General features: G+C 50.6%; 2 protein-coding genes across 5 annotated transcripts; one reads left to right on the top strand and one right to left on the bottom strand.

The window, feature by feature from the left end:
- Positions 1 to 454: 454 nt before the first annotated feature.
- U2AF1 (U2 small nuclear RNA auxiliary factor 1) lies at positions 455 to 13,548 on the bottom strand. 4 transcript variants are annotated; one of them, XM_075542251.1, is made up of 8 exons: positions 13,392 to 13,548; positions 9,480 to 9,567; positions 6,668 to 6,734; positions 2,437 to 2,486; positions 2,191 to 2,289; positions 1,737 to 1,870; positions 1,559 to 1,651; positions 455 to 739 (listed from the first exon to the last, which is right to left on the bottom strand). In XM_075542251.1, exons 1-8 carry the CDS (start codon positions 13,433 to 13,435, stop codon positions 592 to 594), a joined length of 723 nt encoding a protein of 240 aa, XP_075398366.1. In that variant the 5' UTR covers positions 13,436 to 13,548; the 3' UTR covers positions 455 to 591. The 4 variants fall into 4 exon arrangements, with proteins under 4 accessions (XP_075398366.1, XP_075398365.1, XP_075398368.1 ...); XM_075542250.1 differs by lacking the exon at positions 6,668 to 6,734 and adding an exon at positions 5,784 to 5,850; XM_075542252.1 differs by lacking the exons at positions 455 to 739; positions 6,668 to 6,734 and adding exons at positions 767 to 1,427; positions 5,784 to 5,850.
- A 26,382-nt stretch (positions 13,549 to 39,930) lies between these two features.
- On the top strand, positions 39,931 to 41,775 carry CRYAA (crystallin alpha A). The gene is made up of 3 exons (XM_075543348.1): positions 39,931 to 40,119; positions 41,268 to 41,390; positions 41,566 to 41,775. The coding sequence occupies exons 1-3, from the start codon at positions 39,931 to 39,933 to the stop codon at positions 41,773 to 41,775; spliced, it is 522 nt and encodes a 173-aa protein (XP_075399463.1).
- Positions 41,776 to 70,804: the final 29,029 nt, after the last annotated feature.

The raw sequence follows: 70,804 nt of genomic DNA, 5'->3' as shown, positions 1-70,804 counted from the left end.
CTTTACCAAGCATGATGTCCCCCCCCAAGAATTAGTCTGTCCTGTTAACATGTTCAAAGCACGCGAGATGAAGTCCCACCATGTTCACTTATAGGGAAGGGTTCTGTCCATAAAATGCATTCATCAACTTTATCACTAAGGACAACAGTAAAGCTTTTTCAGGAAATAAGGGATATGTGGAGAGGGGCTGGCATCCCCAACCCCTGTACTGTTAAAGGGTCAATTGTCCATTTCCCAGATTCACCAAGCCTCCTGAATGGTGACGGTCAAGCTGCTCACTTGAGCCCATCCAGAGGTTAATGAGTGAGTTCCATCCAGGTATTCTATGCTAGTCTATGGAATTGCACTAGAGGAAACCTTCTACAAAGTTGGGACTAAGACAATCAACTTTTTAAATGAGATTATAAATTGCCCTCCGAGTGTTTTATACTTTTCACAAGAAGTCACATCGAGATACTGTATCACTACAAATTTTATTCAGAAACCCATCTTTGTGTTTTTTTTGTTGTTTTTTAAAAAAAATTCCCATTATGAACTGGTTTTGGTCAATCAACTACAACACTTCCTAGCATACGGTAAAAACGGCATGGCTCAGAATCGTCCGGATCTTTCCCGATCTCTCGATCGCCGTCTATCCCGCTCCCTCCCTCCTCCGCCACCACCTCCACCTCCACCGCCACCACGGCCACGGTCTCTGGATCTCGACCGACGCTCCCGGGACCTGGACCGAGATCGATGCCTGCGGACAGAGAGAGACCTGTGGTTTGCACTGGAAGCCAGATGTTAAACACAAAAGCAATCACTGCCCACCACCTGAAAACATGTCATGCCATGTCATGTCAAATTAATGGGGGCGGGCGGGGGCTGCCAATTAAACTAGACGATGCACTGTAAGATGTGTCTCTGTAGCAGAGGACAAAGGGACACCGTAAACTGAACAGGTGTGTTGCACTGTCTGTTCCAGCATCAACGCAATAGATGTATGATGTCAGAGTCACAGGAACACTGAACTTGACACACAGGCCTTAGCCCTTCCCGTGTTGTGTCGACTTCCTAACCTTGAATTCCCCTCAGGACCACAGTGCACTCCTAGGAAGGGATTTAAAACACTCGCCTACACCTTGGCCCATCTCTGCATTCCAGGGCCCCACAGACTGCCTGGAGACACACCCCACCCCTCCATCCCCAACAAAATAGTTACCAAATATCAAACAAAACCCTCAAATGGAAACCTTTTATATTAAAATGACCCCTGACTAACTGGGAGAACAAACACCCCAGACCCCAATACATGAGAACTGTCTCCGTGGTCTCCTCACCCAGTGCCACGGATCCCTTCCCCACTGAACTGTTGTTCTGCTTGGTCCCCCGGTCGGTGTTCTACTTGAGGAGGAGGACGACGGACATCTCTGGATATGTTGAATGCTCTTCAGAAAACGTATGTCAAACAGTAGGTTTCACGCTCAAACCAGTCTTTAGAGCAATACCTAGTCTAAGCTCCACACGCAGCCACTTTCCAAACAAGTGAACTTCATACTGTGTGTGCCCAGATACTCACTTCTTGCGGCGGCGCCCATACAACTCCCGCCGAAGTTCTCTAGAAATGGGCTTCAAGTGCATGAAGTTGCAGAAGCCGCCTCGTGTGCACTCCCTGGGGATGGACAAAAAGCAGGTGGTGAGCACACGGCGAACAGGACACTTCACCGGGAGAGTACAGCTTCCAAGCCCCGACTCACCCCATTTCATACTGGCGACAGCAGGCTTCTCTAAAGTCAGTCACAGGAGAGAGCTCGGCGTGAATCGGCTGCCCGTTAAACCAGCGGTTATTTAAGTCAATCACAGCCTTCTCTGCATCTTCTTCACGGCGAAACTAGAGACAGCACAAACACACATGCCACCCACATTTACATTACAGGACTAACCCAAACACACGCCATGTTACATGGGTAAACAGGTGGCAGGGAAGCTGCTGCTTCACAATCGCATTACTCCATCTCCAACAGATAAAGATCGTGCCAAGTATGACTGTATAGGGAAAGTGAGTCAGAAAGAGAAAAGAGACACTCCTAAGAGTTGTACAAGCCCTGGCCACCACAGTAACGCTCTGGGACACGCTCCCAGAACCAGTGCGGGGCCGTCAGTCACAACTCAGAAGTGCCACCCAGCAGACAGGGCGTCAGTGCTCCTTACCTTGACGTATACATTTCCAACTAGATGGTCTCCGAGATTATCACAGACGTTCATCTCCTCCACCTCACCGTACTTCTCCTCCATCTCTGTGAAAACCTCCTGCGGGGGAGGAACAGTGGCTTAAGGCTTATTAGTCATTAAAGACAAACACGGAACCGAATTGGGTGGGTGGGTGGGGGATATATTTCATTCTTCCCAAACACAGAAGAGAACTAGGTCTATAGTTTCAAATAATCAACAACTTACCTCAAAAAATTCATCATAGTGTTCCTGCATCTCCACATCGCTCACGGCACCTGCAAACGACAGAAACCTTGCTGGTTAGAGCAGGGGGGCAGGAGGAGCGGGAGCTCGTGTGCTACAATTCAAACGGCTACAGCCACACACATCAGAGTAGCTCAAGAGGAAACACAGCACAGGTGCACTCTACCGGAGCACTGAGGACACTGCGTACACACCTAATCAGTAAGTAATATGGAAGAGGGTGACGAGCTTTTAAAATGCCCCGCATCAACAATCTCAGTCCTGGCTATTTAAATAAGCAAATCACAGCAAGTTTTAATCCGCATCAAAGGGCCACATTTTCCAAAAAATTGAGCAAAAGCGCTGACTTTCAAATTGAGAAAAATTGCAAGGAAAACAGCCTTTCTTTTAAAGATGCAGGTCAGAGGCCAAGTGACCACTGATTTGTTCCCGCCTTTATCAGACGGAGTGCAGGCTCAAACAGGCTTTCTCCTAACTAGCTCCTTTCTCCGATGAGCAGCAGCAGAATGCTGTCCACTGCTTCCTGATGCGATTAAAACCCACGCAACCAGACTCAGGAGGACTAAGTACCTGGTACACCATGACAGTACTTTGGATGCCTCTGAGTAAGACAGTAACAATGTTTTGTTGGAGAACTTTTTTATTTTATAGGCCATGATTATTTTCATCAAGTGTCCTCTTCTTCGTAGACCCATACAGAACCAAGACTTGGGGGTGGAATTTGGAAATTCACATCTCTCCCCATTTATCATTCTACCAATTTTACTATCTGACTTCTATTGGGTTTCTTAATGCAAACCACAGGCCTCAGAGTGTGGCCTGTCAGTCCAAGTAAATGGGCTGGGACCCTGCAAAAGACCAGACTGGCTGCCATGCTGGGACCAAGGGCCTGGGTCGTCCGGTAGGCCCACGTGCAAAGCACAGAACCCCTGCACTTCTGTCCTCAGTGAGACTGTGCGGCTTTAAAGTAACTTCCCATCTCTTGAAAAAACAAACCCCCCCCAAAACTTTAAACTCCTTTAAAAGCTGACTACATGCACTAAACAATTACTTTTCCTGCTTAACAGTCAATGGGCACACACTATGCCCAAATTTGAAAGCTATCAATAACCTATTTTTTCCTTCAATATTCTGTTTTCAAATTTTGGAATCAATCAAAACAATTTGAAAGGCAGACACATATGTTAACTAATCAAGTCAAACATTGTAATTTAAATAACTGAGAGGTACCAAATTTACTAAAGAGGAACATCAATATTTAATTGGGATTCATATTTAGATTCAACTCAAGTATATACAGCTTACTTCTTTACACATAAAGAGACAGTAATTTTAGGTCATGGAACCTAGCAGGCTGAAACTTTATCCCAAAGGCTGGTGGTGCTAAATACTGTGGGTTCATCAGTGTAAGCTAATCTTCCTAGAGTATCTGATTTTCATTTACTTTGTTTAAGCTGGACCCCAGAACTTGAATATTTAGTAGTGAATTTTCACTTTTTAGCACAGGCAAAGTAAGAGTACTGCAAATCACAAATAAAGGCAAAGAGAAAACTAACACAAGCACACTATTGTTGATAATACACTTACGGTAAATCCCTAAGTAAAACTATTAAGGGCAAAATTATTTACTACCACTCAATTGTCTACTTTTCAGTTATTTTTTTTTGCCTCAGGGCAAGGTTATTACAGATGCAAACATTTATCTCCAATTAGTGATTTCACTTCTTTAAAAACAGAAGAAAAAAAATCAGGTATTTTAAACCAAGCTGTTACCAAGCAAATCCTGCTGCCATCAACTCTGGGAAAAGAAAGGACTTCTCTACTATCAGGCCAGAAACCCTCGTGGTGCGAGGTTTAGCTAGTGCTTAGCGGCTAGCCGCAAGGTTGGTGGTTCGAACTCCCCTCACATCTTCTTTGGAATGGGAGAAAACCTGAAAGTTTGCCTTGCCCCAGGAAAGATTACAGCCTAGAAAACCAGTTGGGGCAGTTCTGCTCTCTCACACAGTACACTGAGGATCAACATTGACCTGACAGCTCGAACTCACTCTCAGGGTCAGTATTAATGGTGAAAATTCCCTGTTCTCAGCAGGAAAAGTGAGAGAAAAACCCTGCCCCACATGGAACTGTACATGCACCCAGTGTAGGGGCCAGTTGCAGTGGCCAAGGGGACGATCTCACCCCACAGGGGTCACCACACCAGAAACTGAGAGGATCAATTTGGGTACCTTCTAACAGCAACTTCTCTTAATTTCGACTGCTTTTAAACCCAATGGGTAAAATGAGAGACACAGTAACCTTTTGGTTGGGACCCATCGTTTTAAGATCCAACCTGTTCATGTCAATGGATCCACAGATGACTCAATCCCATTGAGCATACAGGGAACAGCTATAAAAATTAAACCGTAAAAAAAAAAAAAAGAGAACCTGATACAAAGGGCTTAAGTGAAGAGCAAATGCTTTGAGAATGATTGGGGCAGGGAATGTGCGGATGTGCTTTATACAAGTGATGTATGTATATGTATGGATTGTGATAAGAGTTGTATGAGCCCCTAATAAAATGTTAAAAAAAATTAAACCGTAGTTTTCTGAGCTCCCCCTGCCCCTGCTAGCAATCCACCCCATTCTCTTAAAACTACCACGCAAGTTAATATCCACACCTAAAATTACTCGATCCCGACACAGGAAGAAATTGGTAAACCCAGTTTAAGATCTATTTCCCCAAGTATACGGTATTTTTCCAAATGCAGTAAACCAAATCCTAAAGTTGTAGTACTAGTTTTGAAAACAACACACAAACTAGTACAATGGTGCTTTGTCAGGGTATAGGGCCAATGCTGTGAAAAATTCATGGGAAAGGGAGGGACTCTCTTTCAGAAATGCTCATAAAGCAAGACTCACAACATGACTTCCAAAGCAGTATCTGAGAAGGGAGAAAAAAAACTGCTAAATCTGAAAAGGTGTTTCAAAAACAACAGATTTCTCCAAGTAAGCGACAATGAGTAACTTTCAGATACTGTTCTGAAGAGGGAATGATACCCAGTATGCACTTCCTCTACAGGGATGGTCAAAATAAAGGCACTGTAGTGCCAGGCTCTAGCTCTGCACAAGGGGCCCCTTTCCCAGTCAGTTTTCCTTTGGAAAGGAAGTGGGCAGAAGTTCAAACGCCAGAGGCTTTCACAGGGGGTGCAAGGGGAGAAAAAAAGGACAAAAAATTCTTGCCACTTTAACAAAACGTGGTCCTTCACACTACAACGCAGACCAGATTGAGTTGACACTGAGCTCTGACACGCAAGCCCAGGGAACCAGGGAAGGAACTTGGATGAACTTACAGCGCAAACCGTCAGCAGACTGGGAAGAGTTTTGAGGGTTACGGTAAATGTTCAAGAGGGCAATGGTCTGAAATACAAAACGCAACAACTTTATATTATGGAAAATTAAATGTAAACACTTCACCGGTTTCCTCTGGCGACAATTTCCGTGGAGGCTCAATGCTGAAAAAAGAGCAAGTTATTTTCTTTGGAAGCAGAGGTGTTTTCTCTTCGTTGTTGGCGACTTGAAGCACCCTAACACTGCACTGTAACAGAGATCTCATGATATGCAAACACTGTATTTTGGTTTCACATCCAGCAGTCCATCTCACCACACAAATCCAAGGATTTGCTGACCACTATGGTGCAACTCTCACATGGGACCGAGGATTTCTGGTGAGCAGAAGGCCCAAGAGGACTGCTTGTGTTGAAGTGAGCAAACATTAAGCAAAATACAGTAATTACATATCATGACATCTCTACTTCCTAGAGAAAAATGATAATGGTGAAAGAAATGGCAGACTTATCGGGCAACTTACCTTTTTGATTCCTAAATAGTCCTAAGATTAAAAAAATTGTACAGAAAGAACTTAATAAGTGCCGGGGATTCAGTCACTGCAATGACTGGCTAAGGATGTGAAAGAGCATCGCCTGGGCGGGCCACCTCCCGGTCTTACAAAGGCCAATCAGAGGAAGAGGCCCGGCCAGTGAACCTGCCCAGAGCAGCCTGTGAATGCGGCCAAGTACCAAGTTCTTGCTGTGAGCACCCAGGAGCTCCACCACCGTGTCCTGTTTGCAATAGCTCTATGTCAGCAGCTCAGAAGCCGACATGGTTTGTCTCAATTAAGAGTGGGCTTTTTAACAGCATTCTCTTAAAAAAAAACTCCTCCAACTGTGGGACTTACAGTGTGAGCCGTCAGCCGTCTGTGCACTGTTTTGGGGATTACGATAGATGTTTTGAATCAAGATGGTCTGCGGGGAAAAAAAAATAAAAAGGGGAATTCTACTGGCTGCTGTGCATATATTAGACAATTGCAAAGAGACAACTTGTTTGCAAATGGCTAAACGTCTGTGTTGTTTTTTTTCCCGCAAGTCAGCCATGTGTCTTTTGAAGAGTTCACCAAAACCATCATATTATGAAAACAGAGCATGAGCAGTGGCTTAGGTCAAGTCAGCCAGCAACCAAGAAGTTAGAATTGTTATTTTAAATAGTCCCACATGGTTAATAGTAAAAGTGCTTTAACACAAGATAAATAATAGAACACTAACATTTTCTTATACTTCAAACCAAGACACTAATAGCTAAAAATCCACATTATAATCATAATCTCCACACAAAAGGGCCTCTTTTTAAACCAAATGCAGTCTGGGATGCAGTCACGGTCTGTGGTCTCTTACAAAATAGCACACCGAGCAGGTCTCTGAACCGCCGACTGGATACCTGAGTGTCTTATTTACACTTTCTTGGTGGGAATCTCTGTTTACATAATACAATAGCTTAAGATATTTGCTCTTTTCCGATCCTTCTTTTAAGAAAAAAAAAATCCTTTTAGCCCTTGTGCTTTAAACTGGATCAGGCAGACTTGAAACCTTATATTGTACCGTTCTTCTTAAAATCAAGTTGTCTGAAAAAACAAACCATGGTTAAGTTAGTAAGCTAATATATTACACAAATCTTAATGTCCAAATCATTGTATGATGCTTAAAAAGAAACCCCCAGGGAATTATGCTAGATGTTTACAAACGACACGAGTAGATATTTATAAACTACTGCATGATTTAGAAAAAGAAATGTTTGTTCCCCCACATTTGAGGACAACCCTTTTCCTAAGTGGTTCATTTTACAAGCCAGTCAGTTCAAGTCCTGGCGGCCCTGTGGAAAGCTCCCCAGGAAAAGGTCAGCTGACGGGAAACTTCCCTGGGAGGCTGGGGGTAAGCAGCACACTTTGACCCACAAAGAACTGATCTCACCCTTAACTTGGGGCCTAGCACCCACCAGGCCCACCACTCCCCCGAGTCTCAAGTACTGCACACCTTATTCACTCAGGCAATGTTTAACTCGAGTCACCTGAGGGTGACATGCGAATGAAAAGCTCCAAGAGCCAGATTATTTATTCAAAGGTAGAATGAATATATTTAGGTCTAATTCAAATAACTAGGCAGTGGCATTCAATGATAGGAACTTCTCGTAAAATTACAATTACCTAAAACCAAGCAAACCTCATGAGCACATCAAAGTAAGAAGCTGAGGTTGATTCATATATGCTCAATGAATGACCCCTCACTGTGACTAGAGCACGTCACTTAATTGCATGTTTACAGAAACGCAGTGCTCATGGCTACCTTAAAGAAAATGTTTACAACACGGGTCAGCTTCTCTTGCCAACATGCAGAGTGGAAACAGGTGAGGCGCTTGATTATGCCCTAATACGTGGGCATGGCTGTAGTTGGGGCAACTGGTTTTATAAATCAAGTACTACTTGATACTTTTACAAGTGCCATCAGCAGAAAATTTAAATGAAAGCAAGCGCTCTAATATTCTGAAACACATACACAGATACAGTAAGAGCTATTGACAAAAATCTTGCTATAAGAACTATTTATCACGAATAAGGGATCACCGCCCTATCCTGTCTGAAAGAACAACATGGTCTTGGGAGGTTTGCCATGGACCTTACTAATGTCCTTCCTTCCAGCTCACTTCTACTCGCCAGCGGGTCTTTCTAAATACTGACAAGAAAACAGAAATATCTATTCTGGTAGAAGGATAAAATAGGGAAGCTGAAAGAAGTGTGCCAGAGGTAGAATTTCGTAGCTTTCATGGGCTTCAGATAGCAGACACCTGTTTAGAGGTGGTGCAGACCTTAGGGTGGGCTAGAAGGTGCTTAACTGCCCTCACTTTGGGTACTTAAGTACAGCTTTCCAAAATCCTAATGTTCTATGAACCTTCGGAACCTCCTGCTATTAGAGGCACTTTCTGTTTAATACATGATCACAAGGCAACGGAAATTTCTGCCTTTGCTTTGAACAATCAAAAGTAAAACCATTCAAACTTACAAAGTTTGACTGAGCTCACAGCAGGTAACAGTCATCTTTCAGTGATCTGAAGAGATCTGTTATGAGTTTTGAGTAATGATCATCATTAAAGGTGAGCTTCATTTTTAAGGTCTTTGTGGCAGGGAATGTAACTTGATGGTTTCCTCAGCTGGGGATGGGGGGGTCTAATTAAGAGAGGAACACATCACATCCAGGATGCTAACAAGACCCAAGGACACAGTGGTACCCTGCTGAGAGCAAATAGTCCGCTGGCAACCACTAGCTCCTGGGAAAGAGCCCGAGGAAACCCAGACTGGCAGAGCCCTCCTCTAGAGCCCAGCTACTAAGAAGGGGCAAAGGGAAAAGCCAAAGCAGCCAAAATGTGTCAATGCAGTTAAAACGGTGCCAGCTAAAGCAGAACTTCTTTTGACAGCTTCTGTCCCAATTGTGAAGGGAAGGATGCCCTTACACCCTCCAGAGGGAGCTTTGGGTGGGGGTGAAGGGGCACTCATGTGCTCCACTTGGAACAAAAGGAACCACTCCCTGATGCCCTCAATGGAAACCAACAACAACCAGGGACACTTTGCTGAATATATGGAAATCACTAACTACCTCAGAAAAGGGCACACAGTTCTGATACTTGACATAAAAACAGAAAGAAAAGAGGAAAAACAAACAAACCTGGCTAAAGGTTGGTTTATTGTGCAATCGAGAGCATCTGTCTCCATGACGACATGCTCCAATTTTGAAATAAAATGAACAGTTGACTCTGTAAGGGAAAATAAGAGTGGATTATTTTGCTGAGTAAATACAAATGCAGATGGAAATGCCAACATAATATATACTACTTTAACCTGACAAAAACATAAGCACACAATTTAATGTCAATTTCCCCTTCAATAAAAAAGCACTCTTCCAATAACTCATAACCTTCCTCATTGAAACCTCCCCACTTAAACTTTTTCGCTCTGTTCTATTTCCCTTAAATGGAATATAAAGTTAGTCTAAAATGAAATTTAACCCAAGATGTAGTGCTCTCTTGGAGGATGCCAGCACATGGAGTGAGGTGCCAAGAGCCTGACCGTACCCTCAGCGCCTGGGTGTGCGTGGGTCCAGCCCCCAGCGCTGGGGCGCTGACACCACCTGCGGAGGAGAGAACTGCCCAGGCAGCACCGGTTCCAAGAGTGAGGAATAATGGACGTGTGCTTCACACACAGTCCCCATTAAACACCGGCAGCTAAAGACAACATAACACTTGTGTCAGATCAGTACGAAATCTGAAATAACGAACTCTCCTGATACCCGAGGAACTTCACTGCCCGGGATAAGCCCAAACCCATAGCCAGCAGGCGATTCTGCACTGCCGCCCAGGGCTGCTGGGCTCTTCATGCAAGGAAACAGCTGGTCAGCTGCTTTCACCTGAAGAGCAGCTGGTGGGCGCAAGCTGCCTACCTTCTGATTATCAGCAGAGCACCTGCACCACCAGCGCTCCTTCAGAACAGCTTCTTCCCCTATTAAGTTTCCCTGACCGGTCAACTACCCATCAAGCGACCAACACCAGCTGAGTTAGCAGATCTGGTGCACAGGAAACCTTTTAAGAGGTGCCCTATTCAAAATGAAACACGGGAACTGGGAAGGCTACCCTGCAGTTTCAGTCCTGAAGATAATGCCATAATTAGGTAATCCCGAGTTTAAGTTAAAACAAAGTCATGCCACTGAAATGATTCCAATTCAGTGACTAGAGCAGTTCTCAACCTGTGGGTCACGATCCTTTCACAAGGGGCACCTGTGAACTTTATGGGAACAGACTTTTTCCCAGGAGCATCTATCTGGTTGGTTTGAACCACTGACCTAGAGATTAACTCAGTGCCACCAAAACCAAAAAACCCATTCCACTGCCTTCAAGTTGATGCCAACGCATAGCGACCCTAAAGGGCAGGGTAGAAACCTTGTGGGCTTCCAAGACTGTAACTGTTTACAGGTACAGGCAGATGAGAGGCTGGTGTTTCTGAACTGCTTACCTGAGTAAGCAGTCCAACACCATCAGGGCAACTCCTCTTAACTGCCAGAGTATGGCGATTCTACATAGCAACCTTGTCGGACAGTGCGGAACTGCCCTCGTTACTTTCTGAGTCCCTTCACAAGAGCAGAGAAGCCTCAATCGTCCTTCCTTGCAGCGTGTGGCTGGTCTTGCCGTTAGCACGACATGGAACTGTTAGGCCACCAGTGCTGCTTTATTATTCGGTAGTCACAAAGATGAGAAAACCCCAATTTATCAGGAAATAAAACGATTACTACACTTATTTGTAAATGTATCTTACAGGTCTGACGTTAGGTCACCTAACTGGATTAGCAGCAATATTGTACCTTTCAGGAGCCACTTCCTCATTTTGGTAGAGACCTACATTTTACTTGCACCTTAAATAGAAAAAATTGAACAGGCACTTTATTTTCCTTTTTAGTAGTTTATTCTGTTTCGTGGCAGCTAAAACTCCAGTGTCTCCTTGAAATGAGAAGGAGAATCAACTTTTCTGAATATTTCGTTTTGTGTCTAATCTGAACATTAAAATGCTATATTTTTGGTTGTAATTTATTATGATAAAATATCCTGGGGAGCACTAGAACTGATTGTGATTACACAACTCATTTTAAAGGCAATTTAACCATGGGGAGAAGATGAGGTTCTAAAATGGATTGTGGTAATGATTGTACAAATCTTCTTGATATGACTCAACGATTGAACTGAGTTGTATGATATGTGGATTAGGTGCCAATAAAAATGTAAAATATAATAGAAGACCAGCATTTGCCTGAATTAAAAACATGGCCTTTATAATATGGGGAATGTGATTACCCATAGCAGGGCTCCTTAAACATTTGCCACCACAACAATGGCCATTTTGCAACACGGGCAGATTTGCTACCTCTGCGCAACGCAGACTCATTCCAAGCTCAAATCTGAATTTCTGGACCTGCGGGTTCAGAACCTTTTACTGTTGCCACATTTTCCAGACCCTCACATTCAGTTACACAGTTTATTAAGTCTTGAATAAAAACTTATTGGGACAAACTCATAAAAACACAAAAGAAGCCACTTGCAGGGCTCTGAAAAAAGTAAGAAACAAAGCACAAATATAAACTAAAGGATGAAATCAGGATGCCCCACCCTGATGGAGAACCTCTTGTTCCAGCAAAACTGGCCTCTCAAACACGTGGGCAAGTTGGAAGGAAAACTCCCAAGCTACCTCCTGTGGCTTCAAAGGCTTATTTTCAGGATATTTCCTTGAACCCCTCCATGAGTTCCCTAAGGCGACAACCATATCTCACCCCTCTTTGAGTGCTCTGAAGTTGCCTGTAGAGGACACGCAAGTGTTTCAGGAGTGTCGACTTTGGCTAGGCGTTGCTAGAAACTGTATAAGCCCTTCCCAACACCACAGAGGTGATCCTATCATGTGTAAAAATCGACATTTCCCAAGACAGACCATCTGGAAACAGAAATAATTTAAGCAATATATATTTTTAAGAGCATTGTCAATGATTAAGTGTATGTACCTAAGGCTTCTAGAACTCTGAAGTATCCCAAGACTTAACTAAGCAAGATTGCTTAGTTTAGGCTTTAAAAGTAAAAAAAAAATTAAATTACCTGCCGATATTCCCTTTAGTCTAAATTTCATCCAGAGTGGAAATTCTTAAGTGCCAACGTGGCAATCAAAAATTAAACAAACGAGAGATGAGATGTTACTTTTAGCCACCATAAGTGATTAAAAGATGCGTGCACACACCTCCCCCCCCCAACCCACCTTCTTACTTATATTGGAACTGTACCTTCAAGTGTTTTAAAAGCATTGTCCTTCTAGGTTAGATGGCTAACCAGAGATACTTCCAATGACTCAAAAAGAAAAATAAAGCCAAATATTCACCAGAGGCTCGATCATCGCCTTAAAAGGACACGAGTTGGATAAAACCCCAATGTCTTGGGTTCTAAATAATTTAGCGAATGAATAGCGTCGAAGTTTGTCCACTGCGACATGACAAACTGAAAGTTGGGGAAAACGTGTTAACGTTTAAGAGGCTCAGATCCTTCAAGGGTAAGTTCAGCACAACTCGAAGCGGCCTCGGAGGCTTGCGAGTACACAGGCCCGGGTCGCCGAAAAGACTGCGAAGCCACCGGGCAACTAGAAGACGGGAGAGGCCGAGCTGGGGTCGAAAGAGCGCTGCGACCCAGGAGCAGCCTCCACGCCGCCCAATCCGACCCAGCCGCACCGCGAGCACCCAGTGCCGGCCACGCCGCCTAGAGCGCGGAAAGGGGCCACGCGGGACGCTGGCACATGGGCCTCGCCTCCCACTCTGGCGCGTTCCATTCAGCCGCCCGAGCGGCCCAACCCCGCGGCGACTGCCTGAAAAGTGCGCGCTGGGCCGGAAAGGCCGCCGCGCCTTCCCGCCGCCCGCTCCCCTCCCCCCACCGGCCGCGCCGCCGGGGCCCCAGCCGCCACCTCCCGCGGCCTCCCCTCAGCCTACTCGGGCGCGGCCCCCACGCGCTGGCGGGCTCCCCTGCCCGCGCCTCGCCAGCCCCTCGGCCCCCGCCGCTCTTACTTGTCTTTCTCAGTCCCGAAAATGGAGGCCAAGTACTCCGCCATTTCCCACCCGCCGCAGACACGGCTGCCGACGCCGCCGACACGGCCCGACACTCGTACGGCACGTCACCCGAACGCGACGACGCTCTCCCCGCCTCCTATGGCATGGCGCAGCCACCCGATTGGGTCGTGGAGCCTCCGCGTGGGCGGGACTTGGTGCGCGTGGGCGGGACTTGGTGCGCGTAGGCGGGACTGGCGCGCGCAGGCCCCGCTCCCAGCTCCGGGCGCTTGTGCGCCCCCTACCGGCCTTCTTCTGGCCGCTCTACTGCGCTTCGTTGTTCGCTCGGGGCCCGCGCTCCTGGGTCGTCCCCCAGCCAGGAAGTCCCCGCATGGGGATGGGTGGGTGAAGCCAGGACGCCGACGGCGCACAATTAAAGTCGTAGGGATGAAGCGGGGTCGCCTGTACCCAGAGGAAGCGGGGCCCGCGTCGGGCGGTGCCCTGCAGAGCGGACGAGGAGATGCTCGCAAGCGAAGTCTCCCCCCCCCCTCCCCCCCGTCCCTTTCGTGGCGTGGCGTTCCTCCCCGACCCCCCCGCTCAATCGAACTGTTCTTTCCTTTTAAAAGACCTTTTCCCCACACGCCCACCTCTGCAGAGTTAGATCCAGGGGCACCCGTGCGTGTTGTTCCCCTTCCCACTCAGGAGGGTTTACTTACCCAAGGTTTCATCACCAGAGGTCAAGTGAGTGGTCATTTATGGCGTGCTTCCGGAAGACCTACGCCAGTGTGTCCCTGAGTTTGTTGAGTCCCTTAGGTGAAAACATACTATGACTTGTCCCTGTGGATGAGGGGGACGACTCTTCCGGGACAGTGGGATTAGCAGGCTGTGGGGTCAGGCAAAAGGTCAGGCTCGGGATTATTAAGTAAGGGTTGTCAGACTAGCACTAATCCTAATACATAATCTGAGTGTTAACGGAGGCCACAGAGGCTAGGGGCTGGATGTGGAAGTGGAGACGAGGGTGGGTCATTTCTCCTCCAAGGTCAGAGGGAGACACAGGGCAAAGGAAGAGAAACTGCCTTTGGAAAGCACATGTTAGGACGTGGTGCTGAAGAAGGCAAAGGAAGAACCTTTGAAGAAGAAGAAGGCAGAGGGTCCAGGGAGGAGGAGTCTGAACGGAAGGGGAACCCGCCTTGCCCCTCATACTGCAGGATTAGCGTTTAACCAATGTTTCACTCGTAACAACCCTCATTCTCTCAACAATACAAAAGGCAACTGTATACATGGTCTCCTTCAGATGGGATACATAGAAAGCACATTGACTATATGTGGGAAGAAACCAGGGAGAAACTAGCCAGAGGTCAGATATTGCCATGCAGTTTACTGGATGGTCCGGAAAGAATATGGGAAGTTAAAGATTTGATTATTTTGCTTGGTTGTGGTCTTTGGTTATTCCTGTGTGAAATGATAAAAATGAATGTTGCTAATGTATATTTGAGCTCAGAGGTAGAAACTGCCATTTGAATGTCTTAGAAACCATGCTGGTTAAGGAAAATGGCTGACAGAAAGCCTGGATCTGGCTCAATTTTCTCAAAGACCTAATCCCATGTTTTTTAAATTAATAGAATAGTTTAGATAAGGATTAAGATAAATTAAATAAGGATTGAACTTGATTGTTTGAAGAAGTGAGTTTAGTATCTGATTCTACTTTGTTCATACTGATTATGTTTGTTTTTCTGTTTATTATTATGGATATAAAGATTTATACAAATGATTTTGGGGAGTATAAAAATAGAGAGTTCATAAACTCACTTGCCTTGAGCCATTAATTTGATCTCTACATGGGTTTAGGACACCCTGCAAAGGCTCTGAAAGGTTAACCCCACTGGGTGCTTTGGAGTACACAGGACATTTGCATTCCAAGAGACTTGTCTAGGGGCAATAATGACAGATTGAAGAAAGAGGAAATCTTTGGTGTTTTGGATATCTTGAACTAGTGGTCTTTGTCAAAGCTGAAAAAAATCTGGAGCCATGAAGAAAACTCTCTAGGCCTGAATATTAAAGGGAGCCCGTGGGCAGACTGAAATGCTTGCTAGCTATCTACCTAGATCCACTTGAGTGGAAGTGGGAGAATTGCAGCAATAAAGAGATGGGTTGACATTGGCCACTGCCACACACCCGTGGACCTGGTTTACAGAAAGTAGAGGAGAAGATGAGAGTAGGTTGACTGGTTTGAAGTGCATGACCTAGTACAAGGGGGCTAGGCTTGTTGAGAATATGTGATGAGCCCACGGTCTAAAGGCGAGGTGACCAATGGACACGCTGGTGAGACTAAGTGAGGCAGCCCACATTGAGTTGACCAGACCCGACTAATTGAAGAGAAGATATTTGAGCCTGTGAACTGGTGCATATTGCTGCCGGCTTTATGGACAAAGTCCTGCTTTGACTTTGCTTATGGATGCGGACTTCACAAGGTTCCAACTGGAATGAAGATTCTTCACATTAAAGAATATGATTGTCTCCTCAGAGCACTGGGTTGATGTAAGTGGACAATATAGAAATTCGGTACTCCAAATTGGAATAAAGCTATGAAGTGGTTGACTTACAAATTTTCATAGGTGGGGGAATATATTCATAGGATTATGGGAGTAAGGTGTTACTTAACTGCAATTGTTAGGCATAGGACATTTTTGTTTTGTCACTTATAGAATGATATGTTTAAATGACAATGGTCCATATTGAATAATATGCAATTTATTTTTATCCTGTTAGGTACAGATATTATTGTTACTGTTTGTTTGAAATTATATATGGTTACAGAGATGTGAAAGTGTCAAATGCACAAGGGGTGGCCTGTGGTAGTTATATAATTGTTTGTCAGTTTGAGGATTAAGAGTGTAGGGGTGGAGTCTAGCCTGTTAATTAGATCGTAGCCAATGAGACCTCTGTGTGTGGGCATGGCCTTCTGAGAATTCTGTATTTCTTCCTTGGAGGTGTAAGACACTTCTCTTTATCTGCCATTCCCTGGGAGACATTGCAGCTGACAAGACACCTGGAACTACATTAGTGCCCTGAGCTGGAGCAACCACATGGACCTACCCTGATGCAACCAGGCCTCTGAAGCCAGAGAAGCCAAGTAGAGACCTCTGCCAGCACTGAGATGCTTACAGCGCCACTGGATCCAAAGACTTTCTACCCACTGGCCTGTGATCATACTGCATTTGACAGCATTGCATGTGTTTCGTGAGTCTGAAGAGGACTTTATAGGTTGGTATTGGATATATGGGCTAGTATCAGACTTATGGGTTTGGACTGGACTGGGTTGGGATGCTTTGTCAATATTCAGTTCCTCTTTATATAAAACTCTTTCTTATAAAAACAAAACAAACAAACAACAGAATGGAAGAACACAGTATATCTTAAACTGAAAGAACTCAAGAAAAATCCAACAACCGAGTCTGGAGTTGCAATCTTAAAATATTCTTTGGGAAAATGGTAAATGATGTAGGCAGCATCAAAAGAAGATGGAATGGATGCACCGGGGTAAAACATCAAGGACCTTGAAAGAGCAAGAGACCTTGTTTAAGGTCTCTGTCAAAAGCGGTGGCGTTTGCCCAGGCAAGATGCATCACAGACTGTGGTATAGTGACCCAAAGGAGTGGTGCCCAAACTATGAGGTAACTTCTCCTCATCTGGTCTGAAACTATGGAATGGTGAGAGCAACAGGAGAGCTGCCTCTCTGGCCCCAGGAGGCAAAGACCAAGAAACCACATGGTGTAGAGCAGGCGTCCTCAAACTTTTAAACAGGAGGCCAGTTAACTGTCCCTCAGCCCCGTTGGAGGACCGGACTATAGTTTAAAAAAAAACTGAACAAATTCCTATGCACACTGCACATATCTTATTTTGAAGTAATAAAACAAAATGGGGGAAAAATACCTGGTGGGCCAGATAAATGTCCTCGGCGGGCCTCATGTGGCCACCCATGGGCCATAGTTTGAGGACACTTGGTGTAGAGGCTGATGACCAGAGAGAGACTTTTCTGCTGGCTGAGGAGACCAATGACTATATCTTTACTGTTTGCCTATCCTGACTTGTGGGAATCTATTGCGTTCCCTAATAAATCCCCTTAATTGTGTGTGTTTTTGCAGGGAGGGGAGAGAATACGGAGTCACTGTACTAAAAATAACTAGTTGACAATCAACCATTTCAAGAGGTAGAATATGAGGAAGAGCCAATGGTACTGAAGGAGGAAATTCAAGCTGCACTGAAAGTGTTAGCCAAAAACAAGGCTCCAGGAATTGATGGAATACTGACCGAAATGTTCCAACAAGCTGAGGAAGTACTGAAGCACTTACTCATCTGTGCCAGGAAATTTGGAAGACAGCTACTTGACCAACTGACTGGAAAAGATCCATATTTGTGCCCATTCCAAAGAAAGGTGACCTATCCAAATGCTCAAACTATAGAACAATATCATTAATATTACATGCAAATAAAATTCTGCTAAACTTCAGCCAACAACGGTTGCAGCAGTACATCGACAGGGACCTGCCGGGCGTTCAGGCTGGATTTAGAAGAGGATGTGGAACAAGGGACATCATTGCTGATATCAGCTGGATTTTGGCTGAAAGCAGAGAAGACCAGAAAAATGTTTACTTGTGTCTTGTTGACAATGCCACAACATTTGTGTGGATCCTTAACAAACTGTGGACAGCTTTGAGAAGAATGGGAAGTTCAGTACACTTTATTATGCTGACTCAGAACTTGTACCTGGATCAGGAGGCAGCTGTGAGAACACTGACTTAAAATCAGGAAAATTGTGTGTCAGGGATGTAGCCTTTCCTCATACATATTCAATCTGTATGCTGATCAAATAATCAGAGAAGCTGGCTTATATGAAGAAGAATGCAGCATTGGAAGAAGGCTTATTTTTTTAAAAACATTTTATTAGGGGTTCATACAACTCTTAACACAATCCATACACATACAGGAGGAAGGCTTATTAACAATCTGCAATATGCAGATGACACAACCTTGCTTGCTGAAAGTGAGGATTTGAAGCACTTGCTGATGAAGATCCAGGATTGCAGCCTTCAGGATGGGTTACAGCTCCATGTAAAGAAGACCAAAATGCTCACAACTAGACCAGTAGGTAACATCATGACAAATGGGGACAAGCTGGCGGTTGTCATGGATTTTGTCTTGCGTTGAACCACAGTCGATGCTCATGGAAGCAGCAGTCAAGAGACGAGTTGAACTCTCAGGTTGCACTGAGTGAATCTGCTGGTAACAATGGTTTACTGGGCAGGAAACAAGCTGGAACACACCACGAAGAACTGAACGCTTTTTGAAAGTGTTGAAAATCAAGGGTGTTACTTTGAAGACAAAGATGTGCCTGACCCAAGCCATGTTATTTTCCATTACCTTATATACACGTGACAGTTGGACATTAAATAAGGAAGACTGAAGAATAAGCGATGTGTTTGATTCTTGTGCTGGAGAAGAATATTGAAAGTACCATGGACTGCCAAAAGAACAAACCCTTGGAAGAAGTACAACCAGAATGCTTCATAGAGGCAAGCATGGCAAGACTTCGTTGGATGTGTCAGGTGAGACCAGTCCCTGGAGAAGGACTTCATTCGAAAAAGGGGAAGACCGTCAATGGGATGCATTGACACAATGGCTTCATGGATGGGCTCAAATATGGGAACTATTAGGATGGCACATAACTGGGCAGTGTTGTACACAGGGTCACTATGAATTGGAACTGACTCAATGACACTTAACAACCACAAAATATTCCAGTACATTATAAATCCTAACTCATACATCTGGCTACAGCCCCATCTGGAAATAGGGTTTCTTTATCATGCTAATAAGGCACATCAATGTAGGGTGTGTTTTTCAAACAGCCAATCCTGTTCAGAATATAAAAGAGGAAAATAGACACAGAAGGGAGCACAGATGGAGGAAGAGAGATGCCAGGCCCTTGAAGACTGCCAAGGGATTAAAGAGACAAGGACCATCTTCTAGTGCCAACACAGAGAGAAAGCCTTTCCCTATAACTGGCACTCCGTATGCAGACTTCCAGCCTCCTACTCTGTAAACCCTTTGCTGTTGAGTTGATTCTGACCCAGTAGGACAGAGTGGCTGCTTCCTAGGCTGTGAACCTTTTTTTTTAGATCACTTTTAAAAATAAATCATTTTATTGGGGCTCATACAACTCTTATCACAATCCCACCTGGAGTTGGATAGAGGAGCAGTGTCTCAGTTCCTAAGACTATGGGGAATATGTGTTTTCCGATGGTCTTAGGCAACCCCGGTGAAAGGGTCATTCGACCCCCAAAGGGGTCGAGACCGCCAAGTTGAGAACTAACTACTGGTCTAGGTTGACTAGAGAAACAAATTCATAGACATTCATTTGTGTATAAGAAAGAAGAGCCTTCTATCAAAGAGTAATTGTATATTAAGAAAGTGTCCGAGCCCAGTCCAGATCAAGTCCATAAGTCCGATATTAGTCCATATACCTGATACCAGTCTATAAATTCCTCTTCAGACTCATGGAACACATGCAATAACACTGAATGGAGGAACATCACAGGCCAGTGGGTGCAAAGTCTCATGGATCCAATGGTGGTGGAGGCATCTCAGCGCTGGTGTGGGTCTCCATGTGGCTTCTCCAGCTCCAGGGCTCTGGCTCTATCAGGGTAGCTCTACATGGCTTGTCAAAAGGAATGTCTCATAGCAAGTGAGTGTGTGTCTGGCTCCAGTGAGCTATTGTGTTAGGGTTCTCTAGAGAGACAAAACAAGATTGCTAGTAATTTTATATATATAGATAAATAACACAAGAAATAAACAGTTAAATTATAAAACAGTACAAATGACACAGTGCAACCCATGAGACAGTTGCGAGACACTGGCAGTCCTTCAAGTCTTGAGGGCCGTTGGGTAGTCCTCTGTAGAGCAATTCAGGCTATCCAGGCACAGGTAGCAAACAGCAAGGCAGGTCGCCAACAGTCAGCCAGATGACAGGGTCTGACAATCCCCAGCTCTAGAGATGTAAATTCCAATTGTGTGGTGAAGCAGGTCTGAAGGAACCTAAAATTACAGCGACACAGTTTAGGAGTTAGATGTCCCAAAGGTAGTGTAGCTTGCAAATTGAGGCACAAAACAAGTAAGGCAGCTGCACACTGGTCTGATGATCAAAGAGCAAGAGATAAGAAAGGCGAGGCTTGCAGAGCCATTTATCTCTCCACCTTTCAATTAATTCCACATGTGTTTATCAGCCAGGTTGACACAATAAACTAACTACCTCAGCTATTTGTCTCCGTTTTCGCCTCCTACATCAGGTCAAGCTGCAACCTGATTGACAGACTAAACTCCACCCCATTCACTCTTAATAGTCTCAAATTGACACCAGATTATGTAACTACCATGAGGGGATTGAAAATCCCAAGGCTTGGGTCAGGCACACCTTAGTGCTCAAAGTGCTTTAAAGAGGTCTCGTGCAGCAGATTCACCCAGTGCCACGCATTGTTTGACCTCGTGGCTGCTGCCTTCATGAGCATTGTTGTTGCCAGCTGTCATCCAGGTAATCCCTGATTCTTGGGGACTCCATTCACTCTGCCCGGTCTTAGGCCATCCTCCCAATAGGTTGGTTGTAAATCAGATCATTGCGAGTCACAGGGTTTTCACTGGCTGATTTTCAGGAGTAAATTTCTAGGCCTTTCTTCCTAGTTCATTTTGGTCGGGAAACTGCTGAAACTTGTTTAGCGTCATAGCAACATGCAACCCCCCACCCCATGGGCTGTGAGATGGCGTGAGGGCCGTGTTGTTGGTGTTGTTAGGTGCCACTGAGTTGTTTCTGACCCAGCGTGACCTTATGCAAACAGAAGCAAACGCTGCACGGTTCTGCACCATCCTCACCTCTACTCCTAAACCCGAGTCCCTTGTTGCGGCCAGTGTGTCAATCCATCTCGTCGAGGGCCCCCTTCTCTTTCGCTGCCCCTCCATTTCAACAAGCGTGCTGGCCCTCTCCAGGGACCGGTCTCTTCTGACAGTATGTCCACAGTGAGTGAGAAGAAGTCTTGCCACCCTTGCCTCCACCATGTGAAGATCGTGCAGGGCTGGGTGATGCTCTGTTCTGTTGGGCTTAGGCTCGCTAGGAGTGGGGAACCACCCGACAGCACCGTATAGCAAGTCTCAGCCAATCCATCAGTGACATTCCAGCCGTTTTCCCACCAGACATCCTGATTTTTACACCAGGACGCCTCCCACATTTCCACGGCCAACTCTCTGCCTGGCTGTGCAGAGGCCAAAATGAGTGAGCATTGACTGGGGGTTTTCTACGTGGAAGGCGTGCGTTCTTCCGACTGGGCTTCCATCGGTCCTGATGAAGATCTCAGTTCTGAACGAATTCACAGGGCTGACGGGGCAGCCTGGCCCCACTCTCCCATTCAAGAAAGAACCACGCAGTTGGAGAGGAGGTGCAGTAGCTGATTTTCAGGCTGGCCGAGCACAAGCTAACACAACGAAGCGGACTGTGGCCCCAAAGGCACAGGGCTGAAGGGTATTTGAACTTTCCTTGTGTCCTGCTGTGCAAACTAAAACATACCAGGCACTCGTGCCTGGCTTGATCCCCCTGAATCTGTGGTGAGAATTCACGACGGAGGAGCAGGGATGGAAGAGGGCGGGCATTTTATTCTGCACAGCTGCTCCACGCCCCCCCTCCTGTTGTTGTTTATTTTCCAGATTGTGTTTTTAACGAAGCCCGACTCATTCACTTTTTTCTTTTGTGGATTGTGCTTTTGGTGTTGTATTTAAAATGAGTTGGCTCCGACTCATAGTGATTCTGCGCACAACAGATCAAAACCCTGCCCGTCAAGCACCATCTGCACAATTCTTCTGATGTTCGAGCCCGCCCGGAAGGCCTTCCTCGTTTCCTCTGCCCCTCGACTTTTCCAAGCATGATGTTCTTCCAAAGGACATGAGACAAAGTCTCGCCGTTCTTGTCTCTAAGGAGAATGCTGGTTGTACTTCTTCCACGACAGGATGGTTTATTGTTTTGGCAGTCCATGATCTTTCAATATTCTCTGCTGCCACCATTATTCACAATATGTTCATTCTTCCTAGGTCGTCCTTATTCAACGTCCAACTTTCACATGCATTAGAGGCAATTGAAAACACCATGATGTGAGTCAGGCACACTTTAATCCTCAAAGTAACGTCCTTGCTTTTCAACACTTTAAAGAGGTCTTGGAGGCAGATTTACTTAATGCAAAGCGCCATTCGATCTCTTGATTGCTGTTCCATGAGCATTGATTGTGAATCCAAGCAAGATGAAATCTTTGACAAATGCAATCTTTTCTCCATTTAATATGATATTACCAATTGGTCCAGTTGTGAGGATTTTCTTGGACTTCTTACATTGACTTGTAATCCATACGGAAGGCCACAATCCTGGATCTTCATCAGCAAATGCTTCAAGTCCTTACTTTCAGCAAGGAAGGCTGTGTCATCTGCATACCACAGGCTGTTCATAAGCCTTCCTCCGACCCTGATGTATCATTCTTCATATAAGTCCGAGTCTCTGATTTTGACCAGCATACAGGTTGAACATGTGTGGTGAGAGGACATGACCCCGATTCACACCTTTCCTGATTTGAAGTCATGCAGTCTTCCCTTGTTCTGTTCCCACAACTGCCTCTTGATCCAGGTAGAGGTTCTGAGTCAGCATAATAAAGTGTTCTGAACTTCCTGTTCTTCTTAGAGTGGCCATAGTTTGTTATGATCCACACAGTCAAATGCTTTGGCATTGCCAACAAAACACAAGTAAATATCTCGTATTCTCTGCTTTCAGCCAAGAGCTATCTGACACCAGCAATGATAGCCCTTGCTCCAAGTCCTCTTCTGAATTCCTCCTGAACCTCTGGCTGCTCCCTGCCAATGTACTGCTGCTACTCTTTGATGATCTTCAGCAAAATTTACTAGCCAGGTGATATTAATGATATTGTTCTCTATAGTTTAAACATTCTGTTGGGTCACTTTTTTTGGTAATGGGTACAAATAGGGATCTTTTTCAGTCTGTTGGTCAAGTACTTGTCTCCCAAATTTCTTGACATAGATGAGTGAGTGCGTCCAGTGTTTTATCAGCTTGTTGAAACATTTTAATTGGTGTTCCATCAATTTTTGGAGCTTTTTTGGGGGTTAATACTTTCTGTGCTGCTTGATATCTTCCTTCAGCACCATTGGTTTTGTTCATATGCTGCCTCTCAAAATGGTTGAAGGTTGAATAGTTTCTTTGGATACAGTGACTGTGTTTTCTTTACATCTTCTTTGGATAATTCCTGCATTATTCAGTGTTTTTCTTATAGACTCTTTCACCATTGCAATAAGATATGGTGTGTTCTTCCTTTCTGGTTTTCTAACTCTAGCTGTTTGCATATTTCATGATAATATTTGACTTTGTCTTCTTGAGCTGCCCTTTAGAATTTTCTGTTCAGCTCCTTGACTTCATCCTTTCTTCTGTGTCGCAGCTACTCTGTGACTAAGAGTGAATTTCCAGGTTTTTTCTAACATACACTTTGATCTTTTCTTTCTTTCCTGTCTTTTTAAACCCTCTTGCTTTCTTCTTGAATGATGTTCCTCTCACCAGGTCTTTTGTCACTAGTGTTCCGTGTATCCAATCTCTTCTTCAGATGTTCTCAAAATTCATGTGGGATAGACTCAAGGTTGTACTTTGGCTCTTGTGGATTTGCTTTAGTTTTCTTCAACTTCAGCCTGAGCTTACATGTGAGCAAATGGTAGTCTGTTCCACAGTCAGCCCCTAGCCTGGTTTGACGGATGAGGTTGAGTTTCTCCATGGTCTCTTCCCACAGATGGAGTCAATTTGATTTCTGTGCCTTCCATCTGGAGAAGTTCATGTGTATAATTAACCTTTGTGTTGCTGCAAAATGGTATTTGTGATGAACAAGTCGTCTTGCAAATTTCTATCATGCCATCTCTAGGTTCATTTCTATCACAAGGCCATATTTTCCAACTACTATGTTATCTGTTTCCAACTTTTTCATTCCAATCGCCAATAATTATAGATGCATCTTGATTGCATGTTTGTTTGATCATGTTCAGCCTGACGACATTGATAGAATTTGTCAATTTCTTCACCAGTAACCTAGTGCTTGGTGCATAAATTTGAATAACAGTTGTATTGATTGGAGTTCCTCAAGTCTGATAGATGTGATCCTATCATAGACAGTATTGTACTTCAAGATAGATGGTCGACTCTACTTGAGAAGCACTCCCTCAGTCATACTTTCAGCAACTTGTGACACGCGCGGCTCCTCTTCTGCCACTGCCCCTGACAAGGTTCTGTTTCTAGTCACTAGGCCTTCAGTGGCTGGCAGTGTTTCGATTCTGTGCACAAGGTCTTTATTTGCTAATTCCTCCACAATGGGCAGCTAATTCTTTCTTTGTCATTTGTTCTTACTCTAGACGAGTGATTATCAACCTGTGGGTCGTGACCCCTTTGGGGGTCAAAGGACCCTTTCACAGAGGTCACCCGATTCATCACAGAAGCAAAATGACAGTGATGAAGTAGCAACGAGAATAATGTTATGGTTTGGGGGGTAGTCACCACAACATGAGGAAGTGTGTGAAAGGGTCTCAGCAGTAGGAAGGTTGAGAACAACTGCTCTCGACCCTCCACTGAAACCTGTTCACTGTGGGTGGTTCTCCTGGCATCTGACATACCAGTGACATAGTTTTGAGCCTCACAGCAACACACCAGCTCCCACAGTAGGACAAACTGACAGACAAGTGGTGGCTATTTCACTAAGCATGATAAATTTAGCTACCCAAAAAAGTGCATTTGATATTTGGAGACCTGCCCCAGGCCCCTGCTGGGAGTTTATGATATCTATGTGCTCTCTTTGGCCCCAAACTTCCCATGGAACTCTTTGGGCCTGGGACACAAGAGGCCCAGGGGTCCGCTTCCTGAGTGAAGGAGGGGAGTGAGCAGTGCAAGTCCGACATCCATAGGTCAGCCGGCAGGTGCGACACATCGCAAGTCTTGTATCTTAATTCAGCAGCCATGCAGAGGGTCAGAAACTCAAACAGGGCTGTCGCAAAGTCATGGGGTAGAACTTCTTCTCCAGGACATTTCAGTTGTTTCTCTGAAGGCATTCCACTGAGGCCCACCCCCATTGCAATCAGTGAACTGAAACAAACTGTGTCTGAATTATTGAATGGAAACTCGATTTACTCTGTACACCTTCACCTAATAAACAATGGGAAGGCTTTGCTCTTTTTTTCAGAGAGGATGAGTTGGTGGAGCCAATTGCTCATTTGCTTTCCCAGCCTCCAGAATGGCAAGAGGTGCTGGGCAATGCTCAGGGTTGCCTTAATACTCTTGGGCTTGTTTTAATTTTCTTAGCACAGCTTGACATTGCCCATGAGCAAATGAGGGTCTGGTCCACAGAAGGCCCCCCTGGCCTTGTTTTGATGATGGTTTGCTGAGAATGACAAACTGAAGCAGAATGATGTGCTCATTGTTGAAAAGACCATTTCAACATCTGTCTTGAAGAGTAATGCTGCCTGTGATAGATGGTGTCTCTATGCCACAAAGAAGGTTGGTGAGTACAACAAGTGTTCATATTCACACACCAACAACCAGTGCCAAAGACGAAGAAATGGAAGATATTTACCAATTCCTGCAGTCTCTACCAGACATGCGACCCAGATGCACCGGTAATTCCTAGTGGTTGGTACGCGCACATTGGAAAACCAACGGAGGCGCAGCAGCTGGAAACCATGGCAGTGGTCACAGACATGGCGCCCACTGGAGACTGTTGGATAGCATTTCATGAGACCAACACCTTACTCATTGCAAATACCATTTTTCTTTTTTAAAGATCATTTTATTGGGGGCTCATACAACTCTTATCACCATCCATCCATCCATCCATCTATCGTGTCAAACACATTATTTGTTGCCATCATCATTTTCGAAACATTTTCTTTTTACTTGAGCTCAGTTCCTCACCCCCCCTTTTCCCTCTCCCTCCCTCCCTAATGAACCCTTGATAATTTATCTCCTTGACCCACTTTTCTGTTGTCCACCCCCTTTGGAGGGGTAAATACCTGGTTTTCAACATAAACGGTGACTATGGTGAAGTGGTGACGATTCGGGCTGCTAACCTCAAGGTCAGCAGTTTGAAATGATCAGCTGCTCCAAGGGAGAAAGACCGGGCTATCTATTCACATAAAGGGCTACATTCTCGGGAACCCGCAGCAGCAGCTCTACCCTGCCCTACAGCTTCGCTATGAAGTTTATTGGACTCCAGGGCAGGGAGTCTGGTTTTGGTCATATGCATGTGGATCCTCGAGTCAGTGTCACTCAGTGACCCCTGTGTGTTTCTGAGACTCTAATTACTTACAGGAGGAGAAAGCCTAGTCTTTGTCCAGAGATGCTGCTGGTGGTTTTGAACTGCCGACCATGCATGCGGATCAGAGCCTAACGCGTCACCACTACCCCACAGGTGCTCTCTGCATGTGGACCTTGCTGGGAGGACCTCACAGAATCACATCGACTATGTCTCTGGAATGGACACTAGGGGGCGAGACTGTCCCATTAATTCTGTCCTCAGTTCTGCAGCTGCAAAGATAACAATTCAGCTCTAGCCTTCAGACCAGGAGACAAGAGAATCTTTTTACAAATCACTCAGTTTATGATATTTTGTTATGGCTGCGAGTGAAAGACAAACAAATAGACCCAAACAAACAAACAAACAAACGAAAAGCACACTGTTCCCAGAGGCATAGTCTTTGCCTCATAGGGCTGCAAAAAAAATCACACAAGGCAGCTGCTTTGGAGAACAGACATGTTGGATTTACTTGCCCTCCTGGTAGGATCCCAGGTGGCATAGTACTTATGATTTGGACTGCTAAGTGCAAGGTCAACAGTTCAAAACCAACAGCTGCTCCAAGGGAGTGAGATGGGGCTTTCTATTCCTGTAAAGAGTTACAGTCTTGGGGGGAAAAAGAACCCCACAGGGGCAGTTCTACTCTGTCCTATAGCGTCACTATGAGTTGGCATTGGCCAGATGGCAGTGGGTGGTTATGTTTTGGGTCCCATTGCAGGGCCCGGCTCTAGCTTCCTTTTCAGTTATTCAGTAAGTCCCTTGGTGTTTGTCACCCCCCCCCCCCAGCAAGTGTGTGCTTCTGTGTCTAGTGTGCTTTTCCTATGACTCAGAAGGAATTAGGTGGAAGACTTGTCCTGCTCTGGTGTGATCTCATTTAAATACCACACAAGAAACGCCAGCTCCCACAGAGGGTCATCTTTGTAGGTAGAACCACCGCACATATGGAGAAGGTGGGGGTGTGTTAAAGGGGTCCACTTGCAGCGCTTCTATAACAGCAGTAGGTCACGGAGATGGCGGTCAGGCAAGGTGGCCCTTTCCACCGCCAGGGAAATCTGCCCACTGTGCCCACCAGAAGGTTCCAAGAGAAAGCCTGGCCACCCCTCTGTCTGACGCGCTGTCCCCTGGGAAGTGTCCACGGCTGACTGTTGGCTTGAGACCTAGGCTCTGGGACAGCTGCCGGGCTAGAGGGTCCTTAAGAGGGGGTGGCTTCTTTGTCCTTCACATAGACCAGAGCATGTGGGATGGACCCACCGAGGAGTTGTAGAGACCCTGACCCGTCTTGCGACACGAGAAGGTCGCCCCGCATGCATCTAGTCAGATCCAGACACCCTCCCTTGTGCAGTTTCCCCAGGAGCAAGAGAGTCCACACATGACGCTCGCTCATTTGATAATCTTCTTTCGCAACCATATAAAGAGGGCTAGACAGGAACCGTAATTCTCGTTTCAGCTGAAGTTTGATGATTCGATTCCGTCGTGCCCCTGCTGGGGCTCGCTCGCAGGAATGCTCCTGTGTGCGCAGAGGTAGCGGCTGAGATGCTGTTTATCATCACCATGCCGCCACCGCTGCCCGGAGACGCTCTCCACACCCATTGCTAGGCAACGGCCTGGACAGCGGGTTTCCGCAACACTGGCATCTCCTTCAGCTGCTGGAAGGAACAAGGCAGAGCTCAGGGCCCTGTGTGGGGACGTGTCCACGCATGCGATGACATTAAAGGAGCAGGTCCCGGCTTTGCGGAACCAAATAGGTAGCCTCAGCAAGGGCCACTGGTATCATGGACCACGCGGCCAGCGCGCATGTTCTACAAGATAAGCACGCCTACCTTGACTCCTGCTATCCCACTCCCCCACGTTTCCCTCAAAGCTTTTTAAATGACCTTCTAGACAACACGCCTCCTCCCACCCCACCCATTGCATACTTAAGGCTACACCTCTAAAAAGTGGCAGCATTTCTCATACACCCACAAAGTTAGCAGTCACTTCTTTTTAAAATCATTTTATTGGGGGCTCATACAAGTCTTATCACAATCCACACAAACATCAATTGTGTAAAGCTCATTTGTACATTCTTTGCTCTCATCATTCTCAAAACATTTACTCTCCACCCAAGCCCCTGGCATCAGCTCCGCATTTTTCCCTCTCCCTCCCTGCTCCCCCTCTCTCATGAATCCTTGATAATTTACAGATTATTATTTTGTCATATCTTTTACTATCTGACATCTCCCTTCACCCACTCTTCTGTTGTCCGTTCCCCCGGGAGGAGGTTATATGTGGATCCTTGTAATCAGTTCCCCCTTTTCCAACCCACCCTCCCTCCACCCTCCCAGTATCACCACTCACGCCCTGGATTCCCTGTATTTCCAGTTCCTATCTGTACCAGTGTACATCATCTGGTCTAGCCAGATTTGTAAGGTAGAATTGGGATCATAATAGTGGGGGAGGAGGAAGCATTTAGGAACCAGAGGAAAGTTGTATGTTTCATTGTTGCTACATCGTACCCTGACTGGCTCGTCTCCTCCCGGAGACCCTTCTATAAGGAGGTGTCCAGTGGCCTACAGATGGGCTTTGTGACTTCACTCCACACTCTCCCCCTCATTCACAATATGATTTTTTTTGTTCTGATGATGCCTGATACCTGATCCCTTCGACCCCAGATGCACATTTGTCTTCAGTGATCTTATCAGGGAGGTGAGCACACAATAATATGATTTTTTTGTTCTTTAATGCCTGATAACTGATTCCTTCGGCACCTCATAATCATGCAGGCTGATGTGTTTCTTCCATGTGGGCTTTGCTGCTTCTGAGTTAGATGGCCTCTTGTTTATCCTAGAGCCTTTAAGACCCCAGATGCTATATTTTTTGATAGCTGGGCACCATCAGCTTTCTTCACCACATTTGTTTATTCACCCGCTTTGTCTTCAGCTGTTGTGTCAGGAAGGTAAACATCATAGAATGCCAATTTAATAGAACAAAGTATTCTTGCATTGAGGGAGTACTTGAGTGGAGGCCCAATGTCCATCTGCTACCTTAACACTACACCTATAAATATATGCACATCCATCTATTTCCCCATCCTCATATATAAATGTATTTACACAACTGCCCTTTGCCTTCTAGCTCTTCCTTTATTTCCTCTGACTTTCCTCTTGTCCCATTATCATGCTCAGTCTTCATTTGGGTTTCAGTAATTACTCTTCGTTACATTGCCCTAGCAGTAACTTCTTAATAACACAGAATTCTCAGTCTCATGGCTAACGCTACATGTCATTGTCCCATGTTGGGTAGGCTCCGAGGCTCTTGGCCATCTGATTGCTCTTCTGTGATGTATGATATCATCATCTCTATGATGTGATCTGATGTGATCAGCCAGTTAGTTGAAAGGGAAGTTTCCCACAGGGCATCCAGGATAGGTGATCCCTTCAGGACCAGTGGTGAGAGTGCTGATACTGGGATGGTTACAAGAATCTACATATAACCTCCTCCTTGGGGGACGGACAACAGAAAAGTGGGTGAAGGGAGACATCGGACAGTGTAAGATATGACAAAATAATAATTTGTAAATTATCAAAGGTTCATGAGGGAGAGGGGAGAGGGGAGGGAGGGGGACAATGAGGAGCTGATGCCATGGGCTTGGATGAAGAGCAAATGTTTTGAGAATGATGAGGGCAATGCATGTACAAATGAGCTTTACACAATTGATGTATGTATGGATTGTGATAAGACTTGTATGAGCCTCCAATAAAATGATTAAAAAAATAAATAAAAACCTGGGGAAAAAAAGAAAAAAACAAACAAACAGAAAGGGGAGTTTCCTGGTGTGACCTGCCTCCAGTCTATAAATGGACGCCCCAGCAAGGTTCTCTCTCACTCTCTTTCCCTCTCCCTCCTCCCTTCCCACCCCCTTATGTATCTACCCCCTCTCTGTCTCCTCCTTTCTCTCTCCCCTTCCCCTCTTTTCTTTGTCTGACCTCTTGTTCTTGGGACATAAGCCTGCAGACATCTTCAGCCTGTCGCCCGACCCACAGCATTTTGAGATGTGAGTCCTTGCAGTCCTGTGAGTAAGGAGAAGCCTCCCGTCTGCTGCCTGACCGGCACATTTTCGGTTCATCTGCCCCTGCAAGCACACCGACGCTTTGTGACTTCCCAGCTAGCACAATTGCAGGAGCCATTTCCTTGTGGTAACCCGCACCTCCTCCCCCTTTTTTTACACTTTGTTGGTTTACTCCTCCAGAGAACCCCAATTCAGACACTCAGTCTGTCTCCACGTGCCCCCAGTGTTCTCCATGATGCCTTTGTAGCATGAATTCATTTAATCCTAACAAGCTCCTCACTTGGGGGTCTAATTCTACTTTTTCGCCCCCAGGCCAGTGACCGGCTTGGTCTCCTTCAGCCGGAGCCACAGGAACACAGCTTCAGCTGCCCAAGGTGTGTGACTCAGATGCTCTAGTCGAGGGCTCAGCAAACCTCTGAGACCTAAGAGTCAATCCCCTCCCTCTCAATAATTTAAAAACGATTGGCGAGCCATAAGTATAGATTTACAAACAAATGAAATGACCATTTCTTCATCATGTTTCTATTTTACAGCAAGGCCACATGCTCGAGAGCCTCAGCTTGCTGACCACAGCCCTGGACCACGGCAAACCACGGAGCGTCTTAGGGGGAAGTGTTTGAAAGAGTCGGTGTGGGCTGCTGCAGGAAGAACTCAGGCATCAGGTTTGCTCCGATTGGAGGCAATCAGAAAGTGGGGACAGATCAATAACTGTTGTGCTGGATTCATTTGTGTTCCCCTCCCTCCCAAAAGAGATGTTGAAGTCCTAACACTGGTACCTGGGAAGGTGCCTTGTTGGAAGTAGCATCTCTCTTTGACAATGTCATCTGCTAGGTTGTCAACCTAACAATCTGTTAGGATGATGGCAACATGAGGTCATGCTGGAGTAGCCGGGGTCCTAATCCCTTCTTATGAAGGAGCAGAGACACAGGAAGGAGATGCCCCAGAGGATGCAGCTCTAAGCTAGGAAACGCCAAGGATTGCCAACATCCACCAGAGGTCCCGAGAGGCAGAGTGATGATGGTCTCTCAGAGCCCCCCAAAAAGGACTTAACACAGCTGTTTCTGTGTCTGCCCTTCTTTCCTAGGAGACACCACTCAGAAGGAATGAGGACCCCTGCCCCCACCCCAGTAACAGAGTGCTGGCGGTACAGGGGTCAAGTGCTTGACTGTATACCAAAAGGGAAGGGGTGCTAGCCCACCAGTGCTCTCCAGGAGAAAGAGGCAGATGTCTGCTTCCATAAAGACGGACAGCCTCAGAGCGGAAGGGGAAGGGGGGTAGGAAGGGGGAACGGATCACAAGGATCTACATATAATCCCCTCTCTGGAGGACAGACAATAGAAAAGTGGGTGAAGGGAGACATCGGAGAGTGTGAGGGAGGAGCTGATCCCAAGGGCTCAAGGAGAAAGCAAATGTTTTGAGAATGATGATGGCAACAAATGTACAAATGTGCTGGACACGATGGGTGGATGGATGGATTGTGATAAGAGTTGTACGAGCAGTCAATAAAATGATTTGAAGACAAACAAACAAACAAGCAAGCACACAATGACTGCAAGGAAGAAACGTTCTAGAGTTGAATAGGATGACAATTGCACATCTCTTCTTGATATGACTGAATTATTGAATTGCATGACATGTGGATAAAGTGCAAATAAAACTATTTTTAAAAAAGATGTGCAGCTTTGGAAACCCGATGAGGACAGATCTATTTTGTTCTCCACCCCTCCCTGTCACTGAGTCGATTCCAACTCATAGTGACCCTGTAGGATGAAGTAGATCTGCCTCTGTGAGTTTCTGAGACTGTACTACACGGGAATAGAAAGCCTCATCTTTCTTCCATGGGGTTCCTGGTGGTTTTGAACTGATGACCTTGTCCATAGCAGCCACATGCATAACCACTCTGCCACCAGGGCTCAACTCCTTTGTCCTCTAGAGTTACGATGCATCGGAGTCAGCTTGATCACAGTGGGCTTTAGATGTGATGACTTCAGTGTAGCCCAGTTCTTTACAGTTAGCATTAGCTCATGAGTGTTTCTGGATCTGTCTACCTGTCCATGCCATTTCGATTCTATTTTATCTGTCCATCTGTGTCTCTAATCTATTTTATCCACCTACGCATCCATCTGCCAGACAACCAGCCAGCCATTTCCTCTAGCTACATAATCTCCCTGAACATGGGATTGGACATGATTGTGAAGTATTCGTTGGAAATTTGAGTTTTAAACTGTACCTGTTGATACGCAAGTTGTCGTTGGAAGCGAAGTCAATCCCTTCTCCTAGTGAGCCTGTACAGGGCTTCCTAGCCTGTAAACATCTTTATGGGAGCAGATTGTCTCATCTGTCTCCCTCTGAGCAGCTGGCAGTTTCGAACTGCCGACTGAGCAGTTAACAGCTTAACATGTAACCCACACTGGGGCCAGTGTTCTGCCCTGGTCTGAGTGGATCTAATTAGGGTGGTAGACACACGACTTAGGCAACACTGCCCCCTGGAGGTCCTCTGTGTGTTTTGGTGACCAACCTTCAAATCACCAGGGAGGGCCTTCTTGAGGGACCCTGAGCTCCCATCCCAGCTGCAGGCCTCAGGAGGACTGGGGCCAGGATCTCCCAGGGATATGAACTTGAATGCGGCGCTCCCTGTGGTGTCAGGCATGTCCAGCCAGTCGGATGGATTGGGGGTGCCCGAGGGAAGCAGAAGCAGAGTCAGGAAGGAGCATGTCTTCATCAGGACTTCATCTGGTATATTTATGTAGATTGTTTATGTGAATATCTTTGGGGATTCCTGGGAGTTGGGGCTGCGGGAGTGAGGGGGAACCTGGGAACAGGCTGAATTTTCTTCTAAGAGATAAAGGCAGGAAGCAGGGGACTGAGGGGTCATCTTTTATATTGGGCGACACACCTGTCATTACACTGACAGCGGTCATTGGGCATACCTGCTGTTTCGACACCATAAAATGACCCAATCAAACCCACCTCTGCTGTGGAGTTGATTCTGATTCTTAGTGACCCTATAGGACAGAGTCGACCTGTCCCTGGGCTTTGAGAGGCTGTACATGCATCAGCATGGGCCAGAACCCCCTTAGCCTCTATAAGTACCGCTGTGTGGGGCATCCTTGAGTTTACTACGATCTTGGGGTCTCTCTGAGTAATTCTTTGGGTTAACATCCATGCTCATGGGGATTTGGGTGGGGCCTGAAGGAGAATGGGGGGGGCAGAGCTGGTAGTCTTGGGGAAATCCCCGCCCCACCCAACCCCTCCTAATCCCAAACCTACTGCCACTTGGCCCCTGCTGACTCACAGCGGAGCACAGGAAGCCCTATATAAAGGTTCTGAGATGGCAAATCTTTACAGGAGCAGACAGTCTCGTCTTTCTCCAGAGGAGCAGTGGGTGGGTTTGAACTGCTGACCTTGTGGTTAGCAGCCCAGTGCTTAACCCACAGGGCCACCATGGAAGCTTATAGACCCGGTCTTATTTCCAGCTATCTTAGCCTTACAACATCCCTTTCATGCCCCAAATAATCTAATCTGGGTCAAAATTTATGTGGGTTCCTGTGCCTGTGAGACCCCAGATATATAAAGGATGGGGATGGGGTATTCTTGGAACAGAGGCCCTCAGAAGACACCCCTCCTCCCTAAGACATTTCTCCCTGATATTTTTCTCTCTGCATCCTCAGTACATTCACCCCAGATGTGGTCTCTCACTGCTCCTGGCTTTCAGCAGGTTTGAAAACCCAGAAAGCACCTCACTGGGGTGTCAGGGAAAGCCAGCCCCTAACACATCATTATGGATCCAGTAGGCGCAATTGTACAGCGAAAATAAGTAAAGATCATAGTAAGGTTATAGAGAATATGAGAGATAGAAGAGAAGTATTGAAATAAATGGAGTCAGACATGATTCATAGTAGCATGCTCACCTCAGCCCCACTTGGTGGTCCACGTGGAGAGAGATATTTTAATGCTAGCCCAGGCTTTTATCTTCTCTGGGGACATGCAAGCCCCCTAATTACAGGTGAGGACACACGTCACAGGAAAGGGGCTGTGCTATAGCTAATACAGTAATGAGAGGGGGTGGTCTAGGGAAATACATGCAATAGGAAGAGGAGGGATTGGGGGTATACATGTGACAAGATGGGCGGAACCTAGATTCAATGTCAGCCTTGCCTTAGTCATCCTTGGGTGGGTTTGACCTCTCTGGGGTCTCCTACAAGGAAACAGACAACTACTGTCCTTATCAGAAGGGAGTGGGCCCTATTTGTTGTGGGATAAACAGTGGTGACTGCTTGCTCTAGATGGTTGATAGCTCTCAGGGAGAATGGCCCCTGATCTACTTCTGATGACCTCCAAGTGTATAGTTGTTCACAAGCAGCTGTTTGGCATGTATTTGGGGGAGACAGCTTGGGAGAAATCCTTCTGTTTCCCACACTGGGGAAGCAGGGTGTGGTGGTGACTGAATATGGCTGGGTGGGACTACGCAGTTCAGGAGTAGCTCTTCTTTTCCTGACACGTCTGGATGAGAGAGGGGCGGGGGCAGGCACTGAGAGGATGACAGGGTCTGACTGTGCTGGGGTTCATTGTCATTGCTGGCCTGCTAGGTAGACAATGAGCCATCTCAGAAACAGAAGTGTGGGCGGAGGGCAGGGCTGGTGGCCCTGACCACTAGCAGGAGAGGAGAGCTAGGAGCAGAGCATGACCTTTGGGAGCTGAGACCCCTGTGCGTGGCTCCTCCTTTGTCAGGAGGCTGAGAGCGGTGGCAGCAGAGGAGCAGCACCAAGATCCAGGGCAGGAGACGGAGCGGTGGGCTTTCTTGTGCTGTGGGGCAGGGGACTGGCCGGCGGAAGGGAGGGGAATCGGGAGAGTTGGAACTGAGTGCCTTGGGGCTGAGGCTTCCAGTGGAGTGATATGCTCTTCGGGAATTTATTGGCAGCCCTAAAGTTGCTTTGTAAGATGGCCCGAGTGAGGCAGAGGCCAAAGGTCCCCAGGACCGAGAGGCTGAGGCCCCTTGGAATACCTGCCTATGGGCACCGCTGAGAAGGAGGCTGCCTTCACCCAAGAACTATGTCTTGAGCAATTCCTCATCCTGATGGTGACTTGTTAACTCCCGTAATGAACCCCAGAGCCTGGAGGGTGGTCTGGGAGTTCTGTGTGGCCTTTGCCTAGAGTCATCTAGCCCTGCTGAGAAGGAGAGCGAGCCTTGGGAGGGACTGTGGGTGTCAGGATTGGTGGAAGAAGATTGGAAGTGGGGGGCAGGTCCCACAGACTCACTGGAATGGGCCTAGGGCAACAGATGTGGAGGGTAGAGATCCTCTCTAGCTCTTGGGAAGTTGGAGGAGACGGGGCGCTGCCTCTGCGCCCCTTCTTAGAGGATGTGTGGCTGGTTCATTGCCACTTGGGCCCCAAACTGCTCAGCTGGCTGAGGCTGGGCCCTGCATCCACACCAATGAGACAGGGCAGCAGGGCTCCATTTTGGGGACTTGGTGGGGGGCGCAGGGAGTGCCTCTATGGTTTGTCCTTCATCCCCCCCCACCTGGGAACTCCCAGGGGCTGAGGGTCAGAGAGACATCCAGATGGCTTGCCAGGGAGAGACTCCCCATCCCTGCCTCAGGTAGTCCACGAGAGCTCCTTACTCTTTAGCTTAAGGCTGAGCAGACCCTGATAGGCTGCCCTGGCCCCGCTGGCCCTGTCCTCTCGCCACCCACAGAGAAGTGCCTCAGAAAATGGCAAGTGTGACTCAGAGCATGTGGCAAAGGTGGCCCACACGCAAGAAGCACCAGCAAAGGGATGCGGCGGGCAGGTCCCATTGCGCTGGCAACAGCTCGCCAAGGATCAACGTGAATCGTCCTCCCACCCTGTGGATCCAGCCCTCAGGGTCCCACTCCTCTTACCCTTATCACCCGCTTCCAGGCAGCACCCTGGCTCTCTGACCAGATGTGAAGAGCAAATGCTTTGAGTGATGAGGGCAATGAATGTACAGATGTGCTTTACACAATTGATGTACGTATGGATTGTGATAAGAGTTGTATGAGCCCCTAGTAAAACGTTAAAAAAGAAAACTGGGTGCTCACCATTTAAGCTCTGAGACCATTTCTCCTTTTGGCTTTGGAGTTTATTATTTACAATCCTTAGATCACTCAGGCTGGTGTGCCTCTTCCATGTGAGCTCAGTTAACGCCTCCCTTAGCTGGCTGCTTCCTTTAAGGTAAGCATTTTAGGCCCTATTTTGCAACCGCACCCATATCTTTAGTGGTGCGGACAAGAGGGCGAGCATTGAGCAGGGCCATCTCATAAGAATTAATTGTGCTTAGATTGGGGCTGGAATGAAGTGTGAGGGAGGACTCAGGTCTTTAACCCCACCTTCCCTGCAGCCTTTCTCATACCTTGCAGCTGCCAAGAGCCGTGTCTTCCCATAGTTCAGGGAATTCGGCCTTTCTGACCGCCAGCTGGGGAGCTGTCGGGTCTCGTTGCCAGCGGAGACCGATGATACTTGTTACCTGTTTTCAAGTGGTATCACCTGGAAAGATGCAAAGAAGAGCCACGTCAGATGAGGTGCAGGAGGACTCGGGGCTTGGGCCCCTATTGTGTCAGGGATGTGCTCTCCCCCATCCAGGAAGCCCATTGGACATCCCTGTTCAGGAACTTCTAGGAGAAACAAGAACGGGGGACAGCCGCCCTCCCTCAGGAGGCAAAATGCAGCATTTCATCATTCCCACGCCTTTCCCATTGAGGAGCCCTGGCGGCGTAGTTCGGCGCTGGGCCGCCACCGGAAGGTCAGTAGTTCAAACCTCCAGGTGCTTCTGTTCTCGTACACGGTTCCAGACCTGGAAACCCACAGGGGGCAGTTCTACCCTGTCCTAAAAGGTCACTATGAGTCGGCATCGACTCCATGGCAGTGAGTTTGGTTTGGGGTTTATGTCTTTGCCACCCAATGAGAAGGCACTTAACCCCGAGGCAAAAGTCCCCATAATACCGTGTGGGTGAGCAGGACAGCCTGCCAGACCGTCTTCTGTGGCCGGCACCCATGACCTCAGGATGCCAGCAGCTCCCAGTGTGGGGGGGGGGGAGAGAAGGGGCAGCGCGGAAATCTGTAAATCCCCTCAAAGGGGTGAGCACCCTTTAGGCATTCGACCTGCAGGTCAGGACCTTGGGGAACCATGCCGTCTGACCCAGGGTTAGTCGAGGGTTACGGGACAGGGCCATGGTGGAAATGGCTGTGCTGGGCAGGCTGTTGGCAGCACGCACATTCTTTGATGAGATAAATATCAGCCTTTGTGTACGGAGGGCTGGTGTCTAGCCCGCAGAGCGGCATTGTAAAGCTCCGGGCGCAGGCTTAAGCTGGGCACAGGGAACAATGTAGTGGATGCGGACCCAGCCGTTCCCCTATCGCTCCCCGCCCCTTCCTGGGGCCTGTGCTTCCGGCCTGCTGCCTGGCTTTTCAGGGCTTAACGGAATCCCTGACAGGCCGGTTTGTCTAGCTGCCAGTGCAAGGGTGGTCTCACACACTAGGGCCTGTGCTCCCCCGCCCACATGCTCACATGTACACAAGCACACTGTGCACACATACACACACTACGCACACATTCACATGCATATGCACTTGTACACATAAGCACACGGATGAACACCCACATACACACACCCACACTTCCATCCCCGCACACATGCGCTCACACACATCTGCACCCAGATACACACTACACAAAATATGCACACATCAATATGCACACCTATACATACCTATATGGCAGGCACACACGCATGCGCACGCGCACACACACTCGTGTACACACTCCGACGGAGAGCCCACACCGCCAACCTTGCTTTCACAGAGAGTGGTGTGCTGTCGGTGCCACTCCGGGCGTCTCTTTCGCTCATGGACTAACCTATTTTCTGCACGGATCTCCTGAACAGCCCCGACGAATCATTTCTGCTCTGCGTGTGCGCTTTAAGACGAAGGAAGCGTGCACACCATGTGCCATCGCTCACCGTGAACTCCCGCTTGCACTGAGCACACACCGCACCCTGTGCTTGGGTTCACGGTCTGAGTCTTCAACCCAAACCGCAGCTCCGAGAGGTCACACACAACCACCGAGGGGAGGGTGGCCGCGAGTCCTGAGCGGGTGGGCTGCCGGGGAAAACTCCCAGTTAGGAATGGCTCAAACCTTGGGGGTGGCAGGTATGAACTGGCCCCTCCAGGGGTGCCTTCCAGCCCCCCCCCACCCTACAAGCCTGCTCAGAGCCCAGTTTCCCCCCACCGTGTTCTCTCTGGATCTTTCGGGATGGTCTCCCACAGTGGACCGTGTCTGTGGAAGATGGGAAACAAGCTGCGCCCACCTGAAGACCTCTCCGCCCGTCAGGCGGCTTTCATTCTCAATACCGCTGGGAGCGGAGGTCTGGTGGCGCGGTGGTTAAGCGCTCAGTGGCTAACCTACTGGGAAGCCAGTGATGCCAACCCCCAGCAGCTCCAGGGGAGAAGAGAGCCTGAGACCTGCCCCCTGACAGTGTTGCCGTGTGTCCTCCGGCCAGGTATGACAACACAGGGGGGACTCTGGGTGACGGAGTGGAACCGCCTCACAGTTGACTTGCATGGCTGAACTCGCTCCAGGTGCAGACGGCCACATCTGTCTCCCCTGGGGCTGTGGGTAGGTCCAATCCCTGACCTTTTGGTTAGCAAATCTCATGCATAACCACGATCTCTGTGTGTGAACATTACAACCTGGGGAGCCACGGGGCTGCCTGGGGCCTGGGCCTCCGTTTCTCCCCTCTGCGAGGTGCGTGTGGCCCCGAAGGATCTAGGGAGGATGGTGGACTGCAGAACCCTGCAGAGAGCGGCTGCTGGCCACAGCGATCCTCTGGGCAGACCTGAGCTGAGACCACGTGGGCCAGCACCACCCTCCACAGCTGGGATTGGTGGGCGCTCCGTCCACCCCACTGCCCAGGCCAGCCGGTGTTTCTGCTGACTGGGCCTGAGCTCATGGCTTTCCAGAGCAATCCCTTAATGCCTCCATTCTGTGTGGGTGTATATAGGGTGGCCCGGGTCCCTGCTCCTCACCTTGCAGCCCAGAGCTCCCAGCCATCTCCTCTCCAGCCTCATCCTGCGGCCCACCATGGACGTCACCATCCAGCACCCCTGGTTCAAGCGAGCGCTGGGGCCCTTCTACCCGAGCCGGCTGTTGGACCAGTTTTTCGGCGAGGGCCTCTTGGAGTATGATCTGCTGCCCTTCCTGTCCTCTACCATCAGCCCCTACTACCGCCAGTCCCTCTTACGGACTGTGCTGGACTCTGGCATCTCCGAGGTGAGGCTCTCTGGTGGGGAGAACCTGGGAGGCCCTGGGCCTGGGGGAGACAAGAAGCAGGGATTTCTGAGCCTGGGACCTGCTGCTCTGAATATCCCTGTAGGGCACTGTGGAGAAGATGGTGCAGGCACGGGGCCACCGTCTGCCCCTCCTCTTAGCCCAGGAGGCCCTGTGGGCACCTGGGACTGGACTGGAGCTGGGAGAGAAAGCCCCCCTGAGCTCAGCGTTCTCTTTCCTCCACCAGCTCATGAGCCACATGTGGTTTGTAATGCGCCAACCACAGGCTGGGAACCCCAAGAACAACCCTGCCAAGGCAAGTCTGGTGGCAGGCGCAGGCTCTCTGCGTCCAGCTGCTTTCCAACCTTATCCGTCCTAGTTGAGGAAGTCGGGGCCGGGGGCTGGGGTGCGCTGCCTGGGACCCAGCAGAGTGCAGCCCTCCCCCAGACAGCTCTGGACAGCCCCCAGGCCACATCCCTCCCCGCCTCCCTGAGCTACAGTCCACGGTCCTGGCTCAAGAGCATTCAGCACCTGGAGCCAGAAGAGCCGAGAAGGGTGCTCTGAGCTGTGAAATGAAGGCAGCGCGGCAAAGTGCCAGGCATGTGCACGACCAGGCCCTGGGCAGGCAGTGGAGCATGGTCAGCCTGCTGTGGAGAGGCAGACGGAGGGACGAGGGCAGCACCCTGATGCGAAACGCTGCCATCGCCAGTGAGCTAGCCCATAGCCAGCCACCCAGCCATAAGCGAAAACCACCCGACCCATAGCCAGCCAGTCAACTCTTAATTAGCTACCTAAGCAACAAGCAGCCCCTCACCCGTAATTGGCCCCTCAACTATAACTAACGAATCAACTCCCTAATGATCCAACACACCCATAACTAGTCCCTCAACACAACCAATTAGTTAATCCACCCATAACTAGCCAGCCTACCCCTAACTAGTTGTCCAGCTGACCCAACCAGCCCACTATCGCCCGGATGCCCCACAGTCCCCATCAGCAGTCCTCCGCGTGGTCCCCCAGGCTGGAGTCCCCCAGAGGTGCTCCTGTGTGCCGATCAGAGCAGCCCAGCCTCGGCCAAGCCCCTGGGGAGTGAGCCTCGCCTCCCTGGACTTGCAGCCCCCGGGGGTCCACATGGAGCCTTTGGCTTGCAGGTGAGGTCTGACCGGGACCAGTTCCTCATCCTCCTGGACGTGAAGCACTTCTCCCCTGAGGACCTGACAGTGAAGGTGCTGGAGGACTTTGTGGAGATCCACGGCAAACACAGTGAGCGACAGGTGAGCACCACGCACCGTGTCTGCTTTTTTTGGGGGGTGGGGCGCTCACCAGCTCCACTCTGCAGCCGAGAATTCTCTACCACATGTGGTTCAGGCAGCAGCACCTTCTCCAGCTGGCTCTCCACTGCAGGGGTGCCTCTAACCCGACCCCTTCTTCCTGGCCCCCACCCCACAGGATGACCACGGCTACATCTCCCGGGAGTTCCACCGCCGCTACCGCCTGCCCACCAGTGTGGACCAGTCGGCCCTCTCCTGCTCCCTGTCTGCCGACGGCATGCTGACCTTCTGTGGACCCAAAGTCCAGTCTGGCACGGACGCCACCCACAGCGAGCGGGCCATCCCCGTGTCTCGGGAGGAGAAGCCCACCTCTGCGCCTTTGTCCTAAGCGCCACCCTCTCAGCCCCTCCTGCCCCGACACAGTCACGCCTGGGGTGGGTGTGGGGGAGCGTAGGAACGGCGTGGGCATCTGTTCCCCTCTGCGTCCCTCTTCTCCGTTCCCTTTCCCTCCTCTCAGATGGCACCGGGTTTGAGATTAGCCGCTAGAGCTCAGGACCCTGGCCTGAGGTGCTGGGACCCTCCATGGAGGGGGCTGGGCTTCCACTTTGCAGCTCACCCTCCTCCACCCTGCAGAAGGGGACCCAGTGCCAGGGATGCGGTGCGGTGCAGTTGAGGCACCACAGGATGGCTTCTGGCTTACTAGCCAGGTGTATCTCCATCACCTCCCCTTGGTAGTGCCTGCCTCAGGCCAGGTGTGTGCCCTGCCCAGCTATGCCCAGGTGTTGGGGTTGGCGTGGCAGCCGTACCTCTGCCGTCTGGGTTCCCACAGCCTGCTTCTCTCAGACCATCTGCCCTCGAAACTTCTTCCCTCCGTGTAGCACCCACCACACTGGGCCACCCGTCACCTCGTGAGCTTGAAGCCCGGGGCCGTCAATAAAACAGGTGACATGCAGTTGGTGTCTGTGTGCTCTGTCCCCACCCACACATTGCCTCTGTGTCACCCGGGCCAGCTGCCCTCCTCCACTACACAGCCCCTCTGTGCTGACTTTGCAGGATGACCAGGGTTAGGGGTGAAGAGTCTGGCCATCGAAGAGGCGCGGGGAGGATTTCCAGGGCAGGAGGGACAAGGCACCTCCTCCGCCCTCTGTGGCCCAGGGGCTTGACTGTGGGACACCTGCCTTCATGGAGGGGCCAGGCTCCCAGGATACCTTTGTTCTCTGCCAGGTCCACAATTGGAAACCACCAGTGGCTCCGAGGGAGGAAGGCAGGGTTTTTCTGCTCCCCTCAAGGTCACAGTCTCAGAAACCCACAGGGGCAGTTCCAACCTGTTCTCAGGGTCGTTGTGAGTCAGCATTGACTGGATGGCAGCGAGTTTGGTTTTACTCCCCGCCCCCCAACTCCCGACTCCTGACTCCCCAGGATCCCCTTCCCTCTACGACCCACTACTGTTCCTTAAGGGAGGAGGGCTGGCTGGCCTGGTGGTCAGAACTCAGATATGCATATACGCAGATCCACACCCCGCCCTCCCCAGGATCACATCTTGGGCTCACCATGCAGGATTGGGTCCCTGACCCTCCCTGTGGAGCAGACATGAGGCCGTATGTCATGAGCGGCACGATCAATAATTACTTAATGCTCTTTGACAATTTCGAACGCTTGGTTTATGCACTGCAAACAAACATCAAACACGCTAATCATCCTCATGTTAACTCAAACTATAATATCCAATCAAACAAATGTCAGGGACAGGGACAACACTGCATTCTTATTTCAGCATCACAGTCCCAATAAGCATTGCCTTCCTTGGTTCCTCACCCGGGTAGAGCTGGAGAGAGCAGGAGTGGATGTCTGAAAAGTCAGTGGCTCTACCCGGGTTCAGACAGGCAATTCAGTTGCCTCCTTGACGTCATTCTCGGCGTCCAGCCAAGCCTTATTAGGGTCCCCCAGACTTTCTGGGGTGGCTCTTTGGATCAGCTGTTGGTTCCTGGCAGTGGCCCAACATTTGAGATGGGCCTAACTATCATACTTTTTTTCCCCCCAAAATGGAGTTTCTTGTGTTTATATCTTGTAAGGTATATAATGCTCTTATCACCCTGGGGATTTCTGAGGCGTGTGTGTGTGTGTGTGTGTGAGAGGGGGGGGGGATAAGTGGGCATACCTGTACCTCAGAGTGGGTCTGCCCTCTTAGGGATGGGGAGCCAGGCAGGGCCTCCCATCTGGGACGGAGAAGGAACCTCAAGCTTACAGACACTAGGGCACTCCTTGCAGGACCCAAGGCATGGTGCTCCCCGGGAGTGGAAGGGCACTGTGTGGGGTGTGGGGGCACCTGCAGTGCTGTGGGCTTAGCGAGCTCTACACTCCTCTTTCCTGTTCTCTCGGGGTTCCCGGCCTGCCCGCTCTGCCTCCTGAGATAATGTCTGTATGTGTGTGTATGTGGGTGTGTGTGTGTGTACTGGGGGGCAGGGGCTACTGGGGAAGAAGCTGGAACACCAAGCAGGAGGACAGAGAGGAACCGCAGCACAGGAAAAACATGGCCTTTGTCCAATGTAGGATGGAATAGCAGCATGCTCTGTCTGAAAAATTGACTTTCTTCCTTCCCCGTTCCTCTCCATGGACCCTGACTAGCCAAAGCTGAAACCACTCCCAGGGCTCAGAGCCTTGGGTTGAGGGTGTCTGGGGACCGGCTGCCTGTTCCGAGCTTTCAATTGCTCTGGGAGGGCCCCCGAGAGACTTGCTGGCAAGTGGGCTTCAGAGTAAAACTAACAGAAAACCTGCCTGGGTCGCACACAGTGGGGGTGGTGTGGTGTGGTGTGTGTGTCTGTGTGTGGTGGGGGTGTTATTTGAAGAGTTGAGAGGCCGCCAAAGGAGTCTGTTTCTCCTCCTTCCCTCAGCTGCTTCCTCCTGCTGCTCTGGGAGCCGGATGAACCACTGTCCCCCAGTTCCCCTGGCCCCCACCATGTGCTCTCCTCATCAGAGCATGGGCAGTGGGGTCTTGTGGTGGGTGGGGGCAGGAGTCCAATGGGGAAGGAGGGGTGAAAGGGGCCAGGGATGAGTACCCCAAGGCACGGGGAGCAAGAGAACTAACATCAGGTGGGTGTTATTTTTAAGTAAAAAGCAACACACTCATGCCCACCCCCAGAGAATTCACAGGGGCTCACATGCACAGAACCTCTCTCATAGGCTCATTTACACTCCGTCCCCCCGCATGCGCGCATTCTCACAGGCTCGGAGCCACGCTCACCATCTCACCCATGCACTCACACCCACGCGCTCTCACGCATCCCGTCACAGACGCTCAGCGTCACAGACTTGTTCATACGCCACCCCCTCACAGGCATGCACACCCCCAACACCTGCACCCCAAATGCAACAAACAAAACTCATGAAGTGGTGTCTGTCTTGGGGAGCAGGATGAGGTGTCTGCTCCCCTAAAGGGTTACTATCTCGGGACCCATGGGGCAGTTTCACTCTGTCTTAGAGGGCCACTGTGAGTCCCTCACACAGAGATGTTCTGTCTGTCCTTACGCCTCTCGCTATGGGCCCTCACAGTGGGGGAGTCCCCAGACCCCTCCTACCTCTCCTGTCTCCCCTCCCAGTGCCAGATGGGGCTCTCGCAATAAGGATGGGCTGTCCTGTTCAGGGTGTGTGTGTGTGTGTGTGTGTGTGAGAGAGACAGGATGTTCTGGAACATGAGGGACTCTGGGACATTCTGTTCCCCTGGGGCTGTCCCCAGGCCAGCATCCTGAGTGGCCACCCCCTGCCTCCCCCCCACAATGTCCATCAGGGAGGCCAGCCCCTCAGCCTCTCCGGCTGGCCAGGGGGGTGTGGGGTCCTGACAGACAGGGCCTGGCTGCAGCTGTGCTTAGGGACAGAGGACTTGAGGACTTCTGGCCTGCTGTGGTTCTGGTTTGAGGACCGGAACTCATCCCTCCCATGGCCCATCAGTCAGCTGGAGGGCTCCAAGGACGGATGTAGGGTGCCCATCTCAGAGGGCCTCCAAAACAGGAGACTGTGACCTTGATCTCTGATCCAGTCTCTCTGGGTTCCCCACTCACCCTCTGCCAGTGTTGCTTAAACGCATGTCCATTGCCTACTCTGTCCAGGGGTTTCTCAGCAGCTCTGAATGGCCCCAGGCAGGGGCGGGGGCTCACTCTCCCTGAGAGTCCTTCACAGACAGCTGTGTTCCCCCACCCCCACCTTGGGGGAGGTAAAATGGGCATCTGCTGTCTCTGCCGTCTAAGGGGGGCTCCCTCTACAGCTGGGCAACACCTCCTGTCCTGGGTACCAGTGCCAGCCTGATGTCACTTGTCCTACAGCCACCCTGAGGTGGGCACCCCTGTCTCCTGGTCCAGATGGGATGTGGGGCTGGTTAGGACCAATTCCAGGTCATCACTCAACCCCTGCCCCCTGCGGTTTGCCTCCATGTGGCTCTGCAGGGTCACAGGCAGGCCACTCTTGTGCCAGAAGAGGAAATAGGTCACATGCAGCCTTGCTCAGAAGCAGAGGGCACAGCTCAGGCCACACTGCCTGGTGGCCCTCTGGGTGTCTGACCTGCCCTCGAGGGCCCTGGCCATACTCTCCACCTGCCTCTCCCAGTGTTGACTCCACAGGCCTCTCTGGGAAAAACCGGGGATAGAGGATACGCGGTTAATAACCCAGAGGTAGACATTTGTATCCGTGAGAAGGGCTGCGGAAGAAAGGCTTGGTGATTTGTTCCCCCAAAGCAGCTCAGTTTGTGGGGTGGGGGACTCTGGACTTGGAAGATGGAGTTGAGCCTGCCTGCTGGTGAGGAGCTGGTCAGGACTCACCTCTCTCCGTTTGACTTTAAAGCCTGGCTCTGAACCCCTGGTGGAACCAACAGAATCAAATTCACTGCCATTGATGAAGTCCATGCTGGCTCAGAGTGACCCTACAGGACAGAGTAGAAGTTCCCTTGTGGGTTTCCAGGACTGTAATTCCTTATGGGAATGGAAAGCCCCTTCTTTCTCCCGATGACCAGCTGGTGCTTTTGAACTGCTGACCTCGAGGCTAGCAGCCCAGTGCTAAAGCACTGAGAGAGCCAGGTTCTGGTCCCGGCTCTGAGAATGGCTTGTTGTGTGACTGTGGGACGATTTCCCAGGCCCTCGGAGAATCGGGTCCCCACACTCCCCAGCTAACCACATGTAGTGAATGGAGTGCTCCCTGCCCCCAGCTTTGGACTATTTCCCAGCATCCAGGCTTTCTTCTCCAGGCACAGTGGATTCCAGGGATGACCACCAGGTGACAGCAGAGGCCGCCACTCGGTCGCCAGGGCCCTAGCAGGCGGGACCGCAGAGCATCAGGATGAAAGGTCACCTTCATCTGTCCTGGGAACAGGAGGCAGCTGCAACAAACACCCGCAGAGCTCCAGGCGGTGCTGGGAGCTGCCGGGCAGGGGAAGCAAAGCCGTGGGAGACCCTGTCCCCTTGACCCTGAGGTCTGGCAGTGGAGACTGAGGCACGGAGTCACTGTGGTGGGGGCTTTTCTCTGCCATAACCCCGCTGGTTTCCTTGGCTTGTTTATGAAATCATTTGCAAAAGGGAGAGTTGCAAAAACAAAACGAGGGTGGGCATTGTGCTGGCATCCCTGGGCTCTGGCTGGGGGCTCCGCCAGGGACAATGACTTCATACCTCAGATGGCCCCAGAAGAGCTGACCTGTTGCCTGGAGCTTCTGGGTCACCCCCAACTCCTCTTCCTTTGACAACTCTCTCCGGACAGCCTCTGTCATGCCTGGGTCTGAGGCCTGTGGGGGCAGGGCAGGAAGTAGTCAGGGCGGCCTGAAAGGGGGCCTGATCAGGGGGCTAGAGGTCCCCCAGCAAGATGCTGAATGTGACCACCTTCAACCAGGCTGAGAGCTGAGACTGAGAGGCCTGTGCTGGGCCCCAGGTCTATGAGCAGGTGCTCTGCAGGTTAGGGCCCAGCTTGGGTCTGCCTTTGGGAGTGGGGTCCCTCTGACTTCAGAGGCCACTGCCACCAGCCGGGGCCTCTTAGATGGAATGGGGACTTGGAAGGGAGCCCCCCTCAGGCTTGGCTGAGTGAGGGAACACTGGCCAAAGACTGCAGCTGCCATGGGGCCCCAGACCGAGTGAGCCCCTGGGTGGGTGGCTGCTTGTGGAGGCTCCACACTTCAGGGGCCATGACTCAGGCCCGGATGTGTGCAGCCCCAGGGGAGCTGGAGGCTCATTTGCTGACAGAGCACATGGCACAGGACCCCCTCCCCCCCCAAACACACACAGAATACAGGTATGCATACACACACACACATACACTAGCACACAACACAAAGCCCCACAATCACAATGCACATAGGCCCACCCACTTATACCACACACATATATAGGCACACATGCACACAACCTACATGTACACACACAACACACATGCACACCCATAGATAAACACAAACATGCACATGCATGCATACGGAACCACACACACACACACACACACACATACATCAGACAGATAATACAGGAAACCCAATACAAACCCATGCTCACACAAACTAGCACGCACATTCTTGTCTGTGGAGGCTATAGCCCTGCTGCTGGCTCTCCCCTCCCCTTTCATGAATCTGGCTGCTTTGTACTTGAACTTGAAGGGAACAATCACAGAAAGCCACCCCACACCTGTTTCTCCCCACCCCCTGTGCCCCTCGTGGTACACTGGCTGCAGAGGCTCACTGGAAGGCTCTTCTGGGGAGACTGTGAGGCGCTTCCAGTCCTGCTGTGTCTTCCTCAGGGGGGAGCCTGGCAAGGCAGCTGCTCAAGGGTGTCCCAAGGTCACAGGGAGGGGGAGCTGCAGGGAGTGGTGGTGTGGCAGTTGGTCCCCTGCTGCCCGGCATCTGGGAGCCCCTTATCTTTCCCCAGAGGGAGTAAGGAGTGAATGGAAGGCAGTGATCTTATAGGGCAGAACCAGCTCCCAACACCAGAGCTAGCCTCTGAGTCCAGCTGACTGTGATAAGGGCGGGCTTGCCAGGGGCTCTAAGTGAGAGGGACCTGGGACAAACCTCCAGGAGAACCCCCAGGGCGCCCTGGAGCCTCACAGACATCTGAAACCAGCGAACTACAGTCCGCTGCCTCTGACCCCTGGCCACTCGTGCTGTGCTCCCTGGGGCTCTCTGTGGCTGGTTTTCCATAAGAGGTCACCAGACCTTTCTTCTGCACTGCTTCTGAGCAGACTCGAGATGGGGAGCAATTGAATGCTTCATTCGGTGTGCTACCCAGGGACTAAGCTGCAGGTTCCAGCCATGCAGTTCTAAGGTGTGGCTTCCAGAAGGTGGACAAAGTAGGTGACTGAGGAAAGGGGGAGCTGCCTTAGGGTGTGGGGTGCAGCTCCAGGCCACTCCTGCGAGCGGCTTGTGTGGTGCATTCCCCATCACATGGCACCTACCAGTTGTGCCCACGCCCATGCCACACGCGTGCAACTAAGGGCACGTGCCACCAGGGGTCGGAGGGGGCCTTGGATTCCAGCATCTTCTCCCAGAGACTTTTCTGGCCCGCGTGGCACGGCCCCGCCAGTCCCCTGAGTGGCACTGCCCTCCACTCTCAGGCACCAGCCCACTTCCCCCCAGTTAGATTCATGGTGGTGTTTCCCTTGAGGCTATTTGCAGCAGCACAGGGGCCCGTTCACCAGTCAGTCTCTGCGTACACGCGCGTTCCGACACCGGTGACCCCGGTGACAGCCTTCTGGTTCTGCAGCATCTCTCCCTTCTGAGTTGTTTGCCGTGAACATAAGCTCACTGCCCCCTAGGCCTCCTCTTTCATCTTTCCAGTGGCTCTTGTCAATTTGAGCCAAGAAAGAGAGGACAGAGAGAGAGATTGATCTTAAGAGAGCCCAATATTCAAGACAGACTTAAAAATTTTCTTTTGTTCAATTTTAAGATGATTTTCGGAATGAAAAACCATAAAGATGATCTCAGAGGCATAGTTTCAGGGATTCTTCCACCTTCCACGGCCCCAGAAAGGGTAGAGCCTGTGAGAATGTGGAATTCTGTTCTTCATTTCCCTCCTTTTGATCAGGATTCTTCTGGGGAATCTTTGATCACAATACCCAGTCTTGGTTGCGGGTACATCCAGTTCTTCTGGTCTCAGGCACAGGAGGCACTGATTTAGGGAGGCAGTTCCATACCCTCCTCCTCCTTCTGTGGCCCAGGCAAATGGAGACCAGCTGCTTTCCCTGGGATGCCTCTGGCGGGCTTGAAGACCTCAGGTCCCCTGCACAAACGAGGCAGAGTGGAGGCACCAGACGCATTGTGAAGCCAACACACTGGGACACAGTTGGAAACCATGGCCCTTAACCTCATCCCATGAGGTGTCGGGTTGTGCATCAGCAACCTCAACAACTCCTCTCGACTCTGTCATCAACTGTGTCGATCACGCAACCCAAAGAGTTGACCAATCAGCTTTTGACAGGTGTTCAACTTAGTGGCTGTAATTACAATACTTAACGTGCAGCCTGCCCTTCGTCAGTGTGAGTTTTCATGGGCCATGAACGCCCCCATCTCCTCTCCTCTTGCCTCTGATCGGGGGCCACCGAGTTGCTTCCGACTCACTGCTACCCTGTGCTCAACAGGGTGAGACACCACCTGGTCCCACACCGTCCCACCACTCTTCCTCGTGTGAGCACAGAGTTGTGGCCACGGTGTCGATCCATCTTGTGGAGGGCCGTCCTCTTTGTCACTGCCTCTCCACCAAGCATGACGTCCCTCTCCAGGGACTGGTCTCTCCTGACAACATGTCCAAGGGACGCAAGACGAAGTCTCGCCGTCCTTGCCTCTAAGAAGCCCTCTGGCCGCCCTTCTTGCAGGACAGATTGCTTTGTTCTTTTGCCACTCTGAGGTGCTTTCAATGTTCTTCAAGAGTACCGCAATTCAAGTGCACCGATTCTTCTTCATCTCCCCTGTTCAAGGGCTCTGGTAACAACTCGTGAACTTGGCATGTATCCTGAGTCGTGTTCCACTGTGTGCAGGGACCGCACGATGACCTCCACTGTTGGTGCGGGTTGGTGGAGTGGCTTCCACCTCGCTGGCCATTGTGAACAGTGCTGCAGTGGACACGGGTGCGCCCGTCTCCGCCCGACTCTGCTGTCGAATCGTTTGGCATGTCTGCAACTGAGGTGCTGGGGCCTGTGGTCATTTGATGTTGAGTTTTCTGAGGACTCGCAGTCCTGTTTTCCACAACAGCTAGGCCATTGTGTGTCCCCCCCCCCCCCAGCCATGCAGAAGGGCTCCAATTCCCCCCATCCTCACCAACCAGCATGACTGCCTGTGCGTCTTCGTCGTAGCCACCCTCCACCCACTACCATCGAGTCCGTTCCACTCACAGTGGCCCTGCAGCGCAGGGTGGGACTGCTTCTGTGGGCCTCTGAGACGGTCACTGTTTAGGGGAGCAGATAGGCTCCCCTTTGTTCCTCTGAGAGGCTGGTGGGTTTGAATCACTGACCTTGTGGTTCGAAGCTCAACTCGTCACCCAGTACACTAATGTGAAAGGAGCCTCAGTCATACAGTGAGTTACACATTGGGCTGCGAACTACAAGGTCAGTGATTTGAATCCAGCAGCTGCTCCTTGGAAGAAAGAGGAGGCTCTCTGCCCCCACAAAGATGACAACCTGAGAAACCCACAGGGCAGGCAGTTCTACTGTGTCCTACAGGGGCCACTCTGAGTCGAGCTCAGCTCCATGGCAGTGAGTTTGGTTTGCAAGTTCTGTGAGCAGGAGTACAACGACACAGTGAGGTAGTCAAGGTTGATTGTGCCAACCTGGCTGATAAACACATGTGGGGTTAACTGAAGGGCAGAGGGATAAATGGCTTCGTGAGCCTCACCTTTCTAGTTCTCAGGTCTCTTGCTTTCTGATGGTCGGACCAGGGTGCAGCTGCCTTAGGCAGTTTCCTGCTTCAACTGGCAAGGCTCACTTCCTGTGAAACATCCTTGAGGAGAAGCCGCATGGAATTACTCCTATGCAGGCCTGGGTGCTGGAGCAGCTACATGGAGACACCTGCCAGTGCTGAGATGCTTACACTGATTCGGCTTTCTTCCGGCTGTTGGCGTTATTGCATGTGTTTTGTGAGATGGAGGAGGACCTTGTGGATGGGTGTAGGACATATGGGCTAATGTTGAACTGATGGGCTTGGACAGCACTGGGTTGGGATGTTTCCTTGATGTACAGTTACCCTGTATATAAAACTCTCTCTTACATACATCTGAGTCTCTGTGGATGTGTTTCTCCAGTCTGCCCAGACTGACACACACAGTATTGTGGCTTTCACTTGCATCCCTCTGGGGGCTGATGACACAGAGCACCTTCTCCTGTGTTTGGTGACCATTTGAACATCTTCAGTGGAATGTCTGTTGAAGTCCCCTTCCACTCTATGATTGGGTTCTTTATCGTCTGGCTAAGTTGTTGAAGTTGTCTCTGTATTTTGGTGATTAGACTCTAGTTGGATGGATGGTTCAAGATATTCCCTAGTTGGTAGGCTGTCTTGTCATGTTTTTGTTTTCTATGTAAAGTTTTTTTTTGATGAACTATGGTTTTAATTTTTTAAAAATGAGGTCCCATTTATTTATTTATTGTGGTTTGTTATTTTGCTTTTGTTATCATATTTGATCAGCTGTTGTTAAAAGCTAGGCCTGGGGAACCAATTACAAGGATTTACATATAACCCCCTCCCTGGGGGATGGACAACAGAAAAGTGGGTGAAGGGAGATGTTGGGCAGTGTAAGATATGACAAAATAATAATAATTTATAAATTATCAAGGGTTCATGATGGAGGGGGAAACAGGGAGGGAGGGAAAAATTGAGGAGCTGATACCAAGGACTCAAGTGGAAACCAAATATTTTAAGAATGATGAGGGCAACAATTAGACAAATGTGCTTGACACAATGGATGTATATATGGATTGTGACAAGAGTTGTACGAGCCCCCAATAAAATGATTTAATTTTTTTAAAAAAGCTAGGCTTGACAGAGTTTCCTCTGCTTTTTCTAAGAATATTTGGTTGAAATGCACGGATTTAGGTCCTCCATCCACTTTCAGTCTGTTTTGGTGGACAGCGTGAGGCATGGTTCTCTTCTATTTTTCTGCATGTGAAAATCCAATTTTCTCACCATCATTTACTGAAGAGACTCTTCTTTCCCTGTGGACTGGACTGAGCATGCAAAGCTTAGTTGATCATAGATGTGTGGTTCCCCCTGGGCTCTCACTTCTATTCCATTGGTCAATGTTTCTATGACGATGCCGGCTCCAGGCTGTTGGGATTACTGTAACTGGATAGTGTGTTTTAAAGGCAGGAATTGTGAGTCCTCCGACTTTATTCTCTCTTCGAACATTGCTTTAGCTGTTTAGTGCCCTGCTGGCATAGAGGGGTTCCCATTGGGTTGATAACCTCAAGCTTAGCAGTTGGAAACCACCAGCAGCTCAATGGGAGAAAGAGGAGGCTTTCTACTCCTGGAAAGAGTTAATGTCTTGGAAAACCACAGGGACAGCTCTACCTGTTCTATAGGATTGCCATGAGGTGGAGTGGACTCTCTGGCAGTGAGTGAAGTTCATTTGTCAATCCAGGTAAAGTGAAGGATTGGTTTCTTTATTTCTGCCGATGTGATTTTCACAGGTAGTACGTTGAATCTAAAGCTTTCTTTGGGTTCTCTGGACATCTCTTCCAATCCATGAATAAAGGACAACTTTGCATTGATTGAAGTCTTCTCTTGGCGGGTGCTTTCTAGTTTTCATTGTGTGACTCTTTCATGACCCTGGCTGGGTTCATTTCTACTATTTTATTCTCTTAGCTGCGGTTGTTAATGGATTTGTTTTTCCCAGTTTCCCATTCAGGTTTCTCATTGCCGATGTATAGAAACCCAACCAAGATTTTTTGGTTGACCTTGTACCCGGTAACTTTGCTCCATCCCTCGATTAGCTCTAAGCATTTTCTTATAGCCTCTTTGTGATGTAGGTACGAACCCATTTTAAAGTTGGAGAAACTGAGGCCCAGACATGCTGAAGATGGAAGGCTTGTGATTGGAGCCCTGGATAGCCGAGTGGGGTCAGATTTCAGCCCTGCTCCCCTCTTCCCACCCCCCACCCCCCACCGGCCCTTAAGTCCATGGCGTGAAGGGTCAGACATTGAACTGCATCCATGAAGTGAAAGTTCTTGAGCTCCCTTTTGGTGTGAGAAAAGGTGCCAAATCTTACATTTCTCAACCAAAATGAGTAGCACAGGATGCATTGATTTAAAAAAACAAAACAATGGCCCCGCTATGAGACATGATGCCCCTCAGTGACTAAGGGCGATACAGGGGACAGCACCGGAGACACAGTGTGGGAATTGCACCTGACCTGATCCCACCACACCGAGGCAAAGCACTGGGGGAGTGCAGCGGAACAGCAAGGGAATGGAGTGGCAAGGTCCCCAGGGAATGCTGAAAGTGGACTTTGGGGCCAGGGCGGGCTGCCCCAACAGACTAGACTGGAAAACGCTCCTAAGGGCCAGCAAACGATCCCTGAACTAACGACAAGCTTTTCTTTTGTGGAAAAACAACAACAACAACAACAAAAAAAACAAAGCAACCCCCGCCCCCAAACCAAACCAAAGGCCCCTTGTCTCTGGGGGCCCCCTACTTGTGAGAGGCATGACTCAGAGATGGGACAAGGGCCCCTTCGTGCCCTCTGGGAACCTGGCTTTGCTCTGACATGCCTGAGGCCCATGCTTTTGTTCAAATATCATGGTCATTGCCCTGCGGGTGGCCCCATGCCCTTTCTCAGTCAATGATTCACCTAGGAACAGACCCACCGGACAGCTCAGATGTCCTGCCTGGGACCCAGAGGTGCGGTGAGTGCTACTTGGGGAGTATAGGGTGCCTGCAGCTGATTACAGTCCTGCCCCGCTGAGGAGGGGGGCCCTGGACCCTGTGTGGTCGAGGTGACAGGCAGGGAAGGTCTTGGTCACACAGGGGCACCGGGTGGGGTGGGTGAGGTTGAAAAAAGGCCTTGACTGGAAGTGAGTGGCCTGGCAGGCCAAGGGGACTCTGGTTCCCACTAACCCAGGGAAGGTTACACCCAGCTGCTAGCTTCTGGGAACCCTGTCCACCTTGGGTCATAAACTCTGAGTCCAGAGGTGCCATCCTGAGGGTGCCTCAGTGGTGGCCCCCACATTGCCTCCTGCCCTGTGGCTCAGCCCGCTGGACTTAGCCCAACGCTCATGGTCATCCACCACACCACTGCCTCCTCTGGCTGGGAGAGGCCTGGAGGTGCGGGGAGCCACATGTGAACCCAGTCCAGGCAGCCCTGTGCCTGGGGGACCTGGGTGAGTGTTGGACCGACCCGTGGCTGGGATCTGACTGGTTCCAGGCTGTTGATGGGGTCTGCGTGAGAGCGACTGAGTGGCTCAGGCAGGTGAGTCTTGCAGGCGTCTTTGCACAAAGGGCTCCACCCCCAGGCTGCTGCTCACCTTGTTGCTAGGTGCCATCAAGTCCCTCTGACTCAGAGCGACCCTGTGAGCAACAGAACAAAACATTGCCCAGCCGCTGTTCTTAGGGTGGAGACCATTGCTGCACCCGCGGTGTCAGTCCGTCTTGTCCAAGGTCTTCCTCTTTGTCACTACCCTGCAACTCTACCCAGCATGATGTCCTTCTGCAGGGACTGATGTCTGCTGACCACATGTCCCAAGAACTCGAGATGAAGTCTCACCCCCCAACCTTGTCTCTAAGGAGCTTTCTGGTGGTATTTATGCCAAGACAGATTTGTTGGTCCTTTTGGCAGTCCTTGGCACTCACAGCATCCTCTGCCAACACGATAATTTAAACATCAATTCTTCTTAGGTCTTCCTTGTTCAATGTCCAACCTTGGCATGCATATGAAGCAATGGAAAGTATCATGGCTTGGTCAGGCACACTGTGGCAGTTACACAATCTGGTGTCAGTTTGAGGATTAAGAGTGTAGGGGTGGAGTCTAGCCTGTGAATTGGGATATAGCCAGCTGAGGCCTCTGCGTGGGCGTGGCCTTCTCCTGAGGATTCTGGGAACCCATGTTTTTTCTCCTTGCAGGTGGGAGACACTGTCTCTCTTAGCTCACTCCCTTGGAGACAACTACTGGCAAGACTCATTTCCTGAGAGATGCTCTACTGACAAGACAGATGGCACTACACTGATAGACCCCATGCCTTGGGAACTGGAGGAGCCATGTGGAGACCCCTGCCAGAGCTGAGATGCTTCTACTGCCACTGGATCCACAAGACTTCTCACCCACTGGCCTGTGATCTTCCTGCAGTCGGCATCATTGCATGTGTTTCATGAGTCTGAAGAGGGCTTTATAGATTAGTATCAGACATATGGACTAATATTGGACTTAGGGACTTGATCTGGACTGGGACTTTTTCCTCAATATTCAATTGCTCTTGTATAGAAAGCTCTTTCACATACATATATGAGTGTCTACGAATTTGTTTTCTAGTCTACCAAGACTAACATACACACCTTAGTCCGTAAAGTAGCCTCCTTGCGTTTCAAGGCTTTAAAGAGGTCTTGTGCAGCAGATCTACCCAATGATATACGTTGTTTGGTCTCTTGACTGCTGCTTCCATGAGCACTGATTGTGAATCCAAGCAAAACGAAATCCTCCACACCGCCAGTCTTTTCTCCTCTTACCAGGATGTTGTCCACTGGTCTAGTTGTGAGGATTTTAATTTTCTTTGTGATCAGTTACACTCCATCCTGAAGACTGCAATCCTTGATCTTCATCAGCAAGTGCTTCAAGTCCTCACTTTCAGCAAGCAAGGATGTGTCATCTGCAGATCACAGGTTTGTGCTAAGCCTTCCTCCAACCCTGATAATACATTCTTCTTCATATAATCCAGCGGAAACAACTCTGACACACACCTGTCCCGATTTTAAGCCGTACAGCATTTCCCTGTTCGCACAACTCCCTCTTGGTGCAGGTCCAGGTTCTGCATGAGCACAATGGAGTGTTCTGGAATTCCCATTCTTCTCAAGGTTCCGCATAGTTTGTTACGAGCCTTGGCATAGTCAATAAAAGGAGAATAAGCATCTTTCTGGTCCTCTCTGCTTTCAGTCAAGATCCACTTGACAGCAGCAATGGTATCCCTGGTCTCTTGTCCTCTTCTGAATCCAGGGGGAACCTCTGGCTGCCCCCTGGCCAGGTACTGCTGCTGTTGCTCTTGGCTGATCTTCATCCCCAGGCAGAAGGCAGGAAGTACCCTGGGGGGAGGGAGGGGCAGGAGGACAGCGCTTCTGAATTGGGGAGTGGAGGGAATTCAAGCGGGCTTTGACTGCTGCAGAGTCAAGCCCTGCTCTGGGCATTCTGGAGAACACATCCGTGGGTACGTAGTCTCTGCCTGGTACAGATGGTTACAGTGCTCAGCGGCTGGCTGGAAGGTGGGCGGTGTCAGTGTCCCCAGAGACACCTGGAAGAAAGGCCTGGCTTTCTGTTCTGAATTGAAGCCTTGGGCCCAGAGCTCCCATCTGACTCACACCCAGTCACCGTGAGTCAGAGCCCATTTGCCACCATCTGTTAGCTTTTTGGGTGAGCATCTGAGAGGAGAGGGATGAAGATTTGTGTGAGCCTGGGCTCTACTTCTCAGAGACCAGCCCTATCCCGGGTCACATGGACAGGGTGCTGCAGACTTGGGGGGGTGTCTGCCCCAGGGGGTGGAGGAAAACAGACCAAGATTGGTCCCCAGCAGAGCAAAGAGATGCCATCTGTGCCCCTGAGTCACAGCCCTGCTTCCAGCCAATCTGGGATGAGGCCATTCCTGCCCTTAATCTGGGCCACAGCATCTGGGGCCCCAGGACACTGGCCTGCCTGTGGGAAGCCACCAAGAGAGCAGGTAGTGGTGGCCAGGACAGCTGAGATGCAGCTGATCTGGAAGTGGTGCTCACAGCACCCCACCCCATGTTGCCCCAGGGCCCCCTCAGACCTCTCCACACCCTTTGGCCATTTCTCCAAAACCCAAGGCTCCGTCTGATGCAGCACTTCCTGCACATGGCAGCACCCCACCCCCACCTTTCCAGGGTGCATGCTGTCTGCCCCCAGAGCCAGGTGTCATGGATCTGGCTTGGCTGAATATCAGCACTGTGATCACTCCCCAGGGGACTCTAATGTGCAGTTTGTCTGAATAGGGGGCGGGGACAGGGAGTCACAGTTTGCCCCACCCTCAGTGGGTGTGCAGGGGGCCTTCTAGGCGTGGGCATCCGAAAGGGAGCCACTCCACCCCAGCATCTCCCAGGCTCGGAGCCCAGCTACCCGACCCCTGACCCCGGCATACCTCCCTCTCCTACTAAAGAATACCTCACCCCAACAGGTGTTGGGAGGGTCTCACTACTGAGATCATGGAGCTGCAAGTTCCACACTCAATGCCACACCTGCTTCATAGGTAAGGCGACCAGACATCTTGCTTTTGGCGGGACAGTCCTGATTTTTAACAATTTGTCCTGCTTCTCGCAGCGTTTTTTAAAAGTCCCGAATTTTGGAAAGAATGCACGACAAGGTAAAGTCTACAGTTTTCGGCTGCCACGTGGCTATCTCACCAGGATATGAGTTTTATCAATGGTGTCCCGCTTTACCAATGTTAAAATCTAGTCACCTTATTCACAGGTGACACCCTTGGCAGGTGAGGGCAGGTGGGAGTGAGTCTAGTCGGAGTCCCTGGGGTTACAGTGGGCAGGGCCAGCCAAACTCAGCGATGAATATTCCTTAGAGGAGAGGCCATTCCAGTGTTCCTCCTGTTCCCCTGAAGTCTCGGCCACCTCTGCCACCCAGCTGAGCAGGACAGAGACCACCACCCCCCCTTCCCGGGAGGGAGACAGGCCCAGGCGAGGGTCACTGAACATTGTGGTGGGGCAGGCCGAGGGGGTGGCAGAGTCTGGCTGTGAGCTGGTAGGGGAGAGGAACACCTGTCAGACCACCTTGGCTGTATGGAGTCTCACCTTCACCCCCAGGTGGGTGTGGAGTCTAAGTAAGATTCAGGTGTGATGGACTGGGCAGCTTCATGGCCACTGTACAGGCCCTGTGAAGGGATGAATTGTGTCTCTCAGAGACACACAACCCTGTGTGTGAACACAACCTGTGAACATGACCCTGTTTGGAACTAGGATCTTTGAAGAGGCTCTTGATGAAGGTCACACAGGTCACCCTGGGGTCCTTATGACAGACAGAGAAAGGAGAACATCCGATGTGCAGCCCTGGTGGCGTAGCTGCGCACGTGCAGAGCGGCTAGTGGCAAGGTCAGCAGTTTGAACCAAGCCCCGGAGGTATAGTGGTTACACGTTGGGCTGCCATCCCAGGGTCAGCAGTTTGAAACCACCGGCTGGCCGCTCCCCAGGAGAAAGACAGGACTTTCTACTCCTGTAACGAGTGACAGCCTTGGGACCCCCAAGGGTTCTCCCCTGTCCAGCGGGGTGCTAGGAGTGAGCGGGGCATGCTGAGGGGTTTGAGCCGCTCAAGGAAGAAAGGTGCACTGTCAGCTCTCACGAGACTGACAGCCTCAGACCCCAAAGGGGTTCTACTCTGTCTTCCAGAGTCACGAGGAGCCAGGGGGCACCCAATGGCCGGGGGCTTGGTTTTGGTCCAAGGCCAGGGCTTCTGAGCTGGGATGGAGGCCTGGAAGCCATTCGATCCGAGTTCTAGAAGGAATCACCACGGTGCCCACCTGGTCTCAGACTCCTCTCAGAACTGAGACAATACATTCCTGTGCTCAGGCTGTGCTACTTGGTACGGTGGCCCGGGAGGCGAGGGGGGACTAGAGCCCCCAGTCTGCCTCCTGCTTCCCATCCTGCTTGGCGCACCACTGGGCACACTTGGTAGAGTGCCACATCTTGGGGTAGGCGTCTTCCTCTCTGAGTGGCCTGTGAGGGACCCCGGGTCCAGACAAAAAGTTCAGGGGCATCAGGGGAGGGGCCTGGCAGACGACCCCGCCTCCTCTTCCTGGGATCAATTGATCGATTGACTGACTGATCGCAGGGGTCCTGGGTGGCTTCCCAGAAGCCCTGCTGGGTATCAGCACACAGGCCGGCTGCTCACGACTTCCCAGGAATCACACACAGTGTCACTGGGCATCTTCTCGGGCCCCACTGCTCGGTCCCCCTTCCCCTCTACCCTGGGCTTGTGCTTTCTGAATCCAAGTGTCCACCTTGGTGATCCTGATGCTGTGGCCCCTCACACCTCCCACCGGGCACACAGTCCCATCCTCATGTGTGAGAACGAGACTTCTCTTCTGAGCACTTGGGGCAGCTGGGGGACCTCTGATGGGGGGGGGCATTCCTGAAGCCCCTCCTGGAGCATGTGTCCTGTCTGAGGTCCCCCTGACAGCAGAGGAATGTCACTGCGCGGGAGCTGCCAGATTGGACAGCCCAGCAGCTGGCTGGCCCTGGAGGGACATCTGAAAAGGAGGTGGCTGGAGGAGTGACTTCTTGTAACCTGGTGGCCACTTGGAGAGCACTGGTGGCATCGTGGTTCAGTGTGGGGCTGCAACCTGAAAGGTCAGCAGTTTGAAGCCACTGCAGGGCTTTCTACTCCCATAGAGAGTGACAGTTTGAGAAACCCAGAGGTATAGCTCTACTCTGTCCTGTAGGGTCGCTATGAGTCGGCACTGACTCCACCGCCGTGAGTGTGGTTTTTGGCGAGGTGGTCAGCTGGCCGTCACCACACGTGGTATTTCTACTTCCTGCCCGGGCAGCCCCAGGCTCCTGACTTCCCCTTCCTCTCACAGCCCCATGGCTGAGCTCTGTACACTGTGGGGTGAGGGATGATGGGAAGGATGTGGGGCCCCTTAGCGGGCAGCTGACACAGAGGGCTCCGCGGGGTCCCTCTGCCTCCCAGGGCACTGTAGGTGTTTAGTAGCTGAGCTGGGCCTGTCTGGGCTATTGACACTCTTGGGAGGAGGGGTGCAGGCTGGGGCAGGCCCTGGGGGACCCACTTCAGGATGTGGGAGGCAATGGGAGCACAGGGACCCCAGTGGTTGGATAGGAGCCAGTGGGGCCTTCAGAACCAGGAACTTAGACGAAGTCCCAGTTGGGAGTTGTCTAGGACAGCTCATCTCATCCACCCAGAAGCTGGAGTGGGCCAATAAGCTAATGAGCAGCCCCTTGCCATCCGCGCCGGCCACTGACCCCCCCACACTGAGACCCTGCAGGCCCCGGGCACTAATGCTCTTGCCCCCAACAGAATGCAGCAGCGGGACAGATGCACAGATGTATGTACTCAGGAGGGCCAAGTGCTTGGGTCTGAGTCCTAGGAGAAGGGAAGTCCATCCTTGGGCCTCACAGGTCCACCAACATCTGCCCCACTTCCTCCCAGCCCCAGCTCGGTGGACCCAGGATGCTCTGACTCTAGGCCTTTACACTTGCCCGGGGCTCTTTTGCCCAACTCACTCCCTAGTGCTTCCAGGCACCCCCCACCCCCCAGGCCACCTCATCTAAGACTGCACCCCTAGTGGCAACCCCCACCACCCATGGCCTCTGCACAAGAGCCCTCTCTGCCCATCAGCCCCTGCCAGGAGAACGACAGTCGCACAAGGGCAGGGCGCAGGTCCTTGTCGGCGGCTGCTGTCTCGCAGGGCCCAGAACGGAGCCTGACATAGAGCAGGCTCCACAGCCACTGTGGGATGAATGAATGGAAACCAACTAACGCGTGAACTCAGTGACGATGAGGGAGTCAGAGCATGCGCTGTCTTATTAATGACCACAGGAAGAACAGAGCCCTCTTCAACCGTGCAAACACCCCTTCCTCACCCGCTCGCTCCAACCCTGGCTGAACGTTCACTACCTGGGGTGCTTCTGATGCCCACCTTCCACTCCCCAGAGTTTTAGATTTCGTCTGGGCGGGCCCCATGGGAGGGTCGCCCAAACAGCGGAGCGTCACCATCACCCAGGGGTGAGGACTAAGCATTTGCCGCTCATATCGACTCTCCACAGTTGGAGGGACATGCGGGTGAACTGGCAGGGTCTGTCTGGCTCTATTAGCCAATCACTCTTGAGTGTGAATTAGAGCAGGAACCTGTTCTCCCCTGCTCCCTCCCCTCACCCCAAGACCTTGCTGTGTTAGACAGGTCTGAGGGCACGGAGAAGTTTCTGGGTGGTGCGGAGCGACAAGACAAAAGGTAATTTGTCTTTGAAGGACATGTCTGTGCGGTGGAGGATGGCTTGAGGTTTTGCAGGTGAGGCATAGAAGAGCTCACTTCTGGGAGATGGAAGATTGGGGGATGTCCTGCTTTCTGGGTGCCTAGGACCCAAACCACTGGAGACGTCAAACTAAGGCTATCAGCTGGTTTCAGCCTCCTTCTCAGCCCAAGGAATCCGGGGCCCATCGCGGGGCATCTAGATGCCTCGGGGCAGCGGATGGATATCTCCCTTCCATCCCTGGCAACTGGCACAGGGCCACGGGTGTCACAGGCACTCTGCGTAGGGCCAATCAACGGCTTTGAAGCAGGTGGGACTGGAGCGCCCAGGTTTGGACTGTGCTCTGAAGGCACTTGGGGTGAGCTTTCTGCCCTCCCCCATGGGCCTTTTCCTGGGGCGCGGGGCGCTGGGTGGGAGCGGCAGGAGGCAACCCAACTCCCAGTCTACGCCCACTGGCATGCCCCCGTGACTGAGCTGCCCCCCTGCTCTGCAGATGCAGGGTGGGGAGAGGAAAGCGGAGGGTGCAGGCTAATCACCGCTGGAGCCCTGCCCTACCCACAGCCCTGCTCGGAGTAGGGATGCCCCGCCCTCTGCTCCAGCAACCTCATCTCCCCTTCAGGGCCACCAGTCCCCCCAGAAGTTCCCCGAATCCTCCACCGCTCCTGGACACAGGTGACCAGCAGCTGGCCAGAAAGTACTCTCTCTGCAGAGCTCTCCTGGGTCTCAGACTCTTCATCTGGGGATGGGAATCCCAGGGCCTGGTCCACACTGTCAGGAGACCAGCCATCTGTTAAAATGGGGCTGGGAAGAGTCCCCAGGGCCAGGAAGATCAGGAGGGCGCACATCCCCAGTCTGTGGTCAGAGCGGTTTTCCTAGAGGCTTAATCTGAGTGCATTCCCCCGTCATTTTAAAATCAAACTTTAGAATGGGTCAAAGGGAGATCAAATGATAAGGTATCACGTTTTAACCTCACTGCACCGGCCACAATGCACTTTACAGTGCTCTTTGTCTGAAAAGAAGGCTATTCCATTCCTAGCTATGATCAGAGGGCATTGGCCAGAGGTTTAATCTGAGAGGGGCCCTGCAAACAGATGTTGAGCTTCCACGGTCATCCACAGCCTGCTGTAAACCAGAAGTTCACCATTTAAGTTCCGATACCATTCCCTCCGTCAGATCTGGATTTTAGTCTTTATAATCCTTGGATCATACAGGCTGGTTGGTGAACTTCCAGGTCTGCTGGGTTGACACCTCACTTAGATGGCTGTTTGAAGACAAGCCTTTAAGACCCCAGACCCCATTTCTTTCTGATGGCAATGCCTGATCCTTTGGGAGTAAGTTGTCAGGCTTCTTTGGTTTTCATGGAAGCCCCTCTCAGTGGGCTTCACCCTTCCAGCTTTCAGTTAGCAGTGCAAGGGAGTTTGCACACCTGGCAGCTGTAGATATACACAGTCCAAGGCCGGGGGAGTCACCAGCCTGTGAGCACATCGAGTCAGTTCTATCTTCAGCCTCCTGTCCACAGAACCCAGACAGGGCATCCTCAGCCCCGCAGACCCATGTCCACTTATGCATGCATGTACAGACCCTAGCGGTAGAGGCGGGGACAGCAGGGGGGGGGGCGGAGTACTCTTTACAGAAAAACCCGAGTCATTGATAGGGCCACCTGAGCCTCAGGTGGCTGAGATCTGTGCCGATTGTTGCTCAGCAAAGTGGTCACAGATCTGCGGCCTCCAGTTCGGCCAAGCAGGCCACCTTCATGCAACATTTAGTAGGAAGCGCAGTGAGAGACTGTCGTGGCCTCGGTGCCTGGGGTTCTGAGTGCATGTGTCTGCAGCGTGTGTGCACACTTTTGTGTGAGTGCTTGTGTGTATGTGTCTTTGCACACACGTACAACTCTATACTCAGACATGCTCATGCATGTGCACATGCTCCTGCAGGAGCATGTGCACACACACATACATGCTAACACACACCACATGGAAATACACTCACTGACCCACATCCACATCCACACACACACACACACACCATCACACACACTCACACACACACTGGTGGCCCCGTGTCTGATTGGGGGCCACGCGCGGAGGAGCCGGGGTTGTCACAAAGGCGAATCACCCCGAGCTATCCACTGATCCACTGTCAGGGGAAACCCCCATCTGGGCCCTCAGAGCCTTTGCCTTCTCCCTTCCCCCACCCTCCTTTCAGTTCATCTGACTCTGCGTGATCACCTGCCCAGCTGGACAGGGAGAGAGAGGAAGTGCCAGCAGGGACCATTGGAGAGGCTAGTCTAGCCTGCTGCCAGCCTGACCGGGGGCTGCAGCCTCAAGGGTGGTTGCTGGGGGGAGAGGGTCTGATGCGAGGGCCTGGGCACTCCCTTCCCAGAACCCTTTTGGGATGGTTAGATTCTCTGTCAGTTTGGTGGCCCCTGTGTGGAGGTAGAATGGAGTCAAACCTAGCAATCAGGTAGGTTTCAGCCTGGTGATGCCTCAGTGAGGGTGTGGCCTTTTAATAAGAGACACTGAGAAGTTCTCTCTCGTCTACTTTAAAGCTCGGAGCTCTGGTGACAGAGTGGTTTTGTGTTGGGCTGCCAACCTCAAGGTCAGCAGTTCAAAACCCCCAGCCTCTCTACGGGAGAAAGACGGGGCTTTCTACTCTCAGAAAGAGTTCTAATCTCAGAAACTCACCAAGTCCGTCCCACCCTGTCCTAGGAATTTGTATTGACTCGAGGGCAGGGAGTTTGCTTTAGTTCTGTCCCCTGTGTCTTTCTGGCTGTGGGTTGGCACCCATGGGGCCTGCCCACCCGGGAGCTGGGGCCCCTGCCATGCTCCTACAGACCTTGGGTCCACAGGACTCTGCACCCAATGGCCCGTGGTCTCCCTGTGCCTGACTTCTGCTTCACTCACCCAGAGCTGAGAGGCTCCGACGAGGGCCCCAGCCAGCAGCCCACCCAGAGATTTACGTTGGACGGGATTGGGATGCTGTTTGTTTTAAAATCTTTTACGATATAGAATACTTTGTGTTTTAAACATATATGAGCACCACTGGTTTGGTTTCTCAGAGAGTTTAGCCAAACATCTTGAAGGTCAGCAAGGACGCCAACTTGGCGGAGGCAACAACACAAACAAAAACCAACCCACTGCCGTCGAGTTGATTCTGACTCACAGTGACCTTCACTAGGGATTCTGAGACTGTACACCTTTATTTTTAATTGACTGGAATTAACACAATAATTTAGTTAATGTTAAATCATTCCATTGCTCAACCACGTCCAATAGAACTGTACATTTGCTACCACCATCAGTTTCTGAACGTTGGTTTTCTATCTGGACTCCTGACATTGTCACCCTTTCTCCCTGCCCCCATCTCTGTGCCCCCTTCCAGCCCAAACCCTTATTCCTCTTGCTGAATCTATAGGCTCATCGGTCCTGGCTTTCATACCCCAACGAATGAAAAAACATCTACCGTCACGTCAAGAGGGTGACCCCGATGACACAGCACCCCCATATGTACAATCAAAAACCAAACCAAACAACACAACACACAAAAAAACATTAAAATTAAAACTGTACATCCTTTTTTTAAAACATAATTTTATTGGAGGCTCATACAACTCTTATCACAATCCATCCATTGTGTCCAGCACATTTGTACATTTGTTGCCCTCATCATTCTCAAAGCATTTTCTTTCTACTTGAGCCCTTGGTATCAGCTCCTCATTTTCCCCCCTCCCTCATGAAACCTTGCTAATTTATAAACTTTTTTTTAATGTCTTACACTGTTCAATGTCTCCTTTCATCCACTTTTCTGTTGTCTATCCCCCATGGAGGGAGATCATTGTGATCAGTTGCCCCTTTCTCTCCCACCTTCCCTTTACTCTCCTGGTATTCCTACTCTCAAGATTGGTCTTGAGGGGTCTATCTGTCCTGGATTCCCTGTGTTAAAGAGTAATTATATATTAAGAAGACATCCCAGCCCAGTCCAGATCAAGCCTATAAGTCCAATATTACCCCATATGTTGATACTAGTCGATAAATTCATCTTCAGACTCACACAGCCATGCAATGATGCTGAATGCAGGCACCAGTGGGTGGAAAGTCTTGTGGATCCAGTGGAGGTGGAAGCATCTCAGTGCTGGTGTGGGTCTCCACGTAGCTCCTCCAGCTCTAGGGCTCTGGCTCCATCAGCATAGTTCCACGTGGCTTGTCAACAGAAATGAATAGAAGAGAGAGTGGGTCTGGCCGCCAATGAGCTCCACCACACCTCCAAAGGAGGTCATCGAGCTGTGACCTGATTGACAGGCTAGACTCCACCCCTTTGCAAGTTGACAGGAGATGATGTCACTGCCACAGGCACATTGAACACAGCATGGTCCCTGGGTAGAACTCTGCCCAGCTTCTCCTGTTGCTCCTCGCCCCGTGCCCGCACGGCTGAGGCTCAGGAAGACCACTCTGGCTTTCTCGACTCTTTAGAGTAATCGTCTTATGATCTGGCTATGCCCTCCAGCGTGACTTTTTAGGCACACTCAGCAGATCACCTCAGCGGGGCTGTCCGTGGACAGCGCATCCCCTCGCAGTTACTGTGGTCTGGGTGTCCACAGGAGGAGGTTGGCACAGCACAGGGTTCGGGCAGAGCGGTCACCTCGGGCCACCATGGACAGGGAGAGCTTGGACCCTGGCTGGGCACCCCTGCTGGGTGAGACCTGCCTAGGGAGTGAGGCTGTCTTGTAGGACCAGGGCAGTGGCAGCTGTGAGGAAGTGCTCAGGAGGCCAGGGCTGCAGGCGTGGAGACTGATGTGACGTGAGAGAGTTAGAGTCAGGGACCAGGACTGTGGTCTTGTGGGATCAGTGTTTGGCCTGGGGTGGGGGTGTGGGGTGGCACTCAGGAATACAAGGCCTTTGCTGTCTTGAGGGAGCTGAGACAGGGCTGCCCAGGTCAGTAGTGCTGCACCGGGTCAGGTGGAGGAGAGGCTAGGCAGCCCTGGAGTAGGACAGCCCCACATTCCACAAGGAGCGGCATGGTGGTGAAGTGCTGGCCCACTAACTGACAGAGAGTGAGCCACCAGAGGGACTTGGGAATCACTGCACAGGTGGGGTCCCCAGGGAGCCGGAACCCGTTGGACTCCCTAGGCTTGGCTTTGGCTTGGGGAAGGGTGGGTCAGGATCCTAAACTCGCCCACGTGGCATTCTTCCCAGCATTCCCTTCACTGTGACTCCATGGGAGGCAACCTTTCGCCAGAGAATTCTCTGGGACTCCAGGCAGTGTCGCCAGCTCTGCGACGGGCTTCTGGTCGCAAGAACCCAGCAGCTGTTCCTCCTGTACAGACAGACAGTCTCGGAGCCTCGCAGGGACAGTTGTCTCTGTGGCTGAGTCAGATCCACTTGATGGCAGTGAGCGAGTGAGTGAGTGACTCACTGCCCCTCCAGGCCCACCCTCCTGACAGGGGACGTTTGTGTGATGGGGCACACCGAGGGCGGGGAGGAGGGGTTTCCTACTCCCACCGGCTCTGTGTGAGGGCAGTTGGTGATGCGCTTGTCACCTGCCCAGAGAAGCCTGGCTGGCTGGCCTGGTCCTGGCACCAGGTATGCCCTCCCTTTCTGCTGACTTGTCACCTGTCACCATCTGCAGGGGAGGCGCTGTGGAGCAGCGAGGGACGCTTAGTCACACTTGGCAGACGTGGGAAGGAACATTGGTCCCCAGACAGGCTCGGGGGGTGGGGGGGGTGGCGGGGGGCGGAAAGGGGGGAGCACACAGTGGGTCCTACTAAGCAGTGTGACTCAGTGTGTCGGGGACCTTCTCTGACTGGCTGCTTGGGCTAAAGGCCTTGGAGGGCAGGCTCCTTGTGGTGGCAGCTGGTGACCCAGGAAGACCCGGCCGAGCTCGTGGGCTAGTACACGCTCCCCCCTCGGTCCTGAGGACGTGCCCCCTCGCACGAAGACGCCCAGACTGCACCCGGAGTGCGGCTCCCGGGTGATGCCGCCTGGCTGCGTGGATGACAGGGCTGTTTGTGGAGGGAAGAGGTTCCGCTCTGTGAGCTGCCTCCATCAACCCCCCGCCCTCAGCCCTGGAATTAAAACCAGAAGCATTTGCTGCGGAGTCAACCCTGACTCACGGCCAGCCGTGTGCGTCAGCGCGGCCCGTGCCCACAGGGTTTTCAGTGGCTGTTTGTTGAGGAGCAAGCCACCAGGATTTCCCCCCCTGAGGTGCCAGGATGCCAGCCTTCCACCTTTCTCAGAGTGGCCGGGGACTCTCACCCTGTGTGTGCTGGGTTCTGGGTTTGGAGCCGCCCAGCAGCCCGGCTCCCTGCAGGCCCGTGCGGCCTTGGGGGTGGAGAGTGGGGCTCTCCCCGGGGTGGGGCAGCCTGAGCTTCACAGGAAGTCTGGCTGCACACCTTGGCTTTGACACTTGGTAAAGGGCTGGGGGCTGCTGGACCCTGAGCCCCAAAGCCTTTCGCAGGCTCCTCAAAAGATAGGCACAGACACGTCAGAAGCAAAGGAGGAGAAGGGACATCATTGTGAGGACCAGATTGAGCGGTGGCTCTGACAGCGTGTCCCGTGAGTTCAACCCCCAGGGCAGCACGAGCCAGTGGGCAGGGAAGCAGGAGTGGGGGTGGGCCCTGGGTACCGAGGCAGGATGAGGCGGGGCCAAGAGGCCTGTGGGGGAGACAAGGAGCCACTCCTTCTGAACTCTAGGCAAAGCAGGGGACAGGGGGTTGGGGGGCGGAGAACAATGGTTTCAGAGGGAGGGCTGCCCACTAGGGCTCTGGAGGGTCTGCTTGGAGCTCAATGCAGGGGCAAGCCCAGTGTCCAGCTCCTCTACCTCCCCACTTAGGCTCGAGTCTGTGGCAAACCAGAAGCTGGGCATTTGTGCTGGGCTTCGTGGGCCTGAGGCCCCTCACATTGAGTTTCAGACTCTGGGCACTGGGTGTGGGTGTCAGTGGCGTGCGATAGAGCAGGCATGTGACTGAGAGACAGCGGTATGCGGTGTGTGGGAGACAGCAGGGGTGTGTGATCGCGTGCACGTGACTGGGTGAGAAAGCAGGTGTCTGTGTGATTGTGGGCATGTGACTGAGCCGATGTGTGATTGTGTGAGTGTCTGAGAGAGCAGGGGTGAGACTGTGTGAGAGAGAGGTGTGAGAGAGTGGGTGTGTTTGTGTACATGAGACGGTGTGAGAGAGTGGGTGTGTCTGTGTACGTGAGACGGTGTGAGAGAGTGGTGTGAGAGAATGGGTGTGTTTGTGTGTGTGAGACAGTGTGAGAGAGTGGGTGTGTGGACTGACTGCAGGAAGAAGTAAGGACACTTGGAAACCCGTCACTCTGGTCTCTCTGCCTCTGTCTCCACATGGCCATCTTCCGTCTCTGTGTCTCTTCTCCTTCATGAGAAGGACGTCATTTATGTTGGATAAGAGCTCACCCAGTCAAATATTTTTAAATGCCAAACCAGGTCTCTGCCTCAGAGTCGGTTCTGATCACGGTGAGCCGATGGTAGACCCTCCAGGGCATGTAGAACTGCCCGGGGGTTTCTGAGACCATCACTCCTCATGGAGTGAAGAGCCTCGTCTTTCTTCTTCAGAGAAGCTCATGGCTTCTAATGACGCTCTCCAGGGAATTTGGGGTATTTGGGGTAGCAGACAGCTTCATCTTTCTCTCATGGAGTGCCTGGTGTGTTTGAACTGACAACCTGGTGCTTAGATCGGGAGACATTTAAAATAGAGTTACCTCCTCCAAGCAGGTCTCCCTGAATCATGTGGATGGAGCCCAGCTTTGGGAACCTTCATTTGCTGATAAGACACAACTTAAAAAGAGAAGAGACAGCTGAAAACACCCATTAATCATCAGAAGATTGAACGAGTGAAATATGAATCTAGGAAAGTTGGAAGTTGCCATAAAGGAAATGGAATACATTAAGCTTGTAAAAAGGGAACTTGAGGGCATGAAAGTTGATGTCCCAGGCATTGGCGAGATGAATGGCGTCAGTCATTTTGAATCAGCTTCACGAAGCCAGGATGACAAGTGGAGGAGGAACGGCATCACGTCCAATGCCAGAGGAATGTTTCAAACTCCATCTCGAAGTGCAATGCTGTCTGTGGTAAGATCAATATGACCTTTATTCAAATTTATGCATCAACCACCAAGGCTAGTGATGCAGAAATTGAAGACTTCTACCTATGTCTTCAATCTGAAATGGAGGTAACATACACTCAACATGCATTCATAATAGCTGGTGATTGGAATGTGGAAGTTGGAAACAAGATGAAGGATTGGTTTTGGAAAAAAAGGCCTTGGTGATAAGAATAAAGCTGGAAAAAATGAGGAGTTGATACCAAGGGCCCAAGTGGTAAGAACATGTTTTTGAAAAGGATGATGGCAACAAATGTACAAATGTGCTAGACACAATGCATGGATGTATGGATTGTGATATGAGTTGTATGAGCCCCCAATAAAATGATTTTTTAAAAAGCGTCAAGCTGGAGACAGCATGAAGGAACTTTATAAAACAAATGAATTCTTCATCGAAAATACCCTTTTCAACAACATAAATGGTGAATGCACCAAACTGGACATACAGGAAGCCAATAGATTCCATCGGTGGTAAGAGATGATGGAGAAGTTCAATATCATGAGTCCAAACAAAGCTCGGGGCTGATTGTGGAACAGAGCTTCAATTGTTCATATGTAAGTTCAGCTAGAAGCTGAAAGAAATGAAAACATATCCACAAAGTCAATATTCGACCATAAGACTCTCCCACCTGAATTTAGAGACCAGCTCAAAAACCGATTGGACGCATTGAATGTTAATGACAGAAGACCAGGTGAATTGTGAGATGGCATCAGGGACATCTTACATGAAGAAGGCAAAAGGTCATCCAAAGGACAGGAAATAAAGAAACGACCAAAGGGGCGGTCCGAAGAGACCCTGAAACCTGCTTTTGCGTGTGGAGTAACAGTGAATGGAAGAAATGATGAAGTCAAAGAGCTGAACAGAAACTTCCAAAGGGCAGCCTGAGAAGACATAATAAAGTATTACAGGGCGATGTGCAAAGACCTGGTGTTGGGAGCCAAGAAGGGAGAGCATGCTGAGCATTCCTGCAGCTAAGGAAGGATGGGCATCAGGCTCGAACGCGGGGCATGAACAGCCCACGGCTCGCAGATGACACAGCTTTGCTTGCTGAAAGCGAAGAGGACTTGGAGCACTTACTGTTGAAGATCAAAGACTGTCGCCTTTAATATACGTGACAACTCAATGTAAAGAAAACAAAATCTCACTCCTGAACCAA

The sequence above is a fragment of the Tenrec ecaudatus genome, chromosome 2 (assembly GCF_050624435.1).
Source record: "Tenrec ecaudatus isolate mTenEca1 chromosome 2, mTenEca1.hap1, whole genome shotgun sequence".
Classification (NCBI taxonomy): Eukaryota; Metazoa; Chordata; class Mammalia; order Afrosoricida; family Tenrecidae; genus Tenrec; species Tenrec ecaudatus.
The sequence above is the reverse complement of the archived record's forward strand: the minus strand, read 5'-3'. Positions and strand labels throughout refer to the sequence as shown.

Coding starts and splice junctions, on each gene's coding strand:
- U2AF1 (XM_075542251.1), bottom strand. CDS start 13,435: ATGGCGGAGTACTTGGCCTCCATTTTCGGGACTGAGAAAGACAA. Junction 2,290..2,436: donor ACTATGATGAATTTTTTGAG/GTAAGTTGTTGA, acceptor CCTCCCCCGCAG/GAGGTTTTCACAGAGATGGA. Junction 740..1,558: donor TATGGGCGCCGCCGCAAGAA/GTGAGTATCTGG, acceptor CTCTGTCCGCAG/GCATCGATCTCGGTCCAGGT.
- CRYAA (XM_075543348.1), top strand. CDS start 39,931: ATGGACGTCACCATCCAGCACCCCTGGTTCAAGCGAGCGCTGGGGCCC. Junction 40,120..41,267: donor TGGACTCTGGCATCTCCGAG/GTGAGGCTCTCT, acceptor TTTGGCTTGCAG/GTGAGGTCTGACCGGGACCA. Junction 41,391..41,565: donor GCAAACACAGTGAGCGACAG/GTGAGCACCACG, acceptor CCCACCCCACAG/GATGACCACGGCTACATCTC.